Source organism: Porites lutea, chromosome 2 (genome assembly GCF_958299795.1).
Source record: "Porites lutea chromosome 2, jaPorLute2.1, whole genome shotgun sequence".
NCBI lineage: Eukaryota > Metazoa > Cnidaria > Anthozoa > Scleractinia > Poritidae > Porites > Porites lutea.
This window is the reverse complement of record NC_133202.1, coordinates 1,210,293-1,273,648: the sequence shown is the minus strand read 5'-3', so window position 1 is coordinate 1,273,648 and position 63,356 is coordinate 1,210,293. Positions and strand designations below refer to the sequence as shown.

Below are 63,356 nucleotides of genomic sequence, written 5' to 3'. Positions count from 1 at the left end.
GTTCTTCAAGCAAGTGTCTACTCGCACTCTTTAAGATTGTATTTTTCCCACCCTCCCACCCAACTGGAAGCTTTGTCTTCTCTAATTGTTATGGCTGTGCTTTGTCCTGCTAATGTTTACGATATACTATTTCATTGTATTCTCTTTAAGTTTGGTTATTTTATCTCAGAGTTCGTTACATTATACTACTCGTTACGTTGCCACTTTCTTTTTTATATATATATATAACAAATAGCTCGATATCAAAACTACATCCTAGGTGTTTCTACATTTTACAATTCTTAGGCTTACTGATTGGTGACAGGGAAGTGCACCCTGGGCTGCACTTTACCCCACAGTATGTGGGATAGCCCTCCTTGGCAATAGGTCCGGATTGCTTACTCCAAGATGGCACAACTCACCATCTGACCTATTCTCCTTCCAGAAGGGCACCCCTCTTCTGGTCCACCCTATGTTACACTCTAATTTAGGGTTGCCTCTAGAGACACCGCTACTCTAGGGGGTCCTCCTAGGGACACCGCTACCCTAGGGGGCATAGGCTCTGCCTTCCCTGCCACCCAAATTTTGCCAAATTATAGTGATTAATACAATATAATTAAATAACAAAATAAATAGATAAATGGAGAATCTGTGTTCTTCCTTCTTTAGCTTCACAAGCCTTGCAGGGGTGGGGGGGAGGAGTAATCATGGTTACCCTCAGTTGCCCATGCCCCTCTCCTCGGAATGCGAATATTTTCTGCGGCCCTCCCCTTTCTGTGTCACTGACCCTTAGGGACTCATTAAGCTCTGATTAATGGTGCTGAACTCGATGCAATGGTGAAAAATTTCATACCTCCACACTTTTTTCCCATGTTATTTGATCATTGGACCATCCTAGTCTGTATTCCTTCAAGTAATACTTATTTCCTGCTGGATTTCCTTGCGTTGCTACAGCAGACACTCGATGCAGTCGACCAAGATCAATCTGAGGCAATTAAACAATCAAGAAATTATTTACTATAATCTAATATGTTTCTTAATTAATTTATATCTTAAACTATGTAAGACCATGCACAATGAAAAGGGAAAATTTGAAGCCGTTTAGGGGCATTTCTGTTGTGAAGTGGTTATACATATATATGTGTTTCATCACACAGGTGACATCAAGACGACTGTTGAAAATGCGATAGTTAACGGAATATATTTGTTAACTTAAAGAGGCTATGTCGCAATCTTATGGTATTATTTTAAAACCTTTTAAACACATTCGAAAATAGTTCAGTTTTACTTAAATTCATTACCCTGACTACCACTAGATATCAAATCTTAGTGTTTGTCGCTAGGTTTCTATAGCCAGGATGGTAACGCGAATACAGTTAGCTAAAATTGGGTCAGATTAAACCCTTGTGTTGTCGACAAGCGACCAACACCCGTTCATGAATTTGTTTTCCTTTTGATGAAATCATTAAGTAAATTTCTTTAAGATTTCCAAGTATGAGGAAACGTAACTTATAATACAGACCATGACCACTTAAAATAATTTGAAATTGGAACATTTCGTCATTGTATCCAATGGTTTTTTGCCTTTTCAACTGTTGACCGACATAAGAGGACGATATTTGGGGACGACTGCAACATAGGCAACGATTAATGGAAGGGCCCAAACATTAACACGCCCAACTTTTGATGACAATATGCAGGTTGTAGAAAACTGTAAATAAAGGTTTAAAAGAGAAGCAGACTACCCGGTATAATCAGATCTTTTTATACCTGTATGTATTCACCATAACCGTCTATTAATGGGCACCAAGCAAAACGTCCATGTAACCGAGCCAGTGACGCATTTCCGGTTGTAGCAGTCATTTGAGAATTAAGAATGCGTCCCGTCTCTATTCCAATGGCTGGAGCAGCACATTCTAACAACAGTAGAATAATGTTTTTTTAAAATTTACTATAACAGGTTATTTTTACTGATATCTCACACAACAGTGTGCATGATTTCTTGGTGGAGACAGAGACACCAACACACTTTTAAAGTGACCTGTGTGACAGCCAGATTATGTATTGTTTTCTTTTGTTTTGTGCGTGTTTGTGTCTAAATCACAATTTCAAAGGTTATCAGAATCAGGGGAAATAGGGGTGCGCAATCAGTAATTTAAGCAGGAGGAGGAACTCCTTCAATAAATGTAGTTTTGGGTCGTCTTCTAGGGTCTTAATATGACGCGATGACAAAATAGAGTACTTACATCTACTTGATCTACAACCACTTAAAGGACTTGCTCAGGCGTTTGCCTAGCTACTTCTTGAAAGATATCAACAACAATTCCTTTTCCTAGTTATGAACTCAAGTCTAAGTTACCTTGAGTACATCCATAGATCTCTACTCTCATTGATATGTGAACATTCCAAGTCAGTGGCCGAAAACGGATATGGCGTTCAGTGATTGTTGGATTAAGGTCGTGATGAATTACAGTATAATTATCATCGTTTCCTTGAAATTCCTAATTAGAAAGATATAGGGTTGTAACGATTAGACATGCAATCAAATAATTTCAGTAGCGTTGGTACAACCGGGGTTGTTGCAATCCTCACCCGGGACTTACCGAGGTATAGCCGGATAAACCAAACCTTTTGAGAGGTCTGTGATGTAATTTAGTGCATTCAAATTAAACATTAATTATCCTTTAACTCTGTTAAGTTTTTTGTCGTCGCTTTGTATGTCTTCCTGTGTAGTAAAGGTGGAAAAAACTAACATTTAAAAAATGGCTTGATCTTAAGCCGCATTAAGCATCATATTTCACACCCATAGCAAATTCTACTACATACCGAGATGAACATCTAACACTTACAAGAGATACTGGCTTTATATTGAGAAAATGCATTGAGAGATCAGAAAAATCCTCCTCCCCCTTCTTCGGTGGGAGGATTTTAGATTTAAAAGCACGCTTGCCCTTAGGTCGTTCGATACTTTTAGGGACTCCTATGAGCAAGTATTAGTTGCAATTTCATCCCCTCACCAACATAGAGGACCCGAGGGGGTTGTCCTGGGAATTCGTGGTGAGGGTCCTCCCCTGGTTCTCCAAATCCTGACCCTATTTCAGATAAAAAAAAACCTTTCATTCTCCATGCCGTTTTGAGACCTGGCGTCTAAGATCTATAACTGTCTTCAGACCAGGTGCAGGCAGAAATTATGTTACCATTACTTGGATTAGAACGCCGACTAAAAGATTTCTTAAAATCCTTGTCGAATTCGCATATTACTTTCTCTTTATGATTAATTTGGAATTGAAACGACAAATACGTTCAAGCATTCTCGTATTCCCTCGAAAACCATACCCGAATTCAGACCAGACCAAACTAGGCAAAGTCTATACCCGTTTTCAGACCCCAGACGGGGCAAAAACCAGACCCTTTGGGGCGGCACATGCCTCTAAGGCAAATATAAGGAAGTACCCCCCCGCCCTCCCCCACCGGTAGAGGATTACCTTGGCAGTGGTTTGTCCATTTTCTTTATAGTACTGAAAATTTACTCCATCGTTACTGTATTGCAGCTTGTACGTTTTTACACATTGTACCCCACCATAAGCAGTAGAATCTCTTCCTTGAGTTGCCACACGTGTCACTCTGACGTACTTCCTATTGAGACCCAAGACATCAATCTGGAGCCACTGATTTATGTCATTGGTTTTGGCTATCCAAGCGCCTGACCTGAGATGTGGATCCCATACTTCTGTGAGATGCAACCTGCCACGGTCGGCGCCTTCAAAGTCATTCCATCGTGAGGAAGCGCTAAGTTGTGCGTCAGAAATTAAACCGTTTTCCATGCCAAGAGCATTTTGGCATTCTAGAATGGACAAAAACACAATCTACTATAATACCACTGAAAAAAATGCTCCACAAAAAAGGTAGCAATTCTCAGCACCATGCAAATTGAAAAAAGTAGCTATTTATATTTCATTGAAGATTGTCCAAACTAAAGGGGAAGAAAACCCTTGATTTTTCAATGGAGAAACTAATTTTGAAAAGTATTATTTTAGCTTGAGATACTACTTGCTGGTTCTTTTTCATAACTGTGAGGTTATGATTTCGAGTCCCATAACCTATGATTTAAAGCCAAGTTTTCTTGGTTCGAGGGGAAAAAATTGGCTTCTAATCAGGGTTACAAAAAATGTACAGTAGGTAACCAGGCTTGGTTTATATTTCGCTTAAGCCCGGTATAGCTTTTTTCAAAGATCTGCTGAGAACCAGGATTTACCAGATTTGCCAAGATTATCCTCGATGGTTAACCAGGCTTTTTGCTCAGTTAGGTTAAGCCTGGTTAAACCCCGATTAATTCAGTACTTCATAAAACTGGCTAAGCCTGGTTTTTTAATCAGAAATCAGGCTAATCAGGAAAGTCCTGGTTGACCAGGGTAACCTGGTTCATAGTAAAGCCTAGTTTCCTTTTCTGGGAATTAGCAGGCTTGCCGAGCTTAGCAGGAATACCCTGGTAAATTTGCACAAATGGTAAATCCTGATTTGACAACAAGAAAACCCGTGTTGGTTGAGCCAGGCTTGCACCCTGGTTAACCTTGGTTTAACCAGGCTTTTGGCGCACGGGTACCTTTCGAATCATGCTAGCCACAAACTGGCAACCTGCGGTCTTTACCTACACCAACCCAACACAACACGAAAACAGGCAAAAATTTAGCACAAATCGGCAATCTTTACCCCCATGGAACGAATTCAACGCTTTTCATTCCACTCCTTATTTTTGTTCTCATGTTATCATACTCCCACCAGTAGCTTTGCTCTACCATTCAAAATAAAAGCAACTCACAAAGCCATAGGGAAGCTTGGATCTATTTTTTGTGCCCTTTTTGGACACCTATGAAATGAGGGATAAGATGTCCTTATATTTCTTTTAATGTTAGTTAAAACAGGAAGAGGCTTTGAAACACGGTGTTTTGTCTCGTAGGTCTTCACAAGGTGGTCGTACCAGAATCTAATACATTTTATACAATTTACACCCGCCAGGCTCAGAAGTAATGTTTGATCCTCCTTAGAATTTGCTACGAAGGATATATGTGTACTATAGTCAAAAAGAATATCGTCACTTGCCTAGTAAGCAGCCATAAAGTTCCACCCTCATTGAGATATGATAATTCCAAGTCATTGGCCGAAAACGAATGAAACGTGTGCGGATCGGGGGGATCAGTTCATGGAAAACTATCGTGAAGTCGTCACTGTTTCCAGAGAAAACCTATACTAACAAAAAAGAGAAAAATAGATTGAAAGAAATCCTGCCCATCTCCCAGATCACAGTCCACGGAGGCGTTGTGGCATCTCATCGTTTACATTCCTTTCTTGAGTTATAAAACCGGGACAATTCTATGTAGAGTGAAATTTGTCATCGCCTCATGACTACACATAATAACGTGCCGCAAAATTTCTTCAGCTCTTAACGGCCAGGGCATAGTTGGCCTTTGCTATCATGGGACAATCTGTGTAACACAGTAACCAAATCATCGAACTTTAACCCTAATTAACTTGAATCTTGAACCTTGATTTCAAGTAATAAGTTTTACAAGTTTTTTTACCTTGTCAGATGTTTGTCCTTCCTCCTTGTAGTAAATAAAGCTCACTCCATTATCACTATACTGCAGCTTGTACGTGGTAACCCACTGCCCTGAATTGTGTCTTCCTTGTGTCGCAGCACCAATTACTTTTACATTCTTTTGGCCAAGATCAATCTGCAATCACTCACTAACATCATTCACAGCCGTTGACCATCCACTCAGGTAAAACAATCTGCCAAACATAGGGGCCAAATCGCTATTATATTCTGTTGAGGCCGTCATTTGCAGTTCAGTTATTGCACCATTCGCCACACCAAGAGGTCTTTGGCATTCTAGAATATTAAGAGAAGGAAGCAGATATTTTAAGCTCTTAACTGTAATACCTTTTAAAAGACACGCTGAAATAAATGGAAGAACTAAATTTCTACAAGTTTTTCATGGCGTAACGTAGCTTGCGTAGAAGACGGTTTTTTGGTGTTTTTTTTTTTCTCTTGTGTCGTGTAAAGTCAGAAATACAACTGCAGGGTCAAAAGAGAAACTATTGGGATGAAAGAGAAAACAATAGAAATTTGGTGAATTCTGGACAAGCAAAGTAGGGTTGAGCCAATCAGTGACCCGGAACTGGAACAATTTGTTTTCTGCAATGAACAATAAAGGCAACAGGACATAGAACTTGTATAATTACGTTACGACTCAGTGATTTTAAGTTACAGGCGAGTTAGGGCTTATTTCTTGTACAACATGAATTAACCAATGAATGCGTTCCTTAGTTTTAATCCACCAATAAAAAGTCAACTTTGACGTAATCATACTGAAGTAAGGGTATGACGCACATAACTAAAATAACTCAAAGTTATTGGACAAAGAGAAATTGCCAAGGTCATCAACACCAATTTGTTCCTGCGCAAGTTAATGACATTCCTGTGTAAAAACATCATGGAGTAACCGATGGCGCCATAAAATACATTAAGTTACCCTACCTCATTTCCTTCCACTAGTGTGATTTTCGGGCCTTTCAGACGAAAAAAACTGCTTTTAATTGGCCTTTTTTCACTTAACTAGCTTCAAATTTCGGGAGGTGTGTTTTCTCAAATCTGGCTATATTTATGATATGTGATATACAGATAAGAGAATGTTATATTTCTAAAGTAGAGAACACTATTTATACCTTGAGTACAACCATAAAGTTCTATCCTCATAGCAATGTGAACGTGCCAAACCAGTGGCTGAAAGCGGATAAATCGAGCCTTGATAGGTGGAATAAGTTCGTGAGAAACAATCGTGTTCAAATCCGTATTGCCAGTAAATTCCTAAAAAAAAAAAGACATTGCTGATCCTAGCAGTATGCAGGACGCGAGTCAAATATGAACCTAGTATATGGCCTCGCTCTCCATGAGTTCTCCGTAGCTCAAGTGAATAGAGGGCCCGCCAGGTGTTTGGGAGGTCGTAGGTTCCAATCCTGTTGGGGACTCAGATGTTATCTTTGTGCCACGCTCGTGACATGCTGATCATTTCATTTTCACGAGAATCAAGTTATAGCACTAGCACTAGGAATAATAATTATAATAAAAATAAGAAGACGAATAAGAATAAGACTAGATATTAAGTACAACCAAGAGACTATAAAGGGGACAGAGAGGGCATCCCCCATATACACCCTATTCCACAGGTAATTCGTCTCGGGTTATTTTTAACACCACAGATCTCAAGGGGGATTAGACAACAGCCAATCAGATAGCGCGAATGTGTTCCGCGCTGAGAGCCACGCGTCCTTCACGAAATGACGCAGAACAAAATGGGGGAAGACACGGAGAGCGATTTTGCTATTCCTTTTGTCGACGAAAACGACTACAGCGAGATTTCTGCGAAAGCTGTGTCAGCGAAACCGAAATTAAAAAAGAATCGCCCTTCCTCTCTTGTATAGAGCTAACAGTAGAGCAGGGAAATCCTTAACACACTGAATATTCTCTCAGGACCATTTATAAATTACAGTTTGAAGAGAGCAATTTCTGGTTTGATGTTTATTTTTTTCAGTCTTTATAGCGATTATTCCGACCCACTTACTTTGTGAATTGTAGGCGAACCCTCCTAAAGATGAATTTCAAGGGACCATATTCAAGCTCAGAAAGAGAAATAAAATTTCGTCGTTGCTTATTTACGTCCTCAATAAAACGCGAAATTAGGCATTTTCACGTCGTAGTCGTGCAAAAACGGGAAAGAAATGAACAAAAACGTGTGTTGCACGTGCGAAGTTGTTGTTTTGCTAATTAAACCTATTGTTTTTTTGACGTTCTAGTTGTCGTCCGCGTCGTTGGATCTTAAACTCCCTAAATTGTACAAACGACCGGTTTCAATAGACCGGCGAAATTTCTCATTTTATTAAAGCACTGAGGTTACGACAACAAAGAGTCCAGCGATTCCTTTTTCCCAGGTGAGCGACGATTCATTTCGCTTCAATATTCAGGAATGCTCTCGATCTTTTTGCGCTTTCATTGCCTCTCGCCCGACATGTTTTGCACGGTGTTTGGTCATGCGAAACCTCCACGAAACATCCACGCCTCGCGCGAGGTAACTTTATCCCGATTCTAAAAATAACTCGAGACGAATTACCTATGGAATAGGGTGTATATGGGGGATGCCCTCTCTGTCCCCTTTATAGTCTCTTGGTACAACTAAGAAATGCTCGGAAAAAAAAAATCCGAAATCCCGGCAGGACCTCGATCCCACGACCTTCAAGATGCTGGTAGGAGTCTAACCACTGAGCTATGGGCGACTCACACGGCGAGCAGAACGCAGGTTTTGGGATAGCTACAGGACTTTGCAACTCGCGAGTACGCTGGACTAAAGCAAAGCAACACACTGACTTACTTGCATCACACAGGCACCTTAATGAAGGGTTGTGTACACTTGTTGTGTTGTGTACACAAAAATAATAGTGAAAATCTCAGTTCACTTGGAAAGTCTAGAATATTTACCTTTGTCTGTCCTTGCTCGTTCATGTAGTTATGAAAAGTGACTCCGTCGTCACTGTACAGCAGGCTGTATTTTTTAACCCATTGAGGATAATCCGGTCTTCCTTGTGTTGCCACACGTGTTACGCCATATTTGATGCCCAGGTCAACTTGAAGCCATTGGTTAACGTCATTAGTGCCAGATGCCCAACCGCGAGCTTCTACCCACCTTGGTTGAAGATGGAGTCTGGCCAAATAAGGTTCATGGTGCACAGCCCAATAGGAAGATGCCGTGATGTTATCATTTGAAATTTCACCACTTTCCATTCCGAGTGGTTTCTCTCCTCCTAAAGACCAAAAAAGACAAAAAAAGAATTAAAATAATTAGGAGGCGTACAAATACTTAGTCCAAAAAAATGTCTGCCATAAAGGGATGGATCATTGGAAACGTCCAAACTGCATGAAAACTTCTCCATAGCGGCCAGTTAGTGATGTAAGACGAAATAACTGATGTACTCATTGTATTTTTCTCGCTTTGTATAATATTTTCAACTCTTGCACCATCTACTTTTCTTGCAAAATGTAAAGGGAGCCAGTACGAATTTTCAGATAAAAACCTCTGCATTACCTTCTTTTACACCATAAATCTCCACCCTGAGAACTCTCGCGCCATAAAAAGCCAGTGGGAGAAAACGGATATAACGCGCCAAAATTGGTGGGGCTAGTTCATGATAGACAACAGTGTTTAGGTTAAAGTTCCCGTCAAATTCCTGAAATAAAATCAGCGAAAAATTGTCTCTTAAAGCTTAGCCTGTAATATAGAGCGATTCAAACACTGATTTCAAATATTTAACGAAATAATTAAGCATCTGTTAAATTTTGGCATCCTTTTCTTTTTTCTTGTGATATTTATCATAATTCGAAATTTTTACCTGATACACGTTTGGAAAATAGTCCTGTAGTAAGTTACCGAAATACACAAGAGAAGCCCTTTTCAATTATATGTCTCAACCTGATGGACTTAAGTTTTTCTAGAATAAAAATTCTGACAAGCATGATTCAGAATTGCCAAAGTGCTTCGATTTTCCTCACAAGGTACAATAAACGTAACAGCAGTAAAGTGTTTCAACAAAACGTCTCTCATCAAATAAACGTCTTCAGAATAGGATTTTACTGAGATCAGCATCAGCGCTAGTGTCAGTAGCAGTCAATATCACCCAGAATTAACGCCAGTGTTTCGTTATCAGATTCAGTATCAGTACCAGCATTGACACCAGCATTGCTGTCATTATCAGTAATCAAAGATGCCCTGACGGTGATGCTGAGTCAAACCAAAATGCCATAACGATACTCATGACGATGCTAATACGGATTATTATGTATTGTCTCTAATGCTGACTCTTATATCGATGCCGATACTGATGTTGAGACTGAATGGTCTTTTTTGACTAAATCGAAGTCACGACGATCGCTATTGATAAAACAAAAATCTTACGTCAGATTAAAGCGACGATCGCTTTGCCATCTCTCGATCATGTTTGACGAAGGCAAAAAAATCTTCCAAAATTCACGTCGCTGCACTGTCAACGTCTTGGTTGCTCAAACTCCCTAGAAACGTTACCTCGGAAAACACTTCTTGATATGTGACGATTTCGTGGTAAAAACGACGTTTTGATAAAAACCGCGCAAGAAAACGACGTCCGCAGGTACCCAGTGAGAGGGACGAAGTTACCTTATTATAGGAAATTAACGCTCCATGAAATTAACGCGAATCGTTAAAATTCGCGTTAATTTAAGTCGCGTTAATTTTGTTGAACGTTAATTTCCGCGACGTTAATTAAGTGCAGCATTAATTTCCGCACTCTTAATTTCCAGTATTTTAACCCCAATTTTGGAACCTGTTCAGACATTCTTACCACCCAACTTGACATTAACTACAAGCTTTCTTTCTTTCCATTTACCCTTTATTTGTCATATTTTACAAAAGCTAAGGGGAAGGTTTACAATATTTCGAGTTCATCTTCATCGTTGTCGCTGTCAAAAGTGATGTCAGCTTAGTTTTGTTCAGTTTTGAATTTTTTTGCACCAGTGTTGAAATAAATTTGATCCAGTTGTCACCACCAACTGTGTCTTAATCGCGTTAATTTCCTTTATTATGAAACTCTACCTCCTGTTTCGCGTTAATTTTCTTTATTCGAAAGTCGTTTTCCATTAAATTCGCATTAATTTAAGTCGCGTTAATTTCCAATACCTTAATTTCATGGAGTGTTAATTTCCTATAATAAGGTAATAGTAGAACAAATAATGATACTGATGATGACACTGACCACAGGGTTTTGTGCTGGTCATGAGTTAAGCTATTTTTTACCCCTCAGCGAGTTAACTTCCTGTGTTGAAATTTTGTTCATAATTTCCTGTAAATGCGTATGGGAATCAGGGATCTATTTCATGTATGCTACTTTTTTTTACCTTTCTCTGTCCTTGCTGGTCCATATAGCTTTGAAAAATGCTTCCATCATCACTGTAATTCAGACTGTATCTAGTAACCCATTGAGGATATGCCCTCCATCCCTGAGTTGCTACGCGTGTGACGTTATACTGAAGACCAAGATCAATCTGAAGCCATGGATTTAAATCGCCATGATAAGCAACCCATCCAGCTATTCTAGGTTGTGAAAGGTGCTTGTAGCGTAGTCTGCCTGCCTGGGGTGCGTGGTGGTAGCTATAGAAGGATGACGCTGTGATCTGACCGTCGGCAATGGCTCCATTTTCCATTCCGAGTGGTTGTTCACACTCTAATCAAATTCAGAAAGGGAAGACAGTTAACAGCGTGTATGACAGTCTTGTGTAGGATCCAGTCAGGAAAGTGCATGCAGGCAACTCTCTATCTTATTTCCTTCACACACCGAATAGGCCACTTCCGAGTTCCAAAAACCCTCACTTTCAAAATGAGGCCAAGTGCACAAACCTTTCCGGTGAAAGGCCGAGCTTTTAACCTTGTTTTGATACAGAGGCTCTGGGGAACTCGGAAATGGCCTCTTACGTGCCCAAGAGTCCTTCTTTTTTGACTTCCACTCAGTCTCCTTCTGCCTTCCCATTGATCCCTCTCTATCCCACCCAGGTGATAAAAAGGTATTTTGTACAGCTGACTCACTCTTAACGGACACCTCTATTAGACGGGCACCTGAGTAAAATGGACACCTAGAGTTGGTCCCTGCCTTTCTTTACTCACTTTATTTGACCCTCTATAAGATGGACATCTTTCTAAGACGGACACTTTGGTGCCGGTCCTCAAGGTATCCGTCTTAGAGATAGTTTACTGTGGTATTTTTCGTCAACACCATGATTGACGATAAAAGAGAACTCCTTTCATACCTTGGTCTCCGTTTGATGTCCTGATCTGTAAAAAAAATTAAAAATTTAATTTTAAGTCAGAATGAATTAGTTATCATCCCCTCGCAAAACCGTTTGAATGAGATCCACATTGGCTCTTCATTTCATACATAGTTATTAGAGGAGACTGGTTATGAAAAGCGGCAAACATCAATGATAAAAACAACAGTGCTGCAGTTTATGTTGGAAGCACCCTGAAAGTGCACAATCCTTTGTTTTCTGTTGGCAAATTGTTACGGAATAAATTAATGCAACGTTTTTATTGGTCAATACAATCAAAATGATAGGAATTCTTTTGAACGTTGTGCACTTTCAGGTCCACAAAAACATATAACAAAGCAGTCTGACGGGTTTCATAACCATTCCACTCAATTAACTATGTTTCATACGAGAGCCGAATTCTATAATTGTTTTAATTTATTTATCATTTAAAATATTTTCGAGTCTTTAACGTCCTTACTTACTAGGTAGTAGGGACTCTTCCAAGCTACCTTTGTAGAGTGTGAACGATAACTACGTTGCCACTTATTGAGAAACATTTTCGCGTATTCTTGCCATCCTTTTTGGACTTTAAAAAACAGTAGATTTGTTTGCTTAACTGCAAGTTTTTGCTGAATTGTTTGTTTGCTTAACCAACCGGGTAAGAAGGTTTGTCTCAGTCATGATTTTTATTTGGTGAATGGAATGAAGAGCAGAAAGTATGAGAAACCTAACGGACACTATTCTATTAGCTAGAAACTTTGTGGGACAGACCATATTTCCCTTTGTTTAATTTGGCCACCTTTTTTCGCCCATGATTACTTTGGCGTTATTTAACGAACAATTTCATTAATATTTCTTTGCGCAGAGTTTGTTTTTAAAACAGGCTCGAGTAGAAAAAAAGAAGCGTTGCGTACTTTCTACTTTTAACATTTCAGTTGAAGATCATGTTTTACTTTGTATCCTGCCAATGTATATGACAAACTTTGCAAAGCTGACTTCAATTCCCTGCAGTGAAGCAATAACATGAGCGTAAAAGAAAACCAACTTGTTAAATTTGCTTTACTAGCCTTTTCTCATAACGATTTGTTATCAGAAACAAAAATTGTGTGTTTTCTACACTGAGATACTAACCCTAAAAAAACACATTAAATGCCAATTGTGTAACCTGTATTCCTAAATAATATAAAAGGGGTGATAATTTTGGTTTAACGTTCCATTAAAACTGAGATACAGCTAATCAGCAAGAGACGTCGAACAGCCGACTAAGTTGCATGAAAATCTAATCTATACCTACCAGAATTACGAACGTTATCCACGCGAGTACTGCTGGCATCTTGTTAATTTTCTTCTAACTTGTTAGCACAACATAAAGATCTCTTTCCGCCATCATTCAGTCGACAAGCAAGGCAAACGGGTTGAAATAACAGGCACAAAGAAATATAACTTAATATTATAGCCAGAATACTTTGGATGAAAAACTGAAGTGCTGTTGCCTTAACAAGAACATTCGTTTCTAATAATAACTTTAAGTTGTTGTTAAGGCACCATGGTGGGCGCTAATAAATTGCTAGCAACAGGAGACGTTTATAAATGAAGAAATGCATCTTTAGCGTCAGGAAAACAACCTGTGTTTTGTTGCGGTATTGTTGTTGCTTTCTTATGGTTTTTGTTGTTGTTGTTTAAATTTTTCGAGAGCCAGGTAACACGAAATTTCTTTTCTTTTCTTTTTTTTTTTTTCAATAAACAGCAAAAAGTAATTAGATACAGAGCCTGGCAAACTGAGCGCAATAAACTTTTCAGGAGGTTTGGTTATAATGAAAAATTTAATTTTTTACAGTTCAGTTTTAGGATAACATGTCGTAACATCTTGTTACTTGTTCTCTCTTTAACAGTTATTTTACTTTTTATTTAATTTGAATTCCTTGACTTTTCCTTCCTTTTTGCCTCAAAGCGGACACCTTTGAACTTCAGGAAGTCTTTTTACGACTAGGCTGATAACTAGACTACTTGTTTAGTTTAATTACAGGGCTGATCCTTGACGAGTGAGAATCGTTGTTGAATAAAAAAAATATTGTAAGGCTTTGTATCGAGATTTCAGCTATCGTTATTTAGGGGTCGAAAATGATCATAAAAATACATCAGAAATCCTTACCTTGTCTCCTTGTCTAAATTCATGGTGTTTTCTTAGCATTTTTGGCCGTTTCAGGGCGATTCCAGCGAGATTTTGCTCTGCCGTTGTTACAACGGTGCGACAGAACTACAACTCGCTGAATTCACCCTGAAACGGATAAAAATGCTAAGGAAACACCTTAGACTAAGACAAGGAGACATAACGATAAATAATTCCCCATACGAACCCTTACAATATTTCTGTTGTGAAACAGCTATTCTCACTCGTGAGCTTGGGGTATCTGTGGACTCATAAAGCCAATATGTCAGTCAATCAGATATTTTTTCATTTGTAGACAAAGGGGGTCTACAGCAGCATACCATTTTTATCGCCCGGGAGTAAGTAAACATGCTTTATAAAAAAGTAGGATGTAACTCGAAAAGATTAAAGATTAAAATAGAGGGAACAGAAAAAAACTTTAAAACCCTTCATCTTAAAATTTTTCGTGGCCATTTTCTCGGACAGTGCCTTATTTACAAGGAAAGAATTGACACAACTCAAAGTGCCATACCTGCCAAGTTTGAAAGTAAAACGTCTGAAGCTAGCGAATGCACATGTATCTGTAAAGTCACGACATTTAACAGACGTTTATCACGGCGACTTTCAATATGAGCCAATTTCATCGTCAGCTTTCAACAAATCACTCTCACACTTGGTGACAAAACTAACTTTACAGCTCTATTCAGGCGGCGCTCACTTTCAGTCAGAAGTGCCGACCGATTCTCAGTAACCGGTCCTCGTCAAAACGTGGTGGGTCTAGAGCGCTTATTTGGAACAATGGCGTAATTAGAATATTTTAATGCAACGTTTGACGTCAACTGCATAACCTTAACAAATACAGTAATTTTTATTGTCATTGCTTCAGTATTATATTCTTGAAATTCCTGGAAGGTGCTCCATCAGTCACTGAGGACTGAGTTCGATTTGCTGTATAAGTTTCACGCTTTCTCGAGATCTTTCATGGACATACGAGAAAACTTCTGCCACAAAAAAGAAAACATAGACAAACCCATGAAGGCGCGTAATTGTGGAGAATCTGGGCATTTGTTGACGTCATCAGTGTTAAGGTAATTTATTTTATAGCTTACGTTTACTTAATTGAATTCAAAAACACGAATTAAGCGTTTTCACATGACGTCACGGCGGCCATCGGCGGCCATATTGGTGTTTCAAACAAATTCTTTGTGAGTTAGACCATTTTCCTATGCAACCACTTTCTTTTACTCCAGAACTTTGCATTGATGCTGGCCACTTGATTGAAATCGCTCTATTCCGGATTGCTGATCATGTCCACATGAAAAGTGCTCGATCCCCGGGGTAGTCAATCGATAAAAATCGATAGCAATCAAGTGATTTTGATCGACTGATAACGGAAATCGGTGAAAATCGATAAACTAAATTGCTGTGTCAAATCGATATTATAGATTTTTCATTATTTTAACGATTTATAACGGTAAGTCCGACATTGATGTTTTTTGGCATAAGTTAAATACTTATAGTATAGCTGAGAAAATACATCCACTTACTAGTGACAACTGATCAACAAAGGAAACGGGTGTATCATCGATTTCTATCGATTGATCGATACAATAGATATCAATCAAATCAGATTTACCGATTTTTATCGATTGACTACTCCGGGAGTTCTCCAGCCTGGTATGAACACCTGTTCACATTGCCACGAAGAGCGGCACAGAAACCTGTCCGATATGTGACGATAAACTTTCAAGAACTGCCCGGTGCTGCTCCTGTAAGACCTTTATACACCTTGCTATCACAGGGACTGCTCGGCAATGACCGGTGTTATGTGTGAACCAAAGCTCTATCTGACATGGTTTTCAAGGCGGAGCAAAGTTGAAACGGTGCCTAAGTGGTGCACACTATACTACTTATGTTTCTGAATTTTCATCAAGGAGTAATCCCTTGGTAAGACTCAGGTTCGTAGTAATTACATCCTTGCTGATCTTTAAGTCCATATGCTGAGCCTGTGGTTGTGGAATCGCTGACTTCACACGTTTTCAACTGATGGCAGAAGTTGAAAGACTTGCACTGCGTGGTTACTAAGCACAATTTAAAGCACTCCATGACGTTGGTGTTATTCAACGTGGAACTCACGTGACCGAGTAAGGCCTTATCAGGAGCCACTGGGGCAAATAACTCGGCTGGAACTAGACAAAAAAGTAAAACTGAATAAAAGGAGTCGCTGACAAGTGTTTGTAATTAGCATCATCTCTAGAGTCATTGTCTTTTAAGCTACGTAACAGTATCAGGGGGAACATATGTCCGGCTTTTGCCATGGTAGGGACGGCCAAACGACTAAACAAGACTAACAAAAAAATAAAGCAGATCTCTTGAAAGAGGTAATAATTTTTGAACGATTTTTATTGCCTATTATCTTCTATCAGTTTTAGAACCAAGTCTATAGCTAGGGAAATAAGCAATGTAGGATATGCTGTCTTTGCTTAAATATGTCATTCATAAAGAAGACTGAGCCATTACCCTAAAACTATGGAACCAAAGGAGCCCAAAATCTGTAGGGAAAATGATAAAAGATCCCGAAGGTTTTCCCAGGGCTTTGACAGTGTCACAAACATGATTCTTGTCAAGTTCTATATCGAAAATAGTTAACGTAGGAAGCCCGCATAAGGCAAAACGTTTTAATGTATCACCTTCTGACCAAGGCTTCCCATAAAGCTCCATTCTGATGCATCCTCTGATATACCAACTCACAGGGTAAAGACGAATATATCGAGCGTAAATCGCTGGAATAGAATTCTTCACAACGTCTACCCAATTAGTATTTCCTTTTAAAACCTGCGAATAGAGACAACTGTATACTATACGAATATAACGCAGCAATATGATGAGAGAAATGTTCGTTGTTTAAGAACTGTCAGCAAACATTTCTAAACTTTTCGCTACTTGATCAATTTTAGTCTACAGTAGAACCTCTATTCAGGGGACGCCCTCGGGGCAAAAGCAAGTGTCCCTTGAAAAGAGGTGTCACCTGACTGGAGGTTGTGCTGGAGTTTGCTAATAATTAACCAACAGATCAAATCTTTTCCTTCTATTCTGCCTCGGAATCTGCTGCAGTCATTATTTCAAGCAGCTAGATAATATATATAAAAATCATGATTTACCTATCTCCGCGATATTGTGCTTTACTTCCCACAAGTACAGTACACTGTACATCGATTTATATGATCGCTGTCCTCATTGAGACTAGTGTGCACTTAAACTTACCAACACTTTTTGTGGTCATTCACGTTTTGAGCCCTAAGAGGTGCCCCCTAATTGGTTTTCGGACCTAGAAATAGTGTCCCGTTCCCCTTAATAGAGGTGTCCGTTCAATATAGGTAACAGATACAAAGATGACGTGATGACATTTTTCGGGGACCAAAATCTGTGTTCCCTGATTAGAGGTGTCCCAAAAGAGCGATTCCACTGTAATTTGATTGTAGTCCTAAGCTATAGTAACTTCGTACGTGTTGCACATCATTAATTTTCCTTAAAACAAAATTTGTCTTCATTCTGTTATCCATACCTCAACGCTTGTTTCCCATGTAATCAGGTCATTGGACCAACCCAATTTGTATTTTTTTAAGAAATACTTAGTTGTTCCTGGATTTCCTTGAGTGGCTACGGCACAAACGCGGTACAGTCGACCAAGATCAATCTAAACGTAATAATTTCATAATTAAATGAGTTATTAACTATAACGACTGTGTTCTCACTTTGTGAAATATATGGTCATATATAGCATTTCAAATATTGTTGCTTTTCACCTGTATGTATTCACCAAGACCTTCTCTCATAGGACACCAAGCTGATGCGCCATTTAGCCGAGCCAGTGATGCATTCCCGGTTGAAGCTTGCATTTGAGAGTCCAGAATATTTCCTCTCTCAATGCCAACTGCTGGAGAGGTACACTCTGCAAAAACAGTGTTTAAGTCTGCTCACTTTAATTTTAATCGCAAACCAATATCGTTCATTTATATATTATCTATATTTACATAATGGACGATTTGACCTTTTCTAGGACAGCTAAGGATTCGGTCTTAAAAACTGAAAATTTGGATGAACACTTTTTATCAACAATGGGGCTTTACTTCAATCAAGCGAAAAGCTAATTAAAACTAATTTTGAAGAATATGCTGTTTTAACATGAACTTCGTTGTTAAATCAATAAATTTTTGTGCAGAAGATTTTTTCCCCAAAATTCGTTTGAGAATTATTATAGTGAGAATAATTTGAGGGTTAAAGAAATTGATCCAGTCAGAATTATTAGTATGCTGCATACCATAAAAAATAACATCTTATGTTACCATGCGCACAGCCGTAGATTTCCACCCTCATTGATATGTGGTGATTCCATGTCATGGGTCGAAAACGGACGTAACGAGCGCTAATTGGTGGATTAAGGTCGTGATGAACCGTAGAATTTTGGTCAAAGTTTCCAGCAAATACCTCAATAAAAATAGATAGGAAATCAAAATTGTTTTTAGTTTATAAACCAACAACAGTCCATTTTGACATGGTAAATAGAGTAGAACGGTTATAAAGCCCTTCAGACTCTTCTGTTTTATGTTTTTATGGACTTGAAGGTGCACAAAATTCAATAGCATTCCTGCCATTTTGATATTACTTGCCAATAAAAACGTCGCTCGTCGAAGCTTCCAACATAAAATGCAAAATTGTTGTTTTTATCTTTCTTTTTTTCCTCCTTTCATAACCAGTCTCCTCTTTTAACAATGGGTTGCACGAGAATCCACCACCATACGGACAACACTCCGCCTCTGTGTTCTTTCTTTAGTAGTTCATATAATTCTGTAATTAACACGGTCGGAAAACGACTTTAAAAGTAATAGTCTCCAAAAAGGGATGTCTCCACGCAGAAAGTAAAATCATGCTGGCTTACCCGTTGATATGAAAGAATTTTTCATGGTAACATACTTAAGGGTATAAATAACAAGTGCGACGTCCGTAGCGGGTACAATTTCAAATCTAGCCGTGACAAAAGCGTCTTAACCCTAGCACATAAAGGGAGGGGGCGGGTTTCACCGCTTAAGGTATCCGTTAACGTTTTTTCGATACGCATATTTATCAAAGAGTGTCATTTTGATTCAACTTCGCATACAAACTGAAGTAAGGTGTATGTGAACAAAGGGCAAAGAATTTAAAAGTTCCCTCTGAGGGTTTATACTATTTTACCTTGTCTGTTGGTTGTCCACGTTCCTTGTAGTACTGGAAATTTACTCCATCGTTACTGTATTGCAACTTGTATGTGGTTACACGTTGTACGCTATAAGAGAAATCTCTTCCTTGAGTGGCTACTCGCGTTATCCTGGTGTACCTCTTTCTAAAACCCAAGACATCGATCTGCAGCCACTGATCGGCATTGTTTACTCCAGCTGCCCAGGCTCCTGACAGCTCCCCGATAACTTCTCGAAAATTTAATCTTCCCTGTTGCACAGAATGATATGCATCCCACTGCGAAGAGGCACTGAGTTGTGAATCCGCAATTGCACCGCTTTCCATTCCAAGGGCATCCTGACATTCTACCATGAAAAAGACAACTGGTCCTGCTTTCATTTATACTGTCATTGTCATTGTTATTGCTGTTGCTATTGCTATTGTTATAGTTATGGTTATGGTTATGGTTATGGTTATGGTTATTGTTATTGTAATTGTTATTGTCACAGTCATTATCATTGCCATTGACATTTTCATTATTATTGTCATGGACAATGACATTGACATTGTCATTGTCATTGTTATTGACATTGACGTTGACATTGACATTAAAATTTTCAATGCCATTGTCATAGCAATTGCCTTTGCCGCTGACATTTTCATTATCATTGTCATTGTCATTATCATTCACAATGACATTGACCTTGTCATTGCCATTGCCATTGCTATTCACGTTGTTATTGTCATTGGCATTGTCATTGACATTGACATTGACATTGTTCTCAATGCAATTTACGAGGTACCACCACTCTTTATAAAACTGGAAAATCCGTTTAAAGCCACGCCTTGCTTGAGCACCCAAAAATGTCTTTTTCATTTCATTCAGTGTATTTGTATTCTTAGTATAAAGGGAATTTTTTGACAAGCCTCTTACGTACCTTGAGCACAGCCATATAACTCTATCCTCATGGAAATATGGTTCTGCCATGTCAAAGGTCGGAAACGGATGTAACGCGCCCTAATAGGTGGATCCAGCTCGTGTGAAACCACGGTGTCTGGGTTTGTATTTCCTGTGAAAACCTTCAGCGAGAAGGGAAAAAAGAGAAAACCACCTTATGAACATTGACAGCTGCTTTGCACAAAATCACATATCCAGCAAACGCATCAATAAATTCGAAACAGCGTGTTAAAACAAATCCATAAACAAAGTCAGTACAGGAAAATAAAAAAAGTTTGTCATAGTACAACCATAGGCACGAGAAAACCAAGAGTTGAGCCTCGTGTGGATGAAATCCTTCCTCCCCCTGACCTGTCAAAACAGCTAAGCTCAAAGACATCCCCCCCAAAAAGAAAATTTACATTTACTCATGAATGTCCGTCAGAATATCCAGGAACACTTTCTCCAATAAGCTTCCCTCCTCCCCACCTTCGATTCCCTTGGTTTTGCAAACTGAGCAACGTCCCTTTGAAGAAAAGGTTAGCACATCATTACAAATGTAAAGCTTTTTTTTTAACATTTAGGCCCACGTTTTTCCAGCATCCCATAATTATGTTGGTCAAAGCTTTGTTTCTGAATTAAATTTGTTTTACCTTGTCAGCAGCCTGTCCTTGTGTCCTGTAGTAATGGAAGTGCACTTTATCATTGCCATACTCAAGCTTATAGGTGGTAACCCACTGGTCACAACATGCATATCTTCCTTGTGTTGCTATACGTGTTACTTTGATGTGCTGTCCACCTAGGTCAATCTGGATCCACTGGTTACCATCATTAACTTGGGCTACCCATGCTGCACTATGCAATTTGAAAAATAACCTTCCATAACTTGCGAGATGATAGGTACTCCATATCGTTGATCCCGTAATTTGCAATTCTGGTATTGCACCGTTCGCCATGCCAAGAGGTTGATGACATTCTAAATTTTTTTGGATAAGGAAAACGAGTTTGCTTCAAATATTTGCCTATTTTAGATTTATATTTGTTTTTGTTTGTTTGTTTAGGTTTGTTTAAGACAGCAGACAGCTCTCACAGAACACGTTCTCTGATTTAACTCTTCTGGTTTGAAGAGAGTAGGTGGCGTAACCCCAGTGGCTTGGTCAACCATTGATGGGTCAGGTGGGTGGGTAATTAAGAGGTTGATCTACTCTGTTGCGACACAAGTCCTGTTTCATCGGCCCCTGTCTCGACGTTAAGTAACCGTAATGAAGTCAATAAATCAAATTAACTTTATGAAGACCCACTACAGTTATGATTACCTTCTGTACAGCCATAGAGCTCCACCCTCATGCAAATGAAATCTTTCCACTGTAGTGGTCGAAAGCGTATCACACGTGCTCTTATTGGCGGACTAAGATTATTAGAAACCACAGTATTCTGGTCAGTATTCCCGGCAAATTCCTAAAAAAAATGAAGGTTCTGATGAGTTTTTGTTTCATTTATTTTTGCAGCATGTAGCAGCAGCTAGGAAGAGAAGTCACTAATGGTGCCTACCCTGACCCCAAACAATACTGAAATAATTGAAAGAATGACATGTCATTGTTTTATGCGACCAATCAGTTGAGACCTTACTAGTAGTTCCTTCACAACCGTTTTTGCATAGTGTTGCAAAACATAGTTATAATGTATTCGACGTTTCGTTAAATCGATTTATCCTTGTTGGAAAAAGTTTGGGAAAGAGGCTTTTAGGCAATAGAAAAGTGAAAAATAATGCTAAAATAGCTGTAATAAGTAATGGTAAGAATAATACTTGTACAAATTTTAGCCCTCGTCCTCATGCTTCAGCATCTCATAACATAGCGTTTTTGTGGGCTCAATGCACATGTACAACCAATTATAGTTACCTCTGCCTGCCATTGTTCGTCGACACAAGTATAAAACGTGACTCCATCGTCACTGTATTGCAGATTGTACTTGGTAACCCAATGCGGGAGTTCTTGTTTTCCTTGTGTTGCCACACGAGTTATGTTATATTCGATGCCCAGATCAATTTGAAGCCATTGATTGAGATCATTCGTTCCAGATGTCCATCCACCTGTGTGGTTTGGCCACGCATAAATAGAATCTAAGTGTAATCTGCCAAGGTACGGACTATGATATTCATCCCAAGACGAGGATGCAGTGATTTGATCGTCCGGTATTGTACCACTCTCCATTCCAAGAGGTTTTTCTCCATCTTAAAAAACAGCCAAAATTTAGGGTTAATTAACAAGTACAAAATAAACGCTGCGGTAATTAATATCGCTGAGATATCATCGTGAAAAAGTTGAGCGAAGAAATACTAAGCCTTACCAAGCGCAAAGCAGTTGGTTTAAGATAACTTCAATTCATGGAGGGTCATCGTCACGTCTCACTCAAGCACTTTTAATTGCAAATTTTTAGGCTAGTTTTCCAGCGACATATCTGGGAGCTAGACGTCTTTAAGCGACGCACCTCAACTGGAAGTGAAATTTTTGCATTCTCGTGCATTGGTTTGGCCCAAACTTTCAGGTTAATGGTTCCCATAAGTGTTAAGACATTAATCAATACAAACCTGGTACTACCAAGGGATATAAAATTAAAGGACTGAATGGTCTTACTGGAGAAACTGCGACAGTGAACAAGACAAATGCGAATATACAGTCATCTACTGAAATACTCACATGCAGGGAGGGCATTTTTTCCTCAGCATGTGAAACAAGGAGTTTTGAAATTCAGATAAAAAATATGGGTAACGAACCCCACTCCCTCTGATTTATCAAGTTATTACCGTTCGTGATACCGTACAGTTCAACTCTCATGGATATGTGCGCATGCCAGGCCAGTGGCAGGATGATAATGTATCGAGCCCAGACTGGAGGTTTTAGTTGGTTTGAAACAACTGTGCTTGAATCTGAGTTCCCAGTAAATTCCTAAAATGACCAAAAAGCAAAAGACAATATCGCTAAGAGAGTAATTTCAACTAAAATAGTTTCTTATGTATATGAAATATATCATACAGAGGTTTTCGATATGAAATTAAATGAAGAGGTAAATGATAATCTTAGTTATGTACGTACGAATCACCGGCGCGATTCTTCAACCAGCTTAACTATAATTAAGCACACATTATACGGTCTTACATGTAGCTGCGTGCTAAACTTAAATAAAGGAATTTGTGGTTAGGGTTAGGGTATCAGAGGTCCACAATAAGTAAACCCTGTTCTCCCAGGCTCTATTTACTTTTGCAAGGAAAGTGTGTTCACCTTTATCTGTCCAAGTTCATTCGTATAGTTATAAAACATGACTCCATCCTCACTAAACTGCAGTTTGTACTTGGTAACCCACTGACTAATGTCCTCTCTTCCTTGTGTTGCTATACGTGAAACATTGTACTGACGCCCAACGTCGACTTGAAGCCACTGATTTAAATCATTATAGAGGGACGACCATGCTCCTATTCTACCTAAAGGAACCGGTTTTAAGTGTAGTCTGGCTAAAAAGGGTTCATGACTGCCGCTTAAGTAGCTCGATGCAGTTATTTGTCCATCAGCAATTAAACCATTTTCCATTCCGAGAGCTTTATCGCATTCTATTGCATTGACAAAAGAAAAACAAAATGACATTAAATTGGTTTTTGCCTGTTTGCATTAAGTGATTTTATACAGTTACAGTTGAAACTTAAGTCTGTGTTACGGCACATGAGATATACAAAGGGCAAGGTATAAATTTCACGTGCCAGTTTAGCAGGCCAATGAAAAAACTTTGCTGAAAGAGGTCAAGTTATTTAGGTGACTTCTGCGAAGATCACAGAGGCTACGTCACGCTAGTCGCTACCTTGAAACGGAGTTTCTTATCCCGCCGACAGTTGAACAAGGTCCAGCTCAAATCGGTCATTCTGAAATCATTCTGATTCTGAAATCAAGCCTATTTCCAGCGCCCGCAATCTCTGAGCATGGTTCGATACTAAGGAATCTCTCCATGAGCATTCATGTGAGCAAAGCTTGCAAAATGGTCTATATTCCATCAGACAGATCCGGAAGTATTTATCGGAAGATGCTGCCAAAGTCCTGGTAAACGCCTTTGTGACATCTCCGCCGTCATCTCGACTACTGCAACTCCCTGTTCTATGGCATTCCAAAATACCAACATGATCGCTTGCAGCGGATTCTACACGCAGCTGCACACATTGTCTGCCTGTTATCCAGTCACATCACACTATAGTCCTTTTTTAATCGGTTACCAGTGCCCTACCGGATTCAATTTAAAAACCTGCTACCTGTCTACCTGAAGAAATTTCTAAGTTTTAAGGAGAGTGCTTCCTACCATTTACTGAGATCTAATACCACGTATGAATTAAATGTTCTAAAAACAAAGTGTAAGACCTTTGGCGACAGGGTCTTCGCTCGTGTTGGTCCCCCACTTTGGAACATTCTTCGTTCAGGTATAAGGAGTATCCGGGGCTCGAAAGTCGACCCGTTGTATTTCGTTTTACATTTGCCCAATGAGCCAATTCTTGTACAGTGATTGCGGTGTTGTACTTTCACTTTCTCTAAGTGTACTGTTTGTTAATATGTGTTAGTGTTTTTTTTTTTCAGTTGTTATTAGTGCTTATATGCCAGATATATGGTATATAGCTAAATCTTTTTTCGCATCTCAATTGAATTCCAAAAATAACGGTCCATTTTTGTTATTTATGACTATATTTAATTAAGTATTGAAATTTTTTTTCTGTAGTCTGTTTTAACGGATGGTAAGGATAGAAGTGGATTGACCCTTGAAAAAGTTGGCCCAACTTTCAAATTTTAATGCTATGCTTGCTGTGCCTGCAAAAATCACTAGTGTTCCCTAATAAAAACTGATGACTGACTAACTGATGAGAATGACTGACCTTCTGAGCAGACTAAAATCTTTAAATTAACATCAGTCTCTGTTCCTGTCTATATTAGTGAGCTCACTAGAACTTAATAACAGTGTAACATAGCTATTTCTCAATTTAGTTCTCGTACCGTAGCTAAATGAGTATTTACCACTTACTTAATACTAGGCATTCTTATTAAAAAATAACTAACGTATTTGTGGCTATTTTTGCCACAGCTACATGTAGTTTACGCTCAATGAACCAATGTGTGGTCATTGAACTACTGGTGTGGCTATTGATCTGTTGTGTACTTATTGAACTGCTGTGCGATTATTGCACTAACAAAAAAAAGTAAACAGTTTGTTTAATATCTTCTTCATAACTCAACAGTAACATTTTGTTTAGGGTTAAAGGCACCGCAAGTAATGCGGACTTCAGCTTTTAATTTAGCCAAAACAGCAATATCCACGTGACGTAGCCTCTCTAAAACAGTGTACAATGGAAGCTCCATTTAACGAAGTGCCAAACGACTGACAAACACTGGACTTAAAAATGGATTTGCACAAATTTGGTCCTTAAAAATGAGTCGCAAAGAAGCCTAGAAATAATATATGTATTATAAATACTGAGGAGTAAACATGGGGCAAAGATGGTACAAACATACCATAAAACAGGGGGTGTAAATAACGGGGGAAATGTGGCATTTACCATGTTTGCCATATACTTACTTCTCAGTATTTATATCTTTGCGACATATATTTGCAAGGAGCAAATTTGTGCAAATCCATTTTTTCGTCTTGTGAAAATATGTTGGGTACGAAGAACTAGGTTTTGTTATATATCGAAGTACTATTCCATATATTTTCAATTACTGGGTCTTGGAATATCGTTCTTTATACCGATGACTTCCTTATATAGAGGTTCGCTGTATCGAGGTGCCACTGTATCAGGGAATAAAGATTTTGTCTCTTGTCCCAAACTACAGTCACCTCAAAAGAGTAGACATGCTGTAAGTTAATGCATCATACATCGTACGGTATATATACTTATCAAGTCATCTTTTACCTTGCTCTCCATTTGATCGCACGTCCTAAAAAAATAATATATACACCTTATTCGATGGTTTAGCATATAATACGTGCGGATAATTTGGGAGTTGCGTAGTATTTTTCTGAGCCCCGCAGGGGCGAGGAAAAATACGAGCAATGAGCAAAATGTCCGCTCGTATTATATGCTAAACCATCGAATAAGAGGCCTATTATTCCACTACCAAAAAAAAAATTGTCTGGCAATTGGCTTCTATTTTTTGGTAAGAGTATTCAGACACATCCTGATTCTGTCTGTGAGAATGACGTTAACAATTAGCAAAATGTTCGCGCGTATTATATGCCAAACCATTGAATGAGAGGTTAATTATTTTACTGCAAAAGAAAAATGGTATTTTGGCTTCTATTTTCTAATGAGAGTATCCAAAACATCCTAATTCTGTCAGCCACAGTTGCTCCTTTTGCATCCGCCGGTATTCGCCCTGTTAGAAACCGGTTAAACCAGGACACTACGGTGTATTATGGCCTCGTATTTTGCTCGTTCTCTTGACCTTATATGGTAAAATGACATAATGGTGGAATAATAATAACATTTATTATATAAACACCAATGAAATACCAAGTGAGCTTTCGCGCGAAAACTTGATATCTTCACATGTGAAAATAACATGTTATCTTCACATGTGAAAATATCACCATTGCTATGGCTTCATAATAAACCGCACCTTTCAGACCAAAGTATTACATGGTCGCTTGGAGATACGAAATTTCTCTTCTTGTGTTGAAAAAAATATTTCACTCGTTCGGTGCGCTCACCCGTAAATACTCGAAGAGAAATTTCGTATCTCCGCGCGGCCATGTAATATCCTCTATATCTGAAAAAGTAACAACAAGTCTGGCCAAAACTCTTGGGACACTAACGTAATAGCTCCTTAAATTTAAGCATCTTTCCTACCCCTCCCCCCCCCCCCCCCCCCTTCTCCCTTGTGCAGTGTTGACTTTATGCATTCAATTTTTAATTCAACACAATCAACACTGCTGGGGGAAGAGGCGGACAGCAGAAATAGCACGTTATAACAACATCCCCAGGCTTTTTTAAGAGGTAGAATATGAGTTATTTTTTATCAAAGTGCGTCTTTGTGCCTAATTCCCACAGGTGTCCCAAGACGTTTTTACCTGGGTTGTAGTTAATCTAGCTCTTAATCTAAGGAACACATAAGGAAATGGGGAAAAGGTTACAGATTTAACTCAAAGATGCCATTGAACAGTATAGTGTCACCTCTCGCCACAACCACTATCACTAGTCCTGGTCAAACCCGCGAAAAGCTACCGGAAAGAAAAAACGGCGTAAAAAAGGCACAGACACCGTCAACACTGACAGCGCTGAGGACGTTACGTTTTTTTTTCCCATTGGAGTAGACAACGGACATCTTAGCCGTTTTAGCTGTTGTGGACTAAAGAACATTTTATATGGTGTTTTCAAATATCTCCGTTTTCGCAAATTTATGACACTTGAATGACCATTGTAATCATTGCATTGTAATCATTGTTTTTTTGCTTGTTTGTTTCCTTTATTTAACTGACTTATTATCCCTATTAATTATTAATACTAACTGTAACTTTATCTTAAAGCTTTTGCAATACTGTATCTTCAAATAGTCATGCAAATAAGCTTATGTTGTTGTTGTTGTATCCGTATTCAGTAGTGCGGACAGAGCCTTATAAGAAGGCCCGGTAAAGTGCATATGTTGCTTTGTTACTCCAACCCTGCACCACTTGCAGTTACCAATTCTCAGTGGTATTAATTATTTAGAAACAGTAGTTATTGGAGACAAAACGTTAATCTAAACCGACCATCCTCTTTTATCCTTCACGCCCTCAAATAATTGTTTTATTTAAGTTCAGTGGTACCTATGCACCTTTATCCGTTATTTATTTACGAGGTGTATCATAGAATTGGAGCAAAATAAATGTGTGTCACACTTACCTCTCCCCGGGTTATGTGACGTTATTGATTCGATTGTTTCAGTGCTAGAACGCCACGGGCACTAAATATTATGTCCTTTATTAACTTTAGTATCTTTGCGAGAAATTATGTCAACCACTGCCATTTTCTTTACTTAATCACTAGTCTTTAACCAAGGAAATATACAGGAAGTAAAGTTAACTAATTTAATTGTTTTGCATGAAAAAAGAATACGTTTTAAGACTACCAATAGCTTGGCTTAGTTTGGCTTGGAAATGAGTGCATCAAGGCATGAGTAAAATATCAAGTCCATTATCAGCGATATGCGATAACTTTGTTTAAATTGCGTGGTTTAAGATGTGGCTTTTATTTTTTATTTATTTAATTTTTTTTAAGGACTAATAGCTCCTGATTCTTTTTTTCCTTTTTGCATCAGTTTCTTTTTTTCACAAACTTCATTTATTTATAAATAACAACCGTAACTAACGTGGTTGTGTTTTCTTCCCTTTGCCGGGAAAGAGAATTTGTAGTTCGTTTAACGAGATTGGGATAAGTTTCACAACGTAATCACTAATCTCGAAATTTCGCAGTTTAATTATGCTTGCTAACAATTGTTTACACTGTTTATCGTGTCATGAAACTATCTTGGGTCTCATAGTTTACTTACCAGAAATGCGAAAAATAGCCAGAACGTCTTTGCTATCGTCTTCATCATCATTGCTTTTACCAACGTATGTTGAACATAAAAAAAATCGTCCTATTGGTCTGTTGAAGTTTTAAATTTTGCACTTGAATCAAGTTTCCAATAACGCTTTCACACTATAAACATTGTAAATAGTTTCCATTTCTTCATTTAATTCCCCGAAAAAGGACGGCTTGACCGTCGAAATATCGGAAAAAATCAAGCAGCTTTTGTCTTTAACTTTTTTTTGTTACTATAAGCTGATTTCATAATTAAAACAGCTGGATGTCGTCATAATGTTAAGGTTTAAATGTTTTGAAGAAGGGAATTTTATATAGAGGTAAGCATCTGTGGAAATATTGAATGAAGAATAAAACAATTATTGAAATCTTCATATCAGGCTGAACCTCATCTAGTGGTTTTTAAATGTTGATATTTGTCAAGTTCGCAATCCTTAAGAGGCAGAGGAGTACAGTACTTTAATAATTCATTATATTTTAGCGTCATGCGTCGGCGTTTAGAGATAAACAAAATTAACGTTGTCTTACTCTTTAGAGTTAAGAGGGGAAAATTTCTCCACTAAGTAGCCATAAGAACATGCCGTAAAAGAAATAAACCAGACAGGCAAAACGAAAGCTGAAGTACCACTGATTTTTAAAACTATTGGATTTTTCCATATGCTAATATTATAGGCGCGTTACAAAGGAACATTGTATGTGATATCCACCTTATTTTGATACACGTATGGCTCTTTCCAGCAAGTTGGATACTAAAAGCGGCAGATCCAAGGTGGCAATTTAAATTAATGACGTCATCCTTTTAAGACCCGTCGAGACTCTTTGTCCGTTTTTGTTTTTGTTTTTTTTTTCTCATGCTTAACTTGAGCAACATCTCCCTACTATATTAAGATCAAAAGCTTAAAAAAAGACGGAAATTAAAGCTCAAAAGTTATGAAGTCAAAAATTTCTACTCTCCCCTTCCCCGCTCCATTCGTGCTGGGAAGGGGTGTAAGTGGAGGAGTGGGGATGACGAAAAGAACTAAATAGTGTTTTTCTTGTATGTCATGTTACTGATAAAGCTATCGATATTATTCCCTGGAGGTTCCTATAAATTGATGCGACTCAACTAATCTATCTAACATACGAGTGCCAGTGAACATAGATCCACACATTCCTGGATTGTTTCGAAATGTTTATTTCTTTTATAAGCATTGTCACAGAAGCAGATTACAGAAGAAAGTATTCCTATTATGTTCCATAGCCCACTGTATATAAGGAGCTACTAAACTTGGCACTTTTTCTTAACAAAAAAAAAAAGACATAACTAAGGCAAATCGAACAGATAATAATAATTTCATGTTTGTTTAACAAACTATCGGAATCACGAACTTTAAAATTTCAGACTTGATGAGAACCCTTGGGAAATTTAAGCTCAGAATTGAGGAAAAAGATGTAGTAAAGCTATTTGTGTATTGATGTGGTCGCCGCACTAGTTGCTGATATATATGAGAACTTATGGTTACAGTGTATTTAAATTATAATTTATAAGCCACTGTCACACCAAAATACGTAACATTACTTAAATGTCGTATGTCATAATTACAACGTTAATTTATTCACATGAGAATTACTTTACTTAATTTAAAAAAGCAATTACAAGGTTATTATCTTCTACACTGAATATGCAGTATTTAAGCTGGCTGCTTGTATCTGCTTAGGAAAATACAGTTCTTATAAAGTTACTATGAATTCACCTATCAGTCTACCCAACATTTGTTGAAGTCAGCCGTTGTTCGCTTTTCAGTATTATTTCTCTTATCCTGGTGGGCAGGGCACCCTTAGAGCAAATACATTGATCTAGAACTAGGTATGACTACCATTTGAACAGCAGCCCCCTCCCCTCCTCAGGAAAAAAAATGAGGAAGGAGGTAGCTCTTACTGAACTATCATACAAACTTCAAAAGTACGTTTGTTGACTTGGCCTTTTAACACGTCAACAAAATGTACAACTTTCCTCTTTTGACTGAAAGCATTTGAATGTTTTTAAATTTAAAATGTTTAAAAAATATTAAAAATAAGAATTTCAAACTTAAGTTAATTTCATACGAAAAATTAAAGAAAATATCACATGAATGCTCTGCATGTGTTCATTTTACTTACGGTCGGTTCATTTCATTTAACTACTAGGAAAATGTACAATGGGTTATAAATATTATTAGGCAACAGCAAATATCAAGTAAATATTCAGCATGGCAAAGGGTGTCTAGAGCATTTTTTTCCCTCCTTGATTAAACCATCGTTTCCTTTCTTGCTTTACTTTCCTATTCTTTTTCTTTCACGAGCTTTCTATCGTTTCGGGCCGGGTATCTCGAAAAACTAACTCAACATAGTATGTGGTACAAATTGACGATCTTAATCTTAAGAACTACCACATCTTCAAACTCCTCTTATCCCACAGAAAAACAACTTTTAACGGACTAATCATACTTTTGTAAATATTGCCAATTTAAGCAGAAGTTTAAAAATTATGACTACTAATATTAATTACAGACAGAGGGATTAAAAATCGCTTTCTATACTAGTCAGATTAAGGACGCACGCGTGTGCGATATCCGTCACAGAAACTCTGCGAGTTAAATTGATTAAACAAATGGATGCGATAATATTCCTAGGATCAAACAAAACATTTAATATAACGAGAAACGAAGAGTCTCGTTCTAGAGAGTTTGCATCTCTGAGTGTGTTGCTAGCCCTTCGCGAACCTCTATTGCTTTCATTTCTTCTTGGTCGGGACGCAAAAGGAAACAGAATCGTTGAAAAACAGAGCCACCGGGAGTGGTAAAGACTTTGTATATTGCCACACCTGGGATCCACAACATGGAGGCTAAGGCCAGAACCCAGCCACAGAATTCTCCCCAACTGGGGTACTGATACTTGCCATAGGCGACTCCACCCCACTGGATGACACTGGATAGGAACACACCTGGAGATGAACAAGAAAATGGGTAGTAGTACAGGGTGTACCGAAAAATAGTATACAATAGCATTGAGCAGGTTTGGTTGACACTTTGGTTTGGTTTCACGTTGGTGTTAGTATTGCATATTGTACGGATGCGTGATCGCACAGTAAAGTGACATCCCAATTTTCTCAGATAGATGGATAGGAACTTTTCTCTAGCCACGTGCAATCCCTTTCTGCGTATTTGTTAAAGTCTAATGTGTATTCCATAGTAGTATAGGGCACATCGAATTATTCTTTTTTGTGCAGCAATCATTAATTTGGGAAGGAAATTTACGCCGATGACGTGATAGCCTTTTGTACTTTTTTCATAAATAAAATGCGAGTGAATCTTATTAAGAAAAGGTCATGTGCTATTTTTTTGGCGGTTTAACAGCTTTGACAGGTTTTCTAGTTATTTTTAGGTTGATGAATGTCTTGGTTTTTTATTGGTTGACGAAAACCTAAGAAAAGGTATATTCATGTTGTCGAAAGAATAAGCGTTAACCTGACAGTGACTTAAAATCACTGAGCAGCAAAGGAGAATTCGGTGCGCCTTATATTACCATGGAATACAAATTAGATTACAAAAAATATACAGAAAGGGATTTCCGGGTTGGATGCACGCGCACCTTATGACTTAACCCCTGCTCGATACTATTTAAGGGGATCTTCCGCGCGCATGACAGGAGAGAAGCTCCTATCTGTCCAACGGAGAAAATTTGGATATCACGTGACCGTTCGATCACGCAACGGTACAATATACAATACCAATACCAAAAAATACCAAGATATAAAAATTCAAAGATTTTGTCGTTCTTTTATCAAACAACACAAGCCATTCAAGTCAAACTCAATATTAGTCAGTTATGGAAAGGAAATTCCGCTGGCCTGCGTCACATGATACAACGCAGGTTCGGGTCCACTACCAATCGAAGTATTTTTGAAGTTATCCTCTGACCTCAATGAATGTATACAGTTATGTCCCAAATGGTAAAAAGAGCGTAGGAGTGAAAGAAAGCTGGTTTCGTTGTTTTTTCTCAACTGAGTTGAAGCAATATTGAACGAATTGAACGAATACATGAATCAGTTCTGCATAAGTTACGTCCCTTATTGCGATGACCTTCTCTGCAGTTCATTCCTTCATACCGCGTTTCAAATATCTGAAATTCATAAACTTCATCTTGCTCTCTCCCGGGTATATTACCCACCAATTTAACTCTTTATGTCCCGACAGTGACCAAAATCAATTTACTCCTAACTATATCCATACATTGTCAAGAGATTAGGTTATGAGAATTAATAAAATGATCACTAGAGAGAAAATGCCTTGATCTTTTATTAAATTCTCTCAACACATTTTGTGAGGAAATGTTTGGAGATCAGTTTGGAGAATTTGTATGTGGATATTGGGGCTTAAAGGGTTAATGACCAGCTCCCATTTGGCTTGCTGGTTCAACTGGTTACCAAGGACAGGGTTCGAATTCCGGCAAGCCTGACTTGCGTCTTTAACAACGATGATCTTGAATTGAAGTGGCTGAAATGATTTTGGTCACAAACGTCCCTTGAAAATTATTTACAGCAAGTATATATTGCAAGGCTGTGTTCTTAGGAAAATTGAAGAGAGCCCAACGCTTTGATTCTGTAAAAGCCAAGGTGCCCAGCATTATGATTTGATTATGATTTGTATGAAAAATCTGAGATTTTCTAGTCGCCCATGAGCAAAGGTTTGGCGCCAGGGCCATCGGGCTCTGCTGGAGCACAACCCTGTATTGGACGTAGAATTTTATGTTTTGTACATACCAAGGATAACAACGGGGGAAGCAAACTTCCACGCGATGGGCCACCATGGCGAAATCTTGTATCCAATCATTGTCTCGATGTCCTTGGCAAAACGATTAGCTCCATACCCCCAAGCTATAGTCAGCACTTCAAACAAAGCCAAGAATAACAGAGACACTCCACCTGACTGATAGTTGTACAAGTTAAAAACGTACATTCCGCCCTGCAGGATACAACATATAAAATACCTTCTTTGAGTCTATAGATGACATGTAGTTGAATTTTAGTATTAAATAAAACCAAGAACCATCCAATTTTGGAAGGGCTTATGTCGCTCCAGGAGCGACAATCAATTGCCCTAAAGTGGGATGAGCTGTTTATTACTATGCGCAAGAATCAAAAGGTTCTAGGATCTAGCATTCGAGAACGTAAATAATTAGATTAGCATCCTTCACTTAACTGGCACTAAATACTCATACCACGTGACTACTGCTGTTTATGGAGGTTTTCTTCTCCGAAGTTTATTTTAAAGTTGTTTGAAACTTAGATAGAAGAAAAAAATTAACCCAAACCTGCATAACCATAGGAATTCCCAGCAAGAAGCAAAGGAAGCAAAGAAACGCGATAAAAATCTCTTTTCGTCTTTTTAGCACCCTCGGATACTCATCAACGAGGCCAGTGACCACGGCTTCAAACATGGCAAACTGCGTGTCCAGTCCTAGGGTCAGCAACATGAAAAAGAACAGAACGGCCCAGAATGGCGAGATGGGCATCTGAGCGATGCCTTCGGGGTATACAACAAAGGCGAGGCCTGGACCGGAAGTAGCAACCTCTGACACTTCTTTACCGGAAACATGAGCCATGAAGCCGAGCACACTGAAGATGACGAAGCCTGCGAACACACTAGTGCTGCAGTTTATGACCGACACTATCATGGCATCCCTTTAGACAAACAAGAAAAGAAAAAAAAGTTATTCACCTGCAAAGTTACAACCAATATTATATAGCAGGCGAGTTCCCCCCCTCCCCCCCCCCGAAATAAACGAGGATAGGGTCCAAAAGTACATCATTTCTCAAGCCTAACGGACAAAAGTACTTAGCCGGAAGATATGAGTTACATAAGTCATTTGCATTGCTACAACTATAAGAAACCGACTTTTATGGTAAAATACTAAGATGCATAAACGGTGGGTTATGCTTTACGATAATTATTACATTTTTATTATGGTGTTGATATGTCTGGGGAATAGAAGGCTAAGGTCAATTGACTTGAAGAGAATGCGACACCAGTGGTCCAATTTCAAAGAGTTTTAAAACTAAATATATTTAAGGCAAGGCTAACCACGTTTGAGACCTTATGTGCCACGAGGCGCGAATAGAAGGCTAACCTCGAATCTATGCTGCTAGCGGTCACAACCATATTTGTTCATGAAGTGCATGTGGTGACCCGATTAGCATATTCGCGAGTGTTGCGATTCACTGCTTGTTTAGGGAAATGCCTAGGACACTTGCGCCCACCCTCACTTCCCCATTCTTTTTCACTCGACTAAGTTAAGTTTAACAGCCGGTGCTGGGGGGATTCTCGCTTCGGGGCTGCCATAGTTACCTTCCTGGTGAGCCTGGATTTCCCACCCCCTTACCCGCTAAAGTCTAGGGCACCAATTGAAAGCCCGTCAATTGCTGATGAGTATAGCTAAGTTCAGCTTGACTAAATATAATCCAGGGAATATTATCATTCTTACTTTAAACAATTATTATGGAACTGGTTAAAGCTTCCCATTGTTATCAACGAGCCAAATCCAATTCCAAGAGAATAAAAAATCTGAGTGGCAGCTTGAGCCCACACCTTCGCATCACCAAGCTTCTTCCAGTCGGGCTTCAAGTAGAACTCGATGCCTTTGGAAGCGCCAGGTAGGGTGACCCCACGTATAAGTAAAACGATGAGCACGACGTAGGGGAAGGTAGCGGTGAAGTATACGACTTTTCCCGAGGACTTGATTCCTTTCCACAGACAGAAATACACCAGGACCCAGGCTACAATCAGAGCTACCAACAGCTCAACCCGCAAAGAACCCATGTCATCCATGCTATCTGTTATTTGAAGGACATAACGATCCCAGAATTCTTTACTGGGAGAGTTGCCCCCCAATGCCGCCGCAGCAGGGGCCAATGAGGATGGAGCCATGGTCCCATTGGTGGTGACATTGGCCGTGGTGTTGTAGCAGACGCGCGTAATCAGAGGTGTGGCGGTAACGTTGACTGTAGTGGAGTTAATTGGGGTAACAGTAGAAGCAATGGTCGGTGCAGTAGTTGTATTGACGCAGTATGTGAAATTCGCTAATACAGTTGTGTTGGTCGGTGCGATACCGTCACCATTGTTCGTAGGAGCCGACGATTTCTTAAAGAGCGAGCAGTTAGGAGTGTTCCACCAGTTACTGCAACTCGACCATGGGACGACTTTGGCAAAGGACTTAAACATGTAGTACAAACACCAGCCAATGATAACGTTGTAGTAAACACAGCAAAGGAACGAAACGACCAACATGGAAAAACCAACACCTGAAAATATATGGTTATTGCGGCTGATCCATTCGAGCAAATAAATCAGACAGGCATTATTCTTAACCGAACTATTTGAGGCTGTATTCGGCTTGCGATGCAACAGCGACAAGCAAGCATTATTATAAACACATTCAAATTTGAGTTAACTTTCAAACTAAGCGAAACTTTTTCTTCGCCTTTTTGCTTGTTTGTTTGTTCGTTTCCAGTTTTCTGGCCATTTATGACTTTTTTTTCCTTTTTGTTGCAAGGTGTTTAATATACTGTAAACCAAGCTCGATTTATGGAAATAAAAACGATGTATGAACAACATTCAAACAATACATTGCCACCCTTTACTCCATATTGCTGGTTTGCACGTGACGTCACGGTGGCATGTTAATGGTCGAGAACAAAAGCATTTCTCTCCTCTGGGAACTAAACGCTATTTTCTTATGAATTCTCCGAGAAAAATTCTTTGCTTTGACCCCCAACATGGCCGCCTTGTCACGTGGTTGCAAACCAAGAATACTGGCAATACAGAAGCGAATAGGGATGACGCTGAATGTTCGATTTTTAGAATTTAATACAATTGTCAGCCATGACATGTGACTACAAGAAATTGTTCGTCAACAACATTCAACCCTCGAGCATTAAATTCGAATAGCGGGGTGATATTATTCCTTAAGGTTGAAAAATGAGCGTCAAAAGTGCAAGGATTAAATTTGAAAATTAAGTAAGGAAATAACTTGTAAATTCCCGAAGGAAAAAAAGAAAAATTTCTGGGCATTTTTACTTTTGTGTTATTGACTTTTCTTGAAGATTGATACGTTAGGGCTGTTTTGAACAATTCAAAGTGCAATTTGTTACAATTCAAAACCGCACTTGTGGAAATAATTGCCAAATAATTGAATGACACAATTGTGTCGATATATTTGGAAAATCCAAAATGCTTAAACTGAATTGAATTACAGTATTCAACCAATGGTGTTTGCCATAAACGCCTTGAATTTAACATATTGCTAAATATCGTCAATCAACACACACGCACGTAACGTCCGAAATAAAACCAATAACGCAGAAATGTTTTACGAAAAAAAAAAAGCAAAACAAGAGAACAGAAAATTGTTAAATTTAAAGATTTGAAATTTGAAAAAATATATATGACTTCCGTCTTGTGTATGATAATCATTTCGAACATTTTCTTAGCCGGTTCATATGAAACTCGACTATTCTTTTAAACATCCGACGATACAAAACCGGCTGAAGGTTACAATAACAGTTCCTTTGCTGATTACAACCATTCAACCATTCTGTTGGAAAAAATACGAAAAAACCATAGAAAATATTTTACGTACAGTTTGAGATTTCATACACATGCATACTCGACATACTTTCAGAGTAAATTGAGAGCAGAATAGCCGAGGAAAGTGAGATAATGCGACAAATGTTTTTATTAAAAAATGATATTAGTCTCTCTAGTTTAAAGAAAAAAAAATGTCACACGCATATGTCAGAAAACTCCATAAAATTTCCAAACTTAGCAGAATTTTTTGGTCTAGACTGCATAATATTGCTTTGTGGTGTTTGCGGCTAGGTCAAGGCACATCTGGGCGTTCCTTGCAATTTGTAAAACATTTCCCGCCGAATATGTAATAACTAAAGAGTCTAAATATTATTTTCATTTTACTCCTTTGTTCTAACCAGATGCCCCAATATGGCACTCCCCGCGAAGCGATAAAAATCAGATTATCCTTTCTCTACGCAAAAGCTTGCTTCATTTATTTTTGTTCAAGGGTCAATTGAAAACACGCCAATTCTGACAAAATTCACCACTGATCTTGGTCGACAAAAAGACTAGATATATAAACATAGATTAAAAATTGAGAGGAACATCATGATTCCGATAGCGAACAACTGGGATATACGGTATTACCTAAGCTTAATCTTTGCTTAAATCAAGGGGAGAAAAAAATAAAAACACAGGAGTGTCTGAAAAAAAAAATTGCATTTCATTATACGTAAATATGAAATAATTGGACTTCAGGAAGCGGTATCACGACCGAGAGCTAATTTGGTTCGTGTTGCGAAAGAAATAAATTTTTAGTTGTTTGAAAAGAAAAAATAACTGACAATGTGTAAATTGATATGAATATTACATGCTTTTTGCGAGCAAAACTGTAACAGTATTCCATTTTAAAAATTAATTTATGTATGACTACACATCGTTTACGACGCATTCGTCCCTACCTGGTCTTTTCCACAAATTTAAAAACTCATCGTATTTACAAACGTACGTTACAGACATCAGTAGGGCTTCTAACGTTTTAGACAGAAAAAATATCCTTCTTAAACTAGTTACAGAACAATTAGTTCTTGAACTTTGCAACATAATTTATAAATTATCAGAATTTTAACTCATTGTTTACCACGACTGAAAGAAGCTTTCTCAAGTGGAAAAAACCGGTAAAGCAAGAAAAAACTAAACGCGCTAAAATGTTAGAACTTTTAGACCTAATCATTGTAAAACAATACAAATAACAGTGAGATTCCACAATTGATGATTTAGCGAGTAAGCGAGTAACGTAATGTATGCAAATTCATGTGCTGGAAGTTCTTTTACCGCGGAAATAGTTTGCTTAAAAAAGACATTTTTTCATACCTTTAGCCAGGGGGCATATGGCGGCCCAAGATGTGACGGGGCCTAAACTGACAAACTGTCCGAGGGCAAGCTCCATGAAGAACAATGGCATTCCACAAAGAAGCAGCATACACACGTAGGGAATGAGGAACGCGCCACCACCATTTTCATAACATAAGTATGGAAAGCGCCAAACGTTACCAAGCCCCACTGCGTATCCAATGCAAGCCAGGAAAAACTCCACCTTCTTTCCCCATTTTTCTCGCTCTTCTGTATTGATTTCTACATCCACTTTGTAATTGTCGTCCGGCTCTTCAGGCGATACTTCGCCGTCCACGTCGCCGTTCAACACCACTTTCTTCTCGTCGAGTTCCATAAGTTTTTTCTAGGAAAACAAGAACATGAATTGTGCGCTTAAAAAAACCCTCCGACAATTGAAACGTCTGTATTAAAGGTCTTTTTTTTAAAATGGACGCACAACACCCAGCCGTGTCATAACAAGCGTTGTCGTCCTTACGCCATGAATATTTACTCTCCTCCTTAGTAGAGTTAGATTGGTCAAAGGTGAACGCGTGCAATCACAGCCCTCGCATTCGGTTTCTCATGAGAAAAGACAGTTAAAACGCAGCCTACGATTGGTCAAGACATACGCCATTATCTTCACCCTAGATGTTAGTTTATTTTGATTAAGGTGTTCGTAAATTTAGATTATTAACGGTCGAAGACAGGTGTTTTGAGTACACGCACGAGAAATAAAGTTTTTATCTGGGTAAGCCCATATTTTGAAATATTTGACCAGTAGGAAACATGTAAGCTCTATGACGCATGACGAAAACATATAATTTTAATGGAGTATTAAGGAAAATCTCGTCAATGCTTTGCTATTAAACTTAGTGGGAAGTTTCCTAGTGGTTTAAAATGTTTGCGGCATTTTTCACGACTAATGAGCCCACAAAATGAAAAATGTCTGCATGGCGCCTTCGCTTTAAGTTTCTTTCTTACTTCGATTGCATTATAAAGTTACCCCAAACGGCCTCCTCCACAACCAAGCGTTCCATCAAAGACTTCATGCAATTCACTTGCTAATTGACAGTTATCTTCCGACTATTCTGTTCAATTTCGATATAATTTCGTTAAAAGTAGAAGATGAAGACCTCACACAAAAGGGTTTGACGCGCATTCAAAAACCCACTTTTTTAATTCATGTTTTTTAACATGCCATAAAGAGCAATTGAGTCTCTATTTTTAAAACCTTACCGATCACTAACCTAAATCTCAAAAGTACAATAAATTAAAAGACAATTAGACCTTTCCACCATGACATTGATTTCAAAATTATAAGTCTCTCGAACAAGAGAGTATCACGCCTTCCTCAAACGTTTAAACAAAACATAAGGTTAAGACATGGAAAGCGGGAAAGTTTCATATTTTAAAGGATGGGCAAAATATTTACAATACCACCTCAAAGAGTGAATTATTTTTTAAGAATCAATGTCGAACATAAGACAATTGAATAAATTGTACTCGGTCGGTGCAAACTGTGGGCAAATTCTCAGACATTCAATTACTCTAATCACCTCAAGAGTTGAACTTTTTAAAGACTAAAAATTTTGCAAATTAAATTAACGGATAAGAAAAAAGTCTTTAACTGATTGCAGAGACTACACGTTCCTCCAAAAAATAAAATAAAGCAAAACAAATCAAAATATGTATCATGTTTGAGATAACAACACCTATGCAATTTCTAGAAATTCGTATGTGCGACTTTGGACCTGTCCTGGATCAACCTTATTTTTTAGTGCCGGTAATTTGCGGTCATCCTACAGAACAAAACGTGAGATCATCATCAAACTTTTGGATTCAGTTTGAGGCCTTAAAATCAAGTCATACTTCAGTAATAAGTACCGTAACAAGGGAAAATGAGGGAGTGTAGTAGTTACCTTCGAAATGAACGAAAAATGAAGGGTCTAGTAAATATAACGATCACTGATAATGTGCTAATATGCGACGACCTCCCATGCGACCACCTATCTAAAACACCAAAATTTTCCCGGTCAAATCACTACAGTTGGAAACCCTCGTAAGCAACCACGGCCACTTTTTAGGGTTACGGTTTTAGAATTTTCCATTGTTTTTAGCCCCTCTATGTTTCCTGCAGACACTACGCTTCTCAGAGTATGGGAATATTTTTTATTAACATAATGGAACTACACTTATCGTAGGTAACTTAGAAATTGCTTGCAGTGCATTCTCTTTAGAAGTCGATTTAAGCGATTACTTGACGCACAGTTTCTCCATGTTTGGTGTGTATATTGTGGTTCAATTTTATCACTGGTTTAAATTTTAGTTTCTTATGTTTCAAACTCATTATCATACATTACCATACCCAAAAGCAAAAGAAAAGAAAATTTAAACCTAGGATAAAATTGAACCACAACATTGATATACTACGCTTCTTAGAGTATGCGAAGAACTTTTAGTGACAATATGGAACTTCATGCACTCTATGTATGTAACTTGGAAATTGCTTATAGTGTATTCTCTTTAGAAGTAGATGGACTGTTCCAACTTCTTCTCGAAAGAGACCCCCTGTAACAACTATGATATATTCGCATTTGGGGTAGTCGTGGAAGGTACTCGATTGTGTTTGAAGAACACTACCGTTATTAAACGTTCTTGTTTTCCTTGCAAATGCACGGTGATCCCTGAAGCTTTAGGTGTATCTTATGTGAAGTCAAAACTAACTAACTGTACGCGAAAAAGGAATATGCATACCCGAACTTTCTCATGAAATGCATGGTCTTTAATTTGAGCAGAAACGTCACTACACGTAAATGAACGACCGCCTAATTTCAGCCCCATTCTAGCCTTTGTATCCGAGCAACATAATTACACCACTCGAAGTGCATATTTTATAACTATCGAAATTTAAATAAACATTCCGTCGATAAAAGCTTTTAAACCGCGTGCTTCTTATCCAATTCATGAATATCTCGAACAATTGTAGACATTAGTAGAAATTTAATTTTCACAGTGAAGATAATTGTTTTACATACTAAAAAGTATTGTGCTTTGTATATATAATGTCTGTTATGATCACGATCAAGTCTTCAGTCTTGGAGAAACAATCACCCATTTCCACAAAAAAATAAACAGAAGAGTAAAAAGGTTCATAAACAGATTATTCTACGTATAAACTAAGCTAGCTATTCAGTACTAAAAGAAAACCTTAGATAGTTTAGACTCCCGCCCAATATTTCGACCGCAAGTTTGTACTACGCCGTATATAGCCGTTTCTGTATTCTACCATTCTAAACTGTTTATTCACTGCTAACCTCAAGTTCCTTTTAGTACTTACTTGTGATATAACTTCCGTTTGTGGTGTCACTCAAAATATGATGCACACGCTTATAATGCCGGAGTACGTGTATAATACATTGAACACTTTGCGTATTTCATCTGCCTGGATCTCATTTGAAATATCTCTTATTAATTAGCATAAACCATTATAGTGAGCCAGTTGATTCTAATAGTACTACCCAAAAATGCTTGCACTGCATTCACCTACAGGAAAGCGATACCCACACCAAAAAGGGAAAAGAAAAAAAAGCGAACCAAATAGTTTCCGCGCAACACCGAGAACCTCTCCCCCCCCCCCCCCCACCCTTCACCCCCCTGAGGCGGGCTGTTTAACAGTCCAACGGTGAATGGGAAACAAGAGCGGGGAATAAGAATTTTTAAAAAAATGTCTACAAAACCCAACTAAAACCCTAAGCCCTACAAGGACCTTCATTACCCGTTCTATGCTTTGTTTCCATTTTGCATTTCCCGTTCCCCGTGCTCATTCCCTTTCTACGTTCTGCATTAACTTACTACGCGCGCCAGACTGACCACAAGCACGAAAGAGAATTCCAAAAGATTTTACTATTTGTTGGTAATATTATTTGAAAACTAACTGCATGCATCACCCGCGGGTTTAACATTTGATAGTAGCCTCGCACCTCTTATTTCATTAACCGCTGACTAGCTCTTTTGTTTTGAGGCTAGTCTTTATTCGTTAAAAGTTTTCCCAACCAATCTTGTGATGCCTTGTTACAGCTGTGCGAGGTGCCTGCTAGTTGTTTTGTTGCCGCGATACATTAAATGCCGATGAGCTATTCATGGGCCACCTTCATAACACGAGTAATTGTGAAGTAGTAAACGACAGTATAAAGAGGCTGAGTATGATATAAAGAATAATGCAGATCGATCGATCGAGGATAACATCCTCCGAGAAAATAAGTCACATATCCGCGAGCCGAAGGCCGTGATAAAAGGTTCATTTTTACTCTGGCAAGAATCAGGCTAGGCTAAATTATGCTCGTAAAATGCCGGCTGATTCTCCCTGCCATAAATTAATTAAACTCGCCTTTTCTGCTTGGTACCTGAAAAAAAAAAATCAGTCTTTTGTTGGGCCTTTTAGAAATACGCCAAGGCAGCGTGGAGAAAACCCTAAATAACAAATATATATTCATAATGGATTGAAAATGTAATTAATCTCTAATGTAACTCACTGATATTTCCTGCCGACACGAGAGGCTATCCGGTAATGTATTTACCCCTATCTGATATGTGACTGTCCACTTTTAGAGATCGGTGAGGCGCAGCTTAGCTCCGTAACAAATATCGCGCCGAGTCACTGTTCTCGTGTGAACAGAAGCCGTTTAGCTATCAGGTGTGGTTTTCGTTCCGGCCATAGTTAATTGAGTGGAATGGTTATGAAACCCGTCAGACTCCTTTGTTATATGTTTTTGTGGACCTGAAAGTGCACAACGTTCAAAAGAATTCCTATCATTTTGATTGTATTGACCAATAAAAACGTTGCATTAATTTATTCCGTAACAATTTTCAAACAGAAAACAAAGGATTCTGCACTTTCAGGGTGCTTCCAACATAAACTGCAGCGCTGTTGTATTTATCATTGATGTTTGCCGCTTTTCATAACCAGTCTCCTCTAATAACTATGTTCCGGCGAAAAGGCTATCCTGTTCCATGTGAACATAGCCTGTAGTACAAAGAGCGTTTTTCTTAAATTATGATTTAATACCTTATTTTGTGTTCCGTTTTCAGCTTTTTTTCACATGAACCATATCTACTGACTGCTTTCCGTCATTCTACTCAAATTATTCTCGAAAATGCCTTATGACCTTGGTTAATGCTAAAATGCTAATAACGTAAACTAATTCTTACTCCGTTTTTCCCCTGATTATGTCATCTTTTTCGGACAAAACTAAACAAAAGAAGGAAAAAATGTGTACTACTGTGTTATGCGAAAAAAAAAGAAGTTTCATATAAATTCCGCCTCCGAATAAACACCGTTTTTTAACAAAAAGTCGTAAAACTTAATCAGCGCCACGGCTCCTTTGAGTAAATAAAAGAAGACTTTTATTTGGCTCGGTGTTTGTGTCACGTATCCTGCATACTTTTAAGATATTATGACAGATGCAACTGTGGCAAAAATTCAAGACATCGTTGAAAAAAAATAAAATGAAAAGATACAGCTCTTGACAAGCTTTTGCGTTTTATGTTTCAAAGCTAGCTGGGATACTTAAGAAATGTTTTACAACGTACTGCAATATCAAAAATGAAAAAAAAAGTTTGATTAAAAGTTATTCTTTTTCGCTAATAAAAGCACTGAAACTATTTGTGGTTGTACTTCAGGCCAGTTGCATTGGATGAGCTTTCCTCATAAAAGTCGAGAACAAAAATTTCGCTGAGGGTACTCATTTAGTTTTATCAAGAAAAGCAATTAAACCACCAGTTTTCCTGTTTTAATGCCCCCACCGAAGTACTACTCAAGTTTATTACAAACAAATCCTTCGCATGACAAGGGCCTCTGCTGGACAAGTGCCCAGTGCCCTACCGCTTCCCCCTAACTGATTCTTTTTAAAAGCGTCAAACTAATTTGCTCATGGAAGTTGGTTCGCTTTCTTCCTTCCTTTAATATTCGCTGATGGTCGTCCAAAGCCAGTGACCTATTCAACTCTAGACGCGTCTGTAGGATCCTATACACTTAAAATATTTCCGTTACATACACTTGTTTTACTTAACATAGAACAGTACAGAAAATGTTTACATAAATAAAAACCATTTAATATACAGTAAAAGTGGTCGGTTGATTATAAAATGTTCTAAAATGATGCAAGTGTTACTTAGTACTCAGTCTGTTTTACGGCAGTTTCACTTTCCAGATCCTTATTTATTCGTCGAACTTGAACAGCCAATCACTCTATAACCCGCTGGAATAATTAGCTCCCAAGTACATCTCTCCGTTTCAATCTTTGACCAGCAAAATTTAGGTTTTGATCTCGCAAAAGAATCGTCTAAAGTAAAGAATTACCTCAAAATTCAAGTGTTTGAAAGTGAAAGAATCCAGGACACGAGAGAAGTGCCGTTACTTTCTTTAATAACAGCCCAGTATAAAAGATATTCCATATTTTTCAACCAAAACTGATAACATTCATTATCTTTGCGGCGGTGTCGCTTCGTATAAAAACAAAACAATGATGACAGAACAATGGATTACCGGCGTTGTACTCGTGCGTAAATCTCTTTTAGTATTTAGGTTTTTAGGGTGGGCAAAATAATTTACGAAATCGATAACGATCGAATAACTGAGAATATTCCAAAGCTAATTTAGACCTTCTAATAATTCACGGTTACTCTAGCCCCATTTCAGTATTCCAACTGTAATTCTGAAAATTTTACGAATCCAACAATTAGCACACAGAGAAAAATTTCGCAGGTCTTTAGTCAAGACTACGCACATGATTTACCTTGCTGCCTTTTGGAGCTCCGCTACCCTACTTACTTATAATATCGCCAAATATAAAAGTAATCCCTACTTACATAAGTCTGGACTGGCGAAGAAGACTGGAAGAAATCCCAAACAAAAACAGGAAAAAAAATTGTTTGCGTCGTTCGGAAAGAAGTGCAAAGTTTTAATTAGCAAGGCGCATATCATTGTTTTCAACCCTCTGCGTTCATAATAAATTCAACGCGTGCGTTTCTCAGTGGTCAAGACCCTTATACAAAACGAAATTCGCACAGCGTATAGTTCAGACACATAAAATATCGACCAGGATTTAAATTTTAGTTATTCTTCTTCGTTCGGTGTAACAAGATACATAATGGACATAAATTTGCCTTGAACTAGATAGGAAAGAAAAACTACGACTAACATTAAAAACGAGTTCTTAGTTGCAGCTTATGTAGAGGGATATTGTTTGTCTGTCTGTATAGTATGGTAAAAACAACTAAAGGCCAATAGATTTTCGATTATGCAACTTGCAACATTTCGGAGCTCTTCTGAAATCGCAGACGAATAAATTAATTCTCCTTTACTTTTTTGAATGTTTGTTTTTTCGTCCCTTAAAATGCCTATTAACTTAATAGACCTTCCAGAGCTTCAATTTGGCACAAAAACGGCGTCATTGAAATTTACAAAAAGTTCAACATGACGTATAAAGGGAATATTTCCACTTTTTATCACATCGAATCAAAACACCTTAAATAAAACAAAAGATAATGTAGTCCACATTATCATGCCTTCCAAGCATTGTATTAAGACTTTTCTCCGGCTTTGAATGTATCTTCGTGTGATCTTTTTTCAAAGAATAATAATCGCGGAGGGACATTTCTATAACGACCTCCTGAAGTGTATCGCTGGGCACAACATATAACACCTGCTCTAGCGTAAAATAACTTGAAATTGGTCTTTGAAAATATCATTTTGGCAAACAAAAGCAACGAAGTAACTTACACCTTTTATTCTGCTGGTATCATGTTTTAACAAAGAAAAACTAAAACAAAAATTGCAGAGCAAGAGAATCCTTGGAAAGACGAGGCTACGCTCAAGCCAGATAACATGTTAACAAAAAGGTTAATGAGGAACAAAAACAGCACATAATTTGGTTCAAATGCAATAAACTACATTGAGAAATTGCTGTAAAGAAATTAAGCCGCCGAGGACGTCAGATATGCCTTAGTTCGGCCAGGTCTATACTACATCTGTTAAGTGAATCGTCACATACCGTATAGTAAAAGCGGATTTCTGGGTAACTGACCACCTACCCCTCCCTTAAGTCAACATCAGAAAGTTTACACAACGACGACGGCGACGAGAACGGCAAAAAAGCAATAGCTTTAGATTGGCAAAACAACAACTTTGCACGTGCATCGCGCTTTTTACCGTCGCTGCACGACTACAACGTGAAAGTGTCTAATTTCAGGTTTTGTCGAGGACGTGAACACAAGACAAAGACTTTCTTTTTCTTTTCCTGAACTTTGATACAGTCTTTCAAAATTCAACACGAGAAAAATACGCCAGCATTTGACGAACTGAACGAGTTGGAATAAGCGCGGCAAAGTTTGAAGTAGCGTGAATTCACCTTTTAAGTGACGTTTTCTCAGCCGTCGCTGTCGTTGTTGCTTAAGCTCCCTAATAACACTTACTTCGCACTTTGGGCAAAAGTTATCCAGAAACTCAATTGATCCGCTTCCTTTGTCACTGTGACGCAGCTAAGTGCCGTGAACAGGTGTTCCTACTTTCCCGGATAGATTTTCAAGTCCACATGAAAACCTATACGGTATCAAACAAGCCGCGTTCATTTAGAAAAGTTACAGAATGCAATAAATTCCGATAAAGGAAAATAAAAAAGACAGGACGTCAATCTTTTTTTTAAGAAATAATACTAATTCTACACCATGAGGAACTGTGGGATCCAGCTGGATCCTGACACTTGGACGAACTGTGCACAACACGCGAAACAATAAATGTGCAAAATTAATTAAAATTTATAGAGATTTGCAATTATTTTAATCGGTAAAATATTCAAAACTATTTTTATTGAGGGTCGTTGTGCGGGAATCTACGCGAGAAAAATTGGGCTTGTTCAGCGATTAATTCCTTGGTTGTAGAAAGAGGAAAATTCCTTAGCTTGCTACACTGGAAAAAAAATCCAGAAAGTGAGGCCCTATCAACGCTTATCCGGAGAAATTTGAAAAACCTTCCCTGTTTCTCCGGTTTTGACAAAAAACAACTAAAATGTTCTCTGCCCATACAAATTCAGATAAGTTTGAAACGCGACGCTGCCGCGACTACGTGCGCGCGGTTCTCTCTCTCGCGCGGCCTCATATTTCGTGTGCGTGTTCTACGAAGAGGAGGTTACTTGCACGTGGAATAAATAAATTACTTATTCTTTTGACTTGAATTCAATTTGCAAGAGGTCAAACGAGAGAAATTAAGAGAACTTAATCAAAGATTAATACCGCTTAACAGTTGATTTCTTTAAAAAGCTCAGTCATCGACAAAATAAATGGGAGCATTTTCATTGTTGTCTAAAGCCAACAAATAAAAATTGCGTTTCCGCTTTAATATCGCTCTTCCGTTTCCACCACACAAGTCACTATTGTTTAAAGAAAACCCCCTCGTGTAATATTTTGTTTAAAAAGCGGTTTTTGAATAATTGCGCCGTTCAGAAAAGTGTTAGATAAGTGTTTTTATCTTGTGGTCAAGTGCTTTTGGTGCTGTTGGTTTAGAATGCGTAGCCCAAACACTAAAATGCTCTGTGGAATACTATCACGAATATACTCTCAATCACCACAATATCTATTTTATGTAGCCTGTACACAGGCACCCCATCCCGATGCCCTCTCTCCAAAGGGAAGATCTCTCTTGACACAGGCTAGATTTTATGCACTTAACCTTAACACTTTATGTGGGTGTAATCCGGAGATATATTACAAAAAATATTTTTTTGCGCTCCATATATAGTTCTTTCCAAGACCTCATATACACTGGTCCGGGCAAATCTTTGAACGAACAAAAACTTGAAAAAATCCACCTTTCAATTACACGCGCGGGACCCGCTTTTGAACGGCAAAGAATACTGCAATCTGGGACGGAATTTGCACAGTTCCGTGTGAACGAGTTGCACCGGTGAAAAATTCGTCCGTTAAAAAATTGATCTAGACAAGTGTAAACAAGGTCTAAAGCATTGGCTAACATCAATCCTAGCATTGATCTATTAGGGTCGTAAACAGTCCACACACGCACTCGAGTTAAGAGACATAATCTTATAAAATTAGTGGTTGAAAGAGGATTAAAGATTGGCTTTCTTCCTCAAGTCATGGAAAATCACCTTCGGCACGCGACAAAGCGCTGAAGCCTTTGAAACCCGTGGACCTTGCTACTCCGCTCTAACTTTCGCGCAATAACTCGATTGGAAATGCTTGCTACGCAGGCTAGCGCGGTTAGTACAGTTTGAGAACGGATCGACCTCTGATAGTCATGCAAGTTCCTTCTGCCAATCTCAGATCACGCTATTTCACTATTTCATATCTTAGCTAAACCACAAAAATCTTGTTCATCTTAGTTTGAACGTGACAGGAATTACTGAGGGATGGAGAAATATATTTTTAAAAAGTAAACAGCCAAGTTGCTGTCCTTGTCAGAATAATTAACGTGACTTACCAAACATCTGCAGTTTAGAAGCACAGCAAAAGCGAAAAGCATCATGAAGTTGAGTTATAAATTGCTTTAAAAAGCAACAAATCTGATAGATCTTGACTAAAAACCTTACTGTGAAACTAAATGATGAACATAAACCAACCGAGCACGCGTTCTCGAAACCAGGGTTAGAGGCCATAAAACATATGTCAAGATGTAAACTTAGCAAGACCACCAATGCAACAAATTAAACAAACCTCTCGTGTCAAAATAACCTTCAACCTTCCTCTCTCCTTTCGCTTTAAGGTTTGTTCTTTTGATTACTTCCTCCGTTCGCCGGGAACTTCGCAGACTTTGGATTGTCGTAAATAAATTAAGTTAAAATCTAACGTGTCACGTCAAGTATTAACTACGCTAGTGTGATGAAAGACTCGATGAAAGACATATCGCTATAAAATTTGCATCTGTTCTGTCATCCTCGGCCAGAACTTGAGTCTTTTCGAAATTTATATAAGGGCTTCAGTATTTAATTATGCATCGGTCAATTCCAGCTGAGCCCAGCTCCCCCCCCCCCTGCCCCCCCGGGCTACTCAGGGGGCATTTGCAAATTTTGCGCTGGTCAACCCCGGTTTCCTATCAGAATATATTACACAGAGGATTTTACTGAAAAAACAAGCAGATTGGCTCATCTGTCAAGGACAGGAAAAAGTTGAAGAGGTTTGTAAAGACATATTCTCGATTTTATGCATGCATTTCTTGCTTATCAAGCCAGAATTACATAACGAAATCGGGAGCTATCGATGTGAATCAACGTTTTTTTGGGTTGTTGAATCAAATTTCTGTTGATATTATTTGAAGAACATCCTTTCATAAAACTATTCATAACAGTTAACTTTACAGCGCACTATTAATTTTAATGTCAATAATTTCATAACAATACTAAAACCATAAACTGGTGTAGAATAGCACTATTACAAAGGAAGACGTTAATTGAAAAAAAATCGCACATTAAATGTTTAAAATGACATTACTCGATAGTGCGATCAGTGAAAAATGTTGCAGTGTTGACGGAGGGCGGGGGTATTTGCCCTCTTTTGTCATCCCCACCCCAGGGTATTTGACAGCTCAAGAGTCTTAGCCATATATGGTTAGGAATTTTTGTTGTTTGCAATTTTAGTTATTTGGAAATGGTTGATATACTATTTCTTGTATAAGACTCCAAATAAAAAGCATGTATGTATGTATGAGTTCCCACCCCCGGAAATTTGCCATCCAAGGCAAAAAAATGGTCGTTGGGTGCCCCTGACGTAAACATTTACCCTTTACGACAGTGATTACCGTGCAACATAAATAGAAACAACTTATTACAATCATGTTACATTCTCTTGAAAAGCGCTACTGAGCATGCGTAACGTAGGAAATGGGTTTGTTAATTCAATAATAGGTTTTATTTCAAATTATTTACTTCAGTTTTCCCCTTCTACCATTTCTTAAACTAATTACGGCAGGCCCGTGAGATTTCCCTTACCCCCCCCCCCCCCCCCCGCCCCGCCTCGTTCCAAGGCCGGCTCCAAAGATCAGCGTTAGTTCTTTTATGTCCCTAAAAGTTGACCAGGAAGAATGATTTAGGAGACAAGGTTAACGCTTAACCAATAGCTGAACTGACGGGGTTTTCACATTTTAAATAATAATGATCTTGCAAAGACCTGGTATGGGTGTTCTGGCAGGGGTTCTAAGTCGAAACCCGCAGTTTCCCCGCTCGATCAGCAGAAAAGCCTGCATAGTTTTCTTGTCTACCAAAAGGGCTCGTAGGCGGCAGTAATTTGTTTAATATACGAGCGATCAACCCTGTCAACAATGGACTAAAAAATGTGCGAGGGCTGTGGAGTGTCCACAATCTAAAAGAAGTGTATCTCCGTCAGCCTCGTTCGCACTTGTCCTCGACGATTTCAGATGTGCCGTCACCTGTCACTTGTTAACTCAATCCCGCTACGTTCTGGGCGCTTTCCATTCAATCAAAACTTTCGAAAATTTGGAAACAGCGGGAAATGGGACAAAAATTTCCCGGAAAAGTTTCTAGAAATTCCCAAAACAGTTGAATTTCCGAAATGCGAACCATTCAACCGGAAATTCTAGAAATTCCGGGAGCAAAGTTTAATGGAAAGAAAACTTCCGGGATAAAGTTTCCAAAAATTCGGGGATACCTCGCGAGGTTGTCCGGCTCTATTTGGAAATCTTGGAAAATGCTGTTCCACCCGCTACTGGAAGTTGCCGAAATTCAAATCGTACTTTTTGGGTGAATTGAAAGCGCCCTTTAATTTCTTCTGCATATTGAGCCTACAACAGCTCACGGAAACCGAAAAAAAACATTGAGGCAAGATAAAGAAACAATGCAACTCTCAGCATGTGTTGTGTTCGATTTTTCGTTTTTTATTTCATTTTTGCTTTATCTCTACAGGTATACATGCAAAATGAACCTATCTACATGTATTATCCCAGACCAGTTTTTTTTCTTGTTACGATGTTTTTAACCACGAGGCTAAAAGTCCACATATGATTGACCCACATGAAAACAAGAATTCTCTGTATATTTACCCCAAGTCTTTACCGACAAAGGTGCACTTGAAGATGCACTTGCTTCTGCAAATGTCTCATTATCAAATGTAACTTTATTTCCCTTAATCCTTTCTTGTCAAGTCTGGCGAGAAATACCATCAATGTGATATCGGTCAGTTCCCTAATTCAGACGCCAGTGACTTCAGTGCAAAAGCGCGGATATTTCCATTCTAGCATGGTTTACCTCGTGTTTCAAATTTGGATTATTATGCCAAACAGATGCTCATTGGTTCTCGAAGTGAACGGGTTTCTTTGTGGCAGGCACATGTGAATAACAAAAAGTGTTTACAAACACGAACTACCACTCAAGGTAATGATTAAAAGATTCACTTCAGTCATACACTACTCCAAAACTTTTCAGAGAATTAACTGAGTAAAAGAATTATGAATTACAGTCAATAGTTTTAATAATTATTTGTCTATAATTAATTAAAATAAAAATACAAGAAAGTTAACAAGGAAAGGAGAATATGCTTTTATACATCGGGGCTTGAGATATCATCTTCTTTCAGATTTATTATCACTGAAACTTCGGAATTTCCGGCTTACCCAACTATGCAAGCGTTCTCCCAAAAACCTCTTTCAAAAGGACCCAAAAGAGGAATCCATACACGTCTATCGACAGTGATGATACAAGCGATGATGATCACCTTTCAAAAAGAAGGATCATGGATAAAACCTTAGTTAACAGAGGCTTTTAGTGTCAATCCAGTATAAATTATACATGACGCTCGCGCTCTCGACATCGCTGCCAAAATATTTTCATTTTCCTTTCGAGGTTTTCTTGTTTTCCATTGATTTTGTAACACATATATTTACTGTTAAATCTGGCAATGGCATACGAAAGCTTTGTTCGGCAATCGTTTGTAGCCTCTAGATTCAGATAAAGACTTGACAATTCCCACGTGGTTAATTAGTAGAGCAGATCAAAGGTATAAATATTGATTGCCGTCGTGAATGATAATTCTACTGAGGAGCACGATGGTAGCTTAGTAGCCTTAAGATCCAAGGTGATTCCCCTTGAGTATTTTAATAACGCCCGGACTTAAGATTTCGTCTTGAAGATTGTATAACAAGACTATAAAATACCTTCAAAGAAGCGGCTCGTCAAAAACGTGTGGATACTTTTGAAAATGGAGGGGAAGCTTGTACTTCGAAGCTCGCTTGTCAACAGAAACGTGGTGAAAGAAAACCTTTCCTGTAGGAGGCCATTGCAAGTGCCGGCAAAACAGTAAGTTAGGTCAATCCTTGCGTTAAGAGGGTATTTCACACTCGAAGGACATAAATTTAACCTTGATAAAGTGACAAGTAGGTCGACCGCTGCATCGAGTGGCGAACACAGCATCAGAATTGTCATGGAATTGTTGCCGATATTTGACCCTCTAGTAGCACGACTTATGACGAATGCTGCCTATTTATAAAAATTATCACCGCCTTCACATCACTAAACAATAAAACAATAACAACAGTGTGATTACCTTTTTGATGTTGGTTGGTCGTGCCTCAGCAGCCTTCAAGTATTAAACCTTCACGCAACGCAAGTGAGTTTGGCTCGGTTACCACGCTGGGGAACAAAGATCGTAAATTCTTCGGAGCTCCAAAGCGCGCGCGTCAAAATCCGAAGGGTTTCCGACGATCACCTGGACAGATTTTATTAGGGTTGAGAAGCAACACAATGCGCAGAATAATTTCGGTTGATGACATACATAATTTTTTTTTTTTTTGGAAAAATTCATTACCAACAGCTTTGTTACATAAAGACAAGAAACAAATGTGAACAACAAAATGCTTCATTTCATTTCGTTTATAAACTGACTGGTTAATCAACAATTCTTCCATGAAAAAAAATACTTAAGGTTACTGTTTACAAGATCTTTCCACCACTTTTGCAATTTTTTTTAGCAGTCGTTAACAGAGGACTCCTTACGTTATGTATCATAATTTCTTGAACAGGAGCCATAATCGATTACGGCTCCCGTTTCTGACCAATCAGAAGTAAGGAATTCAAATACTTCAGCCGACTGGCGCGGCTTTAGTAACGAAGTACTAACGATACTGCATGTAAAGATCTGTAAATGTGACGCCTAGATTCGCCACTAGGGAGTTTTAGCACCGAAGACGGCGACGGTAGCGAAAACGTCACTATATGAAAAGGCATTCGCGTTTTTTAAAACATTGTCGCGTTTATTCAAATCCGCTGAAAATGTCAGATGTAGGTGGATTTCCCTAGAGTTGATTTCTTGGGGACCGCACTCAAGTTTAGAAAAAGAAAGAAAAATTCGTTGTCGCCTGTTTACGTCACCATAAAGCGTGAAATCACGAGACATTTTCACGTCGTAGTCGTGCAGTTACGGCAAAGAAATGTACAAAAAAGCGTGATGCACGTGCAAAGTTGTTGTTTTGCTTAACAAACCAATTGCTCTTCTGGCATTCTCCTTGCCGTCGCCGTCGTTGTTGCTAAAGCTCCCTACTTTGGGTATGCGAGATGGTTACGGATTGCCTCCAGCAAAAAATAGAGCAGTCCAAACTTCGACAAAAAATACTGGAAGACTAGAGGGGATTCAAAAAAAAAAAACGAAGAAAAAGTTTTGCTGACAAACCTTTTGGGTGGCTACGAAGAAGGAGTTTGTTGCAAATAATCCTGCTCCCACAAAAAAGCTAAGAGGTCATAACGAGTAAAAAAGGTAATCCTTACAACGAACGAAACAATCAAGTCAGCTAATCTACATTTTATATACATTAAGAAACTTAAATACTCATAAAACAAACTTGTTTCTAGTAGAGTTAAGTTATGAAAGCAATATTTCCTGAGACGGCGAGGAAAGAAAGGTCGGTTGGATTTTTTTACAAACTGATTCGAGGACCATGTACGGTTCTACCGCCATCCCAAGGGGGAGGAGGTCCTCCCTTGCCTCTTCCCCTGCAGGGGTACCAGCGGTGCGGCTCTTTCGCAGATTCAGTAGCAACTTATGTATCTACAATCTAAAAGACTGCAACATTTTTACAGAAGGATAGGTATCAAGACTGCTTGATCTGTGTATGTGGGTTGTCATCAAATAAGACGTAATATCCGCAAACAAAGGAAAACAATTTCTTAAATCAGACGGCAATGAATTCCTAGACTAGAGGGTGTTCAATAAACGGGAGGTAAAGTGTCTCTTCTCTTGTAGAGTGTCTGTGGTCCTCTTGTTTTTCTAAAAAGCATATCGCGTTCTGATATCCTCCAATTTCTTGGAAACCTGTAGGTGAAAAACGTGGGTGAATGGTTACCGTAAAATTCCGAAAATAAGCCCCTCCATGTATAAGCCCCTCCAAATATAAGCCCCCCAAACCGGTAACGTAAAAAACCCTCCGTTAAACCGCCCCTCCAAATATAAGCCCATGGGGGCTTGAAATTGGAAAATTGCCTTCAAATACAAAGTATAACAAAGCAAAAACGGTAAATTTACTTCGAACTATAAGGCTAGCCCAATCGATTTTGAGACGCAAATTTGCATCCATAGATAAGCCCCTACAAAAAAAAGGCCCCTCAAAAAGGGCCTTTGAAAAATATAAGTCCCGGGGCTATTTTCGGAATTTTACGGTAACAAAGTCAAAGTCAATCTGCATAACTAGCGTATCCAGGGTTTCCGATAAACAGAATAATAATAATAATTTCCGCAAGACAAGACCTTCCACCCGCCCGTAATCTGTGAGTTCTGCAGTAATCATTAATAGAAATCACCGGAAGAGCGAATAAAGGAGGAAGAGAATATTTTCCTGCACTGCGGCTCTTCTAAGAGATAAAAAGTGCTGTTTCGTCATGCTGAACTAGTGTATGGCTACCAAAATGATGTCTGCAGATTAAAAATTATAGAAGAAAAAAAAAAGAACAAATAAAAATTCACCTCCGCTGGGGTTCGATCCAGTTCTTCGGCGATACTACGTCGCTTAGAGGAGTCGAGTGAGTTAAAATACTCGCACAAATCTCCATCGATCACACTCTGGAACACAAAATGCATCAATTTCAAGCTATGTACACAACAGACCGTTCAAATTTGAAAATGAAAATTACGGGTTACGATTTTTTTTTGGACCAAAAAATTCGACTTCAGCACGGAGAAGTGTCAAACTAGTTTTGCATTACACAAACACCTTATTGTAAAAATAACAAACTACTGAAATAAACCATAGAGGGATAGTTGTACTCTTTTCATGCGCTACTGTACAATATCATTGCAGCTCTGTGGAAAATAAGTGTATTTTTATGTCTCCTAAACTCTGTCCATTGCCTTGCTGCAGTCTTTCTCTAGGAATTCAAAGAGGCGCACTCCGGCTGAGAGCAACAGGGGTGTTCAGGTCAGCGGCAGAAATCACAAAAAGTGACAAATACACTAAATGTGCTACAGTATTTTAAACAAGTAAACTTGCAAATTTGCTTCACATCTTTGCAGATTCCCTCTACCCTATTTAGTTGCTAGTAAAGAATATTTCGATTGCGCACTGTCCACTGAACACCGGTTTCAGTGTAGCAGATAGTTAGTAGGAGGTAACTCTGCGAAATGAGGATGCAAACCTTCACTGGCATGTAGTATGATCTATAGGACAAGTGATCTCTGCCACAAAGAGACGGCTGTTCCGCGCGTAAATGCATCTCAAGATGCTGGAAAAAGTCAATATCCTGTGAAATGATCAAACAAAAATGACGTGATATACACGTGATCACCGCGACCGTCTGGCTAGGCTTCAGCGTGCAGCTCATGAACACAAATCAAATAGAGTAGAAACAGGAGAAAGCATTGAATAGCTAATTATGACGTACTTCTCTACACTATACCTCTGACGATCTTCTGAAGATTTACGACAATTTTAAATACATTTTAAGAGTAAATAAAGATACTAAAAAAAACGTTTTTCGGTCACTTTATGAAAGGAATTACCAGAGACCATACCAGCCTCATAACATTTAGTTAAGGCCAGCAGCATTATGACTGTGATCCGGAAAACTATCACTGAATACCAGCCGGCCTATCTTCATTTTGTCTTGATGGGCTGTTGTTTGTTGGGAAAGCTTAGATTGTGCACTGTTACTAAAGTTGCCAGGCCACTCAAAATGGCAACGCACAATGTATCTAAGGTGAATGTGGGTCTTGAAATATCACAGATGTTTCCAGCCTTCTGATTGGCTAAAGTGCATTCTTAACAATACGTGATTAACACCGAAGGCAAGGTACCCAAGTAAACTGTAGCATGTAACACCGGAAATTATGTCACTTAACCCTTTAAGCCCCAATATCCACATTCAAATTCTCCAAACTGATCTCCATACATTTTCTAAAAGAATTAGCAAACAGAATTTGATAAAAGAGCGAAGCATTTCCCCTTTGGTGATAATTTTATCATTTCTCACAACCTTTACTCTTAATTATGCATTGATATTACTAGGAGAAAACGGATGTTGGTCACAGCTGATACCCACCTCTCGAGACGTGAATGGTACCAGCATGCCGATACCACCGGATAATGTTGTGTACACCAAAGACTCTGATCCGCCTGGAATAAGAGTGGCTTTTTGGAGTGACAGAACTGTTTCACCCACATGATAATTACACAGAGTTTCAACCTGGGGGTAAAAAATAATAATAATAATCAATACTAATCAAAATCATAAGGTCACAACAGGGCAAAGAGGCAAAAATTTCGCACGGTCAGACCTTAATCAGGTTGGTTCTACAATGAGGCAACGGATGAGTCCGAGGGGCACAATCAACATAGATTAAAAAGAAGTAGCAGTCTCCTTCAATGAAGAAGTAAGGGCAGTTCAAGGCAGAGAGGCTTGGTTACAGACTGTAGAAGCCCTGTGTGGAAACACGATAGCACAACAACGAGTAGTGTGGGTGAGTCAGCTATAGGTCATGAGCTCGTACCTAGCAATAGAGACTTAACAATTAAATCACGAACTCGATCTCAGCAGGAGCCCTCAAAGGAAATGGAGCAACGGAAGGAAAAACAAAATCTCTAGCCAAAATAAGAACCGCACCCAAGAACTCGGTGATACAGTCTATTATCTTTGATTTACTTATGATACCAAAAGGGCGAAAGCCATGGATCTTCCGCAAATCGAGTGGAGAGCAAGACTGGTGGCCCACAACAACAGTGATGTAGTGCGTAACAATACAACAACGTAAAAGCACATTACCTTTTGCGGAGCGCCGTTTAGAAGTCCTCTATCCCAAAATGCTTTAGTGCCAGTAGGATCTTCATCAATATCGTCAGTCGTGTTGGCGCCAAGGCGAATCTACAAGCAAATCACGTACAGAATATTTAGAAAATGACTGTTATACCGTAGTCTATCTGGCACCAGCACCAGCACGAGCATCATCACCAGCACCAGCACCAGCAGCACCATCACTGTTACCATCATCATAATCAAAAAAGGTGCGGAAAACAATCGCATTTTGGCTTTCACTTAAAACGTCACAACACGTATTCATAACAACCGAGTGCCGCCCGATGTACTCACCACGAATACGTTGCCAAATTTATCGGCCCCAGCTACCGTTTCATAGTCCAGATAACTGCAGCACGTTAACCACCTAAACAGAAAAGAGATACACGTGATAAGACGACAGACTACGCAAAAAGGCGGGAAAGTAGTCTGCACAGGGGCTGCTGTTGCAAAAGGCGCAAAAAACGCCAGAAGACGGGGTGAACTGGGTTAGGGGAGGGGGGAGGAAACGCAATACTTCCTTGTCCCTCTCAATCGTTATGGTGGATACTCCAAACACCACAAAAAGCATTTTTTAACACCTTAGGTGACGCAGGAAAGAACATAAATGAGGGAGAAAGCGACAGCCGTTTATTCATTCTTTATTATTAAGGGAATACGAGTAACCGCTTGATCAACACTATAACCTAGAATCCTTTGACCCTAACCAGCTTTTCTGCCAGGGACAGTTGTCGGTACTTTAAAGCAACAATATAGCAATTAGTAACAAACTTGGTCCACTATTTATTTAAAAGGTCTTGAATTTTCGAAATCACCCATCTTAAATTGGGTGACAATAACGTTTATTGTTCTGTGAGGATAACAGGGTTAAACCACGCTGATGAAAAAGCAGGAATGTTTAAAAGTGTTTTCCTGTTTCCTGTTTCTAAACAGCTCGAGCAAATGTAACCTTTTAAAAAGCGAAGTTCAGTGGCTTATCTGTGAATATTTTAGGGTGCAAACTATATCGTTAAAGTTTTAGCGCTCTTGCGAATATCGATACAGCACGGAAAGTATTGCATTATTCACGCGACAAATCTATGCTATAATCAACGAATAATATGCGAGAAACAAAGAACAAAGAGGCCGGCTAACTCAGCTTCAATGTCAAGGTCAAAGAGAGAACCTTTTTCCCCAAACCTAACTTGATTAAAGTACCCCATTCACTTGAAAACATTTCCAAACATCAAAATCAGGTAATAAACTGAAAATATAAGACTAGGTGACAAAAGCTGTAAAAAAGGAGGAAAGAAAAAACAGAATGTTGTGAAAAATATTTTACCAGACCAATCAAAAAAACACATTTTTATTTGATACTTGAAGATTTCCATTCTTGGCACTGGCGAGTCGCTAATTAAAATATTACAAGCGCAGGTAGAAGTTTTTGCTTTGTTACAAATTTGAGGTTTTATAGACTACCAAGATTATAGTCTTTACTAGAAAAGACTCGCATGAAATGGCAACTATTTCGCAAGCTTGAAAGTGATCAGAACAAGAGACAAATGAAATTCGTACTTCTTCCTTGTTAATTTACCAGTTAACCACAAAAGTGGAAATATACAATGTATCTATTGCCATGCACCTATCCCGTGTGGGTTTCAAGTGTATTTGGCTAAACTTGTTTATAGCAAGAGCTAGTACGTGAAACTTTCAAGAGTGAGGGAAATCACAAAAGCGATATTCCATAACGTAAAAACTTCCGAAATTGCCATTAATGAAATTTTGATGCTTTGTCTCAGTGGTAATTTGCTATGAAGCCACAAAACCAGAAAGCTACAATTTAACTGGCTCCTTAACCAGATATCCCATGAAGCACAAATGAAATCACAGCAAGATTTCGTTTTTGAAATGTTGTGGAAATACTGCCCTGCGGGGCTTTTAAAAAATCTCTCTTTAAAAAGGAAATATTCAGGACGGTACTGAAACAGGGAGATATTAAAGGCAATTTGGCGTGTTTAAACAAATATTTACACCAACGCAATTATATCTTTCCGAGACAGAGCTGAACTGCGTGAAGCTGAACAACCACTGTCAGAGGGCAAGAGAAACTTAGCCGAGCGATACAGCTTGACTTTCTTGTGCTGCAGGTAACTCATAGACTATAAGCTTAACATTAAATTATTTGAGGTTACAGGCAGACAATCACTTTCAAAAAAACAGATTTACATGTATTGTTTTTAAGTCAAAAAGACCACATTTGCCGGTTTAAAGTACCCCAATCAAGGAAGACTGAAAATTTTAAAAGATTTATTGAACAACGCAGCGTTGATTTAAAAAACAGTCATGAGAAAGAAAGCTACAAAACCCATCAGGAATTTGAAAGATATATGAATAGATTTCGTATATGGCGGCGTAAGCTTTAATCCTTTCCTTTTTATCTAGAAACGGTGGGAAAAATTGGGTGCAAACCACAGCTGTTTACACTGAACAAGTAAAAGAACTTTATTTGCGTAACCACCCCACTTAAAAGTCAAATGAGATTTAAAAATTAATCGTGAAAGACAAAAAAATAATAATAATACGGAGAAGTCAATCAATTTCGTGCGAACGGCTGGAGGAAAAAAACGTACGAGTTTCACCGTAAATAAATTACAGTCGCACAAATAAACGTTGAATATTTACTGCCATACACCAACAAACAATGAAACATAAAATAAGGAAAATGCATTTCCAAACGAGAAAACAGCTAAAACGCTCCATGTAGACGGCTGTTGCTGAGGTGTTCCGAGGTGGCATTTTCATTTACGAATTTATAGGCATCTTTTAACCATTACAGTGGCTAAAATGAAAAATGATTGAACCTATTTTAGTAAAATGAAGATAACAAGCGCTTAACTGTGTAACAGTACTGGTCAACAATCTAGTCGTCAGTAGCCACGCATAATAGGTTTTAGTAAAATCCAACTAGTGGTCTATTATCAATGCTACGTTCTGATTGGTTGAGTTACTACTAGGCTATATGTTATAGCCTACTAGTAGCGAAAGGCGCGCGCTTTTTGGCGGCAAAAAAGGATTAAAGTCTAGCTTTAACCAGCTTAAATTTTTTTTTATTCTCGATATTTTTGACCAACTAGTTGGATTTTACTAAAACAATTCGGCCTCATGGGCTATTGACTCAGAGCCCAGTAACCAATAACTATCCAAATTCACTCGATATTACGACGCGTTACGATACCTCAGAACTGATATCCACACTGTCTACAAACGACCTGTTTTTAACGTCAAATCTACTAGCTGTCGACTCGGATTAACACTCCCAAACAATTCTAAGTTGATTGACCAGAAATCAAAATCATTCTTGCCAAAAAGAGCCTCCGGTTTGTTCAAATGGTTTCAGTCACGAAAGCCATTTATTAACCAAAAGATGCATTGAAATTACAGAGTAACCTGTGAATACGCGGCTAGGGACGTTTCGCGGCAAAGATCGTGGAGACACAGCCGTATTCGCAGGGTAATTACGGAGTCAGGTATGAAACAGAGGCTTTGAAAGTTATGACTAAAGTTTTTCTTTTGTATCAAGAGCACAATAAAGAATGTTGTTTTTGTTGTTGTTGTTGCTTAAGAGCATCATGTAAGACAACACAAAAGGACGTTGTCGCCCCATGCAAGGTAAGATTGGTTTCCGGATTCCACGATTCTAGGTGCGGGATTCTCAATTCCTTGTCAGTGGAACTTGGACTCCGGATTCCGGATTCCAATTGTCAAGATTCTGATCCTTGAGCTCAGTTCTGGATTCCACGAGACAAAATTTCCAGTCGGGATTCGAGAGTCACCAAACAAAAAATTTCAGGATTCTGGAATCCGGATAACCTTACATGGGGCGGGCGACTGTTGACTATGACCAATGACAGTATCAAACTTAACTGGAGCTAAAGTTGTTGTCTTTAATTAGTAGGGAGTTTACGGAACAGGACGGCAGGAGGAAGAGGACGGCATAACGCTTGCGCGTGACCAACATGACAGGGGTATCACTTGCGTGTTTCGTCGTGATCTTAACTTAACATCACTGTTTTCTGGTCTTAACAAAGAGATCTGTTTAAAAATAGTTAATTAAAGTGGAAAGGTTGGGAAACCCTTTGTTATAGGTTTTTGTCAGCTTTTGTGTACCTGACCGTGCACAACGTTCAATAGCATTCCTATCATTTTGAAGTTATTGACCAATAGAAACATTGCATTAATTTGTTCAGTCAGAATTTGTGAACAGAAAACAAAGGATTGTGCACAGTCAGGGAGCTTCCAACATAACCTAAAGCACCATTGCTTTCAACTTTAATGTTTGCCGGGTTTCCTAACCAGTCTCATCTACTAACTATGGTTTAAAGGAGTGAAGTTTGGCCAAAAGTTATTTCAAACAAAGTTATTGTCACGCTTCCAACACAAGGTTTGCCGTCTTTGTTCCTCTCCCGTCCTGTTGTGTAAGTTCACTAGTGATACGCGCGCTATACGGTTAACTTACCAGAAATCAATATAATTCTAATGGATATGAAAGTTGAAAATCGGTTTTTAGTATCTCTTATTTTATTACTCAGTCTGTACAACATATAGGACTATTGAACGCACTTCTCTTCACTTTCCTTCTGCAAACAAACACTTAATGGAAAGAAAGCTCTCCAACACAGCTGCCTTCAAGTGCCATGAAAAACTGTCACATTGTCAGTGCTTTTTACAAAGGATATGTAAATGACAGAAAGAAGAAAAACCGTATCGCAACTGGCACCAATGTGAAGTCAATATACGGAGCTAAAAGAGTGCCGTCTGAAGGCGTTAAGCAGTTGGGCACAATTGCAGCATGATACAAATTTAATGGGGCGAGAAAATAGGCGATTATTTGATAAGTAAAATCAGACAGTGCACAACAGGTTATCAAGAAATTGGAGAGAAAAGAAAAGGTTGAAAAGGCCGTTTTAACTCAAGACGCCCAATAACAGCTTTAAAGCCGGAAAGCCACCGTGAGAAAGCAATAGCGATCTACCAATAAAATAGTAGAATAAAAATAGTAAGAAGCTTACGAAAAATATAACTACTTGGCATTCAAACAGTCAGTATTTTTAAATCAACAGAAACAGCTAATGCAACTATAAAAAAATACTCATTCCACACCAAAACGTTCTTGATAACCAGTCAGAAAAAACAACACGAAATAATTTCAATTTCTACTTTGCAAGGAAAGCTTTAGAAAAACACTTGAACTAGTTTAATTGTCATCCCCGTTGCTTGACGTGTAAATTAACCCTTTATCTGACAAGACACGGTCCATTTCGGGAGAAATTAAAACTATTTCAGATTAAAGTAAATGTTTGGCGAATTTTCTAG

The 63,356-nt window shown here is 38.6% G+C and overlaps 4 protein-coding genes across 5 annotated transcripts in view; all 4 read right to left on the bottom strand.

The window, feature by feature from the left end:
- Positions 1 to 5,717: 5,717 nt before the first annotated feature.
- Positions 5,718 to 19,571, bottom strand: LOC140929168 (uncharacterized). The gene is made up of 12 exons (XM_073379037.1): positions 19,245 to 19,571; positions 18,359 to 18,500; positions 17,819 to 17,964; positions 17,578 to 17,709; positions 16,703 to 16,847; positions 16,149 to 16,201; positions 11,864 to 11,888; positions 10,958 to 11,283; positions 9,117 to 9,258; positions 8,513 to 8,835; positions 6,706 to 6,847; positions 5,718 to 5,869 (listed from the first exon to the last, which is right to left on the bottom strand). The coding sequence occupies exons 1-12, from the start codon at positions 19,569 to 19,571 to the stop codon at positions 5,718 to 5,720; spliced, it is 2,055 nt and encodes a 684-aa protein (XP_073235138.1).
- Positions 19,572 to 20,587: 1,016 nt separating this feature from the next.
- On the bottom strand, positions 20,588 to 23,750 carry LOC140929167 (lactadherin-like). The gene is made up of 6 exons (XM_073379036.1): positions 23,445 to 23,750; positions 22,970 to 23,111; positions 22,065 to 22,396; positions 21,480 to 21,621; positions 20,817 to 21,139; positions 20,588 to 20,689 (listed from the first exon to the last, which is right to left on the bottom strand). Exons 1-6 carry the CDS (start codon positions 23,748 to 23,750, stop codon positions 20,588 to 20,590), a joined length of 1,347 nt encoding a protein of 448 aa, XP_073235137.1.
- Positions 23,751 to 29,907: 6,157 nt separating this feature from the next.
- LOC140927335 (sodium- and chloride-dependent GABA transporter 1-like) lies at positions 29,908 to 49,683 on the bottom strand. Its single transcript, XM_073376966.1, has 6 exons — positions 49,438 to 49,683; positions 38,713 to 39,076; positions 35,255 to 36,071; positions 34,085 to 34,454; positions 33,534 to 33,735; positions 29,908 to 31,715 (listed from the first exon to the last, which is right to left on the bottom strand). The coding sequence occupies exons 2-6, from the start codon at positions 39,065 to 39,067 to the stop codon at positions 31,450 to 31,452; spliced, it is 2,010 nt and encodes a 669-aa protein (XP_073233067.1). The 5' UTR covers positions 39,068 to 39,076; positions 49,438 to 49,683; the 3' UTR covers positions 29,908 to 31,449.
- Positions 49,684 to 54,510: 4,827 nt separating this feature from the next.
- Positions 54,511 to 63,356, bottom strand: part of LOC140927334 (splicing factor 3B subunit 3-like) — a 28,394-nt gene continuing 19,548 nt past the window's right edge. The window contains exons 26-31 of one of the 2 annotated variants that reach the window (XM_073376964.1): positions 58,299 to 58,371; positions 57,975 to 58,073; positions 57,255 to 57,398; positions 56,352 to 56,456; positions 55,684 to 55,779; positions 54,511 to 55,035 (exon numbers count right to left, since the gene is read on the bottom strand). In XM_073376964.1, coding sequence (XP_073233065.1) covers positions 54,991 to 55,035; positions 55,684 to 55,779; positions 56,352 to 56,456; positions 57,255 to 57,398; positions 57,975 to 58,073; positions 58,299 to 58,371 — 562 coding nt within the window. In that variant the 3' untranslated portion in view covers positions 54,511 to 54,990. The remainder of the gene's footprint in view (positions 55,036 to 55,683; positions 55,780 to 56,351; positions 56,457 to 57,254; positions 57,399 to 57,974; positions 58,074 to 58,298; positions 58,372 to 63,356) is intronic. The other variant, XM_073376965.1, reaches the window with a different exon arrangement.

What these genes read in the sequence shown, in the direction of transcription:
- LOC140929168 (XM_073379037.1), bottom strand. Translation starts at nt 19,571, where the DNA reads ATGGAAAGCGGTGCAATTGCGGATTCACAACTCAGTGCCTCTTCGCAG. An exon ending in AATCTACGGCTGTGCGCATG is followed by an intron (nt 17,965 to 18,358) that starts GTAACATAAGAT and finishes CTGTTTTTGCAG; the next exon opens with AGTGTACCTCTCCAGCAGTT. An exon ending in GTCTTGGTGAATACATACAG is followed by an intron (nt 17,710 to 17,818) that starts GTGAAAAGCAAC and finishes TATTACGTTTAG; the next exon opens with ATTGATCTTGGTCGACTGTA.
- LOC140929167 (XM_073379036.1), bottom strand. Translation starts at nt 23,750, where the DNA reads ATGGAAAATGGTTTAATTGCTGATGGACAAATAACTGCATCGAGCTAC. An exon ending in ACGAACAATGGCAGGCAGAG is followed by an intron (nt 21,622 to 22,064) that starts GTAACTATAATT and finishes CATTTTTTTTAG; the next exon opens with GAATTTGCCGGGAATACTGA. An exon ending in AAGGACAGGCTGCTGACAAG is followed by an intron (nt 20,690 to 20,816) that starts GTAAAACAAATT and finishes TTTTCTTCAAAG; the next exon opens with GGACGTTGCTCAGTTTGCAA.
- LOC140927335 (XM_073376966.1), bottom strand. Translation starts at nt 39,067, where the DNA reads ATGGAACTCGACGAGAAGAAAGTGGTGTTGAACGGCGACGTGGACGGC. An exon ending in CATATGCCCCCTGGCTAAAG is followed by an intron (nt 36,072 to 38,712) that starts GTATGAAAAAAT and finishes ATATATTTTCAG; the next exon opens with GTGTTGGTTTTTCCATGTTG. An exon ending in TTCCCCCGTTGTTATCCTTG is followed by an intron (nt 31,716 to 33,533) that starts GTATGTACAAAA and finishes GTTCATCTCCAG; the next exon opens with GTGTGTTCCTATCCAGTGTC.